The sequence below is a fragment of the Pituophis catenifer genome, unplaced genomic scaffold, assembly GCF_029215685.1.
Source record: "Pituophis catenifer annectens isolate HBS135680 unplaced genomic scaffold, rPitCat1.0.hap2 SCAF_2, whole genome shotgun sequence".
In the NCBI taxonomy this organism is placed as follows: Eukaryota; Metazoa; Chordata; class Lepidosauria; order Squamata; family Colubridae; genus Pituophis; species Pituophis catenifer.
The window spans coordinates 6,864,609-6,925,556 of NW_027256882.1; the positions used below are offsets into that span (position 1 = coordinate 6,864,609).

Genomic DNA, 60,948 nt, shown 5'->3' on the forward strand with positions numbered 1-60,948 from the left:
CCCTCTCGGGGTCCCAGGATCCATCATTAAGGTAAGTCATTGCAAGGCCCACTGGCCACACCCAAGAATGGGGGGAATTTCTCAGGGTGACCACGTCCACGATTGTGTAAGTTCGTAGAGTCATCCTCAAACGCAGAGATGGGAATGTCCATGGTAGCGGGGCCTATCAAGATCACAGGTCAGTAGTTCAAGGTCTAAAGTCCAAAGTCTGCTCTAGCAATAGGAATAGGAACCTGCATTCCCAGACGCCCTCTCACAGCAGTAGGAAAATGACAGGCAATGGTAATCCTCACCGCTCTCTCACCGCAGCAAGGTTCCTAGGCCAGGTAGGAATCATTGGGTAGGATCCATAGGTCGTTGTTGCTCTCCCACCGCAACATGATTTGGTCATACAACAAGTCCAAAGCCTCTCACAGAAGCGGGCAAGCACACCCAAAAAACTGACCATTATAGGGCTGGAGAAAAGAAGGTCTTGATGCCATAACGTCCAGGCGGTTGTAGCAGAAACAATCCGGGGGGGTCAAAGCAGCAGAAATGGAACATCCAGGCGAAGTCTTCAACCGCCTATGACCCCCAGCCCGGCCCAACCAGCTTGGATGGTATAGGCAGGCCCCCTGAATACCTTACCTCCACAGGTGGACCAGCAAATTCCGGTTCGCGGCTCCACAGTCCTCAAGACACTATGGTCCACAGCGAGGGGGGGAGACTCCCCTAGGTTCAGGCAAGCAGAGCCTGACCTCGGTGCGCAGCTCCCCTTGTCTCTCTTGTCTCGGCCTCTCCTCCACTAAGCTGCACCTGGGACGGGGTCGCTCTGCCGCTGACTGTCCTCCACACATGCCACCGGCAACCTCCTCCCATTCGGCGGGTGCCAGCTGACTCCAGGGAGGCCATTGCCGAGTGGTTCCCCAGCCATACAGCCAGACGACATTGAATTGGGGTCCATGGGGGTCTCTACCTCACCATACCCCACCGCCGCAGCGCCACACCACCACCCAGCTGACTCACGGCGAAGACTGCAGTGAAAAAAAAAACGCTGTCTGGGTAGCCTCATGGGGCAGCAACTCCGGGACGCTTGGCGTCTCCTGGGAACCTCCAAAGGTAAAACTTGGATCTGCCGAGCCTCAAATGCTCCCCTTACCAGTCCATATCAGGGGACATAACCAAAGCCCCCCTAAAGCCTCCACATTCCATCAGGACTCCCCATCCCCATCCCCAGCGGAGTCCAAAATCCGTGGCGGCCATTTTAGGCACCTCCTCCTAGTGTTAAAAAATATTTAACACTAACAATCAATGTAGATGTTAGCCACCGCCTCTGGCTGGGCGGTGACAGGGAAGATGCATGCCCTGCCTGCTCTGCTCTCACCAACCAGAGGTGGGGTCTCTGCTGCCACCTCCCAGCCAGAGTGCCACATTTGTTTGTTTGCTTGCTGGCTGCCTCCAAGGAGGGAGCTGCCTTGCACTGAAGAAGCTTCTTGGATGAGAAGCGAAACATCTTAAAGAAAAATCAGCACCATCGGCACAACCAGGACCTGGATGAATGAGAACTTCCATATAACTTCTGCACACAGGGCCCCAAAAGTACTTCAGGATCCCCAGAGAAGAAATTGCTTCTTATTATAATGATCACCATTCTGATCTTTGAGACATCTTCTGCCACTGCTCCAGTGACTTCCTTTGATGTAAACATCAGATTGAAGCAATGTGCAAAGGATCTTGCATCACCAAAGGCTATATGAACTCTGTGTGGCACACATTTTGAGACAGGCAGGGGCCGTGCTCTTGAATGTATCTTTCTCTCCTTTCCATGTGAAGCTGAGTTTCTCTATGTCTCAATTAGGAAACTCACTGGCTTTTCCATCTTGCAAGAGTGCTTTGGATTTTCCTCAATCTTGTATTTGTTTAGAAACGGATTGATTCAGTGTCCTATGGATTATGGAGCTTCTGCTCCTGCTTCTAATGCTGTTGATGTCTCTGCCAGTCTCTGGGAAATTTAAAACGAAGTGCCTGCTGCATTTGGAGCACCAGGATGGAGAAAGACCATGGAGCTATTACAGACCAGGAGACCATCTCATTAATGTAGTCCTCTCTGCCACAGAAATATTGCGTGTAATGTTGCCTTTCAACATGGTTCCTTACGGTCAGACACAATTGTAAGTCTTTCAGTGTGATGGAATTGCATCCCCTCCAACTGCACTTGTAACACTCTTCTTCTTTTCTTCTAATTTATGTACTTCTAAATTGCATGACCTGTCAAATTTCTTGAATTGTTTTCATTTCCACGACTTCCCTCTTTTGTCTCATTTTGAGAAAGAGACTCAAATCCAAAGATGGATTTGGGAAAAAAACATGAAAGAAGTCAGATTACATCCAATCCTCAGTTTATCAGTTGAATGCTAACTTTTGTCTAAAGTAGTGGTTGAAAGGGTTATAGTTGCCTCTATCCAGACTTCTCAATATTTTTACAACAGCTCGTTTATATTCAATACCTGATCATTGTAGCAAATAAAGGAAGACTTATTTCTAGAATTGCTATTCTGGGTCAAATATGAAACAGTCTCCTTCTTTTATGATGGTTCTACTTTAATGATTGAATGATTTGGAATCCTGGTTCCTGGGAAGATGAAAAGTAGTACTGCTATACATAATGGGGCATATATTATTCTTAACTTTCGTCTCATCTTCTTGAAATGAAATGGGGATGGGTGAATATCCTTTGTCTCTGGTATTGGATCATTTTTGTTTTAACACTCTGAGGTCTTTTGGAGACAGAGGATTAAATTGAATAAGTGTTTTGTTATTGCTGTTAATGATGATGATAATAAGATGAACACCTTTTTGCAATAGTTTACCTTTGGACAAGCTAAGAATACTACGTTACATTTTTGCTATTCAAGTCATCAACAAGGATCGCCAACTTCTGCACAATTTCACACTTGGCTACAACATTCATGACAACTATTTGAACACATTTGGAACTTCAGATGCTTTGCTGGATATGCTCTCTACTGGAGAAGCCAATGTTCCCAATTACAGCTGTGGAAGGAAAGACAACCTTTTGGCTCTTATTGATGGAGCTGCCAGTGACATCTCCATTCAGATGTCGACATTGGTAGGCACTTACAAAGTACCTCAGGTTTGTGTTTCTCTATAGGTAAAGTGAACAGGGTGGTGGCAGCTGAGTAATGGATTCAACTATATCTTCCCTGTAGAATTCAAGAACTGCTTTTCCCTATGAGCATTTAAGGTGTCATGGCTAGGGATTGCATTCTACAGTGTGAAGGGAGCAAGGATAAAAGCATCCATATCAAATCTTCAGTGCTTTGAGGGGCTTCTGTTGCACACAGGTGAAGATGAAGAGAGATTTGTGTCTAATCAAAAGGTCTCCGGCATCAAAGGAAGGCACATACTGTCGGAGCGTAAATCAGCTTTGATACTCCCCCCTGGGGTAATTGCACTTGATTAGAGATGGATGGATCTTGTTTTTCCATGCTGTATACTTTAAAGAAAGAAACCCCGAAATATATTCTAAGAAACATTTTATTATAAAGAAATAAAACAAACTTACTAACTACATTGATACCGGCAATTTTACAACATAGATGGGCAAAGGAAAAAGAAAGTCAGGAAGTTTCTTCCTTAAACCTGGACATGCGCAGTAGCTCAGAAATCACAAGACAGTCTTATCTCTGTTGCTACAGAGACGTGATAAAGTTCTTGGCCAGACTACCGTAAGTCTTAGGATGGAAGCTCAGCTGACAAATACATAATGCAGTGACAAACCACGTTAGAAAATTACATGCATCTGAAACACAAGCATATTTAGCCTCAGTAGATGAACAAGAAACAAAATTCTGTTTTCGCACATGCCAGTAAACAGGACATCCATTTAAGAACATCATATAACCTGAAGTACTTTTACGTGATTTCTTATCACTCGCCCAACCAGAATCTGCATAACAACATAATTCTGTATAATCAGTGTGTGTTGGTTCTAACAATAACTTCATGTGTTTAGTGTATTTTAGGTATTTCAATAATTTCTTAACACATGTCCAATGAAACTGTCTTGCCTTACCCACGTGTCGGGACAAGAGATTAACACTAAGTGCAATGTCGGGTCTAGTCCAACTACTAATATACAACAGTGACCCAATAACTGAACGATAAAGTGAACACTGAACACATGAAACTGATGAATGCATGTTTACAAAAAGATCTGATAATATATATGAGATAGTTCTTGTTTATGTTGATGATATTGTTTATATTGGTCCAAATAAGCAGATGACACATACTTTGTACATTATATGAGCCAGAATAATGATTTATTTTATTTTATTTATTTTATTTTATTTGGCTTATAATGATATTGTGAATGGTAAACAAATCCCAGATTTATGTAAAGAATTCCAATTCCTACCTCTTTTCTTCCTAGTGTTATTCCTGCATTCTGGCATGGACCCTTTAAACTCCCTTTCTATGGTTCTCTAATCCATTAATTTGTGGTACACTTGAGGGTGACTGCATGGAGCAGAGAATATAAAAATAAAAATAAATTTACTGGCCGGATTCCCTTCCCGACATCATGTGGAGTTCACAGCAGTTTTTTTTTTTTCTTTTCCTAGGAGAGAAATATCTGCCACTACCTAGGATTGAACTCTCAACCTTCTGGGTGGGAAGTGAGCATCTTCACCATTAGGCCCACATATGTCTTATGAAATCATAGGGGGCTGCTATCATTAATTAACCAGCTTATTTAGAAAATTACAAACATATTAGTGACCATATCATTTATTTTTACTCTAATATACTCAATTAAGGTTGGGGCATTGAAATGGAGGAGCTGCTACAGTCAGAGCTTCCAAATTGCCAAGTTCTGAAATGCAGAAATGCCTAAACATTTTAGAGCAGTATTTACTCAAGAAATATTTGAGAAGCTGGACACAATGGTTAAATATGGAAAATTAACCAAGTCCCTTACAATGAACAGACTTGTATTTGTGGAACTCCAGAGATATAAGACATAGCACATCTATTGTTTCAATGTCAGTTCAGATTTGCATACCTCCTGTGATTCTGGTGAATTGTAGGGTGATACAGAAATATGTTCATTCTTATTCTCTTTTACTTAATTTATTTTATTCTATTTTTATGTATGATATTGTTAATGTTCTTTGTTGTATATATTGTATTTTAATATGGCCTAAAGACTAATCAACAATAACCTATTCTAAAATGTTCATGAGATCCAAGTTGGATTTATTGAAAACTAATATTTTGGAATGGAACTGACTGGAAATATGATACAGCATTTTTCATTGCTTTTCCAGGTCTCTTTTGAATTTTTTTCAGAGTCTCTGCATGATAAAAGTCAATTGCCCTTTTACCACCCATTTTTCCCCAAAAATGGGATCCTCTACCCAGCAACGATTCAATTGCTTCTCCATTTCGGATGGAATTTGATTGGTCTGTTTGCTCCAGACACAGAAATGGGAGACAATTTCATGAGGACTTTGACTCCTTTGCTTGTCAGGAATGGAATCTGTGTTGTGATAGTACAAAGATTCTCAAAAACTAGACACACAGCATCTCTCATGGATGCCATCTCTAACTGGAGACAAGTCAATGTCTTTTTTCTATTCATCGAACTTGATTCATTTTTGGACATAATTCTTCCTGTCCATTTAACATTTGGACTTTTGCCCGGATACATTGAAAGGAAAGTCTGGATCATGACCATGGTCGGAGTACAAAGAATGAAAAAACACAAACTTCTCAAGTACATCCATAGTGTCTGGACTTTTTCTTTTTCAGGAAAACAAAGGCTAAAAGATGATACCTTTGAACCCAATTTCTTTGTGGAACCACCATTTGGAGACCAGTCTTTTCACTGTTCTTTTATAAAGCATGTCTTCTCTGTCAAAGGCCGGAGAAGATGCAGCCAGAAAGCGCCACTGGAGACACGACAGAAAAGGAACACGATCAAGATCATAAGTTACCACCATTTTTACAGTGTCATTAAGACTCTGGCCCATGCCTTGCATGCTGCATATTTGTCCAGATCCAGGAGGAGAATAAAGGGGGGTGAAGAGAGATTGGGAACCCCAAGACTGCATCCATGGCAGGTATGGGATCCCATTATATTTAGTTCCCTTATAGGTGGAATCCAGGGCAGAAATGTTACCAGTTCGCTCCGGTTCGGGTGAACCGCCCTGGGTCTTTGGAGAGGGGCGGCATATAAATTGAATAAACAAACAAACAAACAAACAAACAAACAAACAAATAAATAAATAAATAAATAAATAAATAAATAAATAAATAAATAAATAAATAAATAAACCAATAGTGATAAAAACTACCGGTTCGGGTGAAGCAGTAGTTAGCTACCTGCTTGGGCAAACTGGTAGATTAAAAAAGCTACCGGTTCCTCCAAACTGGTATTTCCGATGATCAGCTGTGCAATGGGGTTTAGCTTTGCTAGAAAGCAGGAAATCCTGCTTTCTAGCAAAGCTAAATCATGCGCCACAGCTGATTCCCCCCCTTGCTGTTCTATTTACTTCCCAAGCCTCTTTTTGGTGTGTACTGTGCATGCGCGGCCAGAGAACTGGTAGCGAACTGGTTCAGATTTCACCACTGGTGGAATCCAACACAGAAGGAGGATAACCTTGACAACCTACTTGTGCCACAAAAGGATATCAAGTTTGGTCAATCTAATTGCTCAGGCCATGAAGTTACAAAGACAGGGCACCGTGACTGATATTTTTTATATTAAACACTAGTAATTTTAGAAAATGATTCATGCAGGCTAAATAAATTCCTGTATGTATAGGTTTGTGATTAGCATAATAGAATTCTACATTTATAAATTTGAATGACACCTAAATGAGACCAATTAGGTGACACCTCTTCTGTGCAGGAACCCCGGTTGAAACTTTTCTGACTGATGGCTACTCAATAACTGAATTAAGACAATCAGAGAAGAGGAAATGGAACTTTGATTCCCTGGCTCAGTTCTAAAACTGCTCCTCCTTTTAGGATTTTTAGCATCCCTTTAGGATGCTCAGTCTCTTGTGACTGGACTCATTTTTCCACATCTGACACTCTGGGAAAACAGCAAACAGAGCTCAAGCTTCTTTGTAACATCTTTCAGTTATTGGAAGAGTGCTATTTATTTATTTATTTATTTATTTATTTATTTATTTATTTATTTATTTATTTATTCGATTTATATGCCGCCCTTCTCCGGAGACTCAGGGCGGCTTACAGTGCGTTAAGCAATAGCCTTCATACTTTTTGTATATACCTGCTTAGTAGGGCTTTCGGGGCCCCCCACAAGGGGTGTTCTTTTTTATACAAAGTCAGCTTATTGCCCCCACAAACTGGGTCCTCATTTTACCTACCTCGAAAGGATGGAAGGCTGAGTCAACCTTGAGCCCGGTGAGATTTGAACTTGCAGTAATTGCAGACAGCTGGTGTTACTTAACAGTCTGCAGCGCCACCAAGGCTCTTATATATATCCTCCCTTCTCCAACCAAGAAATTGTGTTAGTTGGAAAAGGTGTTCTCAGAATTCCTATAACTGTCAGATTCCATAGATCAACATCAAATATCTTGTTATCTTTACTCAAAGTTATAAACAGCTCCTTTCATCCCTTCCTTAGCTTCATTGCTCTTCCGTAAAACTGATCTAGTTTTCTCCCCCAAGAGTGGTGCTTCCAAGGGGACCTGGTATGAGCTGGGATCTTCTCAAACCAGAGCATTTCCCATGGTTGTATTTGCCTTCTTTCCATGAGCATCACATTGCCACCTCACATTCAAATTGCAATCAACTATTCTTTTGAGACCATTCTTGCAAATATTATCACGTTTGGTGTCTCTTGTGCTTCTTCTGTTTTCTGTTTTCTTCTTTTAGTGGAGAACTTTTTACTTCTCTCTCTCCCTTAAATTTCTTTCTCTTTGTTTTAGCCATTTTAATAAACCATCCAGATATTTTCTAATTTTTATATCTGATTCTGTGTTACACATTCAACTATTATGATATCATTCAATTGCCTTTCATCCAAAATATTAATGACGTTATCCTAATTTATATAATTATTACCAAATATTTAAAATACTACTATTACTAATTTATTACACTAATTTATCATAATTAAAATTATATTAATTTTCATATAATACATGAAAAAAAGTAGAAATGACATCTTAAGGAAAGATCTACATTGTAGGGGCCATCTCATTTTTCTTATCTGAGATATCATATTTTATCAAGTCCAAGTTTCTAAAACTCAGTTATTTATCTACTGGACTTTACTTATGCATCTTCACTTAATCCGCCAAGGAAAGATTAAAGGCAAATGAGGTCCAGGCAGAAGAACATCATGGCTTCAAAATCTAAGGGACTGGTTTGGAGAAAACTCAACAGCAATTTTTTGTGCAGTTGTTGATAAAAATAGAATCGCCAACATTATCGCCAATGTCCAATGACAGATATGACAGAAGAAGATCTCTTTGTATCAGGAAATCATAAATATTTTTTCTTGAAGCTCGGTATTTTTTTAAAAAAAAGAAGTCAAAATTGCTTTGTCTTAGGGTACACATCTTCCATCACAATAGCATGACTATCAACTGTACCTGTCTGTATTAATGACAACATAGAAGAATAGATGATAATGACTAATTGTTATCTATATGCCTAATTAATTGAGAAAAATGAAAGATTATTTGGGTACATTTTAAAGGAAGTTTTTATTATCTATTATTATATATAAGAGCTGTGGTGGCACAGTGGCTAGAATGCAGTATTGCATTCCTACCACCCATTGGAGCACAAAATGGGAGTCATCAGAACCCTACACTACCGAGCTGAAGACCTGCCTACCAGCAATGATGGGAAAGAAAAAGAACAAAAACACATCAAGGCAGCCCTCAGAACATGTAGCTGTCCCAAGTGGGCCTTCATCAAATCTCAAAAAAGACCCCACAGGAGCTCCTCCATAACAGACAACGAAGAGATCAATAAATGAATGTTGTCATTCCATATATTGCAGGAATATCAGAAAAGCTCAGGAGGATCTTCAGCCAACATAATATATGTGTACACTTCAAACCCAAGAATAACTAAGGCAGAAGCTTGTCCACCCCAAGGATAGAACATCCAGACACAAAATAAGCAATGTGGTATATGCAGTACAATGGAACGAGCTACGTACAGATCTGTACATTGGGGAAACAAAACAACCACTTCATAAACACTGGCAAGTTTGAAAAAGCATCTTTGGGACAACCATGATCTAAATGACTGAGAATCTCCGTAGACATTTGTACTTGCAAGATTCTCTTAATGTAGCTTTACAATGAAGTTGAATTAGCTCATCTGTTCTTGATTCCTGCCTGATCTATCTGGAGAAGATTTGCCTGGCAATTTTTTCCTTAATAAATCCATTCTTTCTCATTCTTTCCCATTTGTTCTGAAGGCGTTTATGAGTCTATTTTCTCTAGAATATTCCTGGTGACTAAGAGATTTTGTAAATGATACTTTGTCAACATATATTTTGTGAAAATATGACTGACAAAGTTTGCTAAATCTCTGGATTTCATTTCTGAAGATACTGTTGTTCTCTCAATTAAGAATATTTGCAAGTTAGCAATTGTAGAACATTTAAACATGACTTAAAGTGGGATAAGAAGCCAAGGTTTCTGCTTTTAAAATTCCTGTATGTTTCAATTCTAGTTCCATCCCTTCCTGAAGAAGAATGAGTTTTGCAATGTTTCCACATTCAAATGTTACTTGGACAAAAATGGAGGCATAGCAGCAGATCTGGACATCCAGAGCATTGTGGTTCTCCCCAAGAAAGATCCCATCACACTGCAACTGGGGAGATTTAAAAGGCAAAGACTTATTATCAACCAAGTCGTTCTTTCACGGCTAAAGATGCTCAATGAGGTGCATGAAATATTGACATCTTTTCTCTGTTTTCCAAAGCCTTAGATCCCATTTTAAGTGGGCTAACCCTAGTCACCAAGGTGGATAACCTTCCCAAAGAATTGAATGTGGGGAGGAGAACACTTATAATTCTAAAAAGCAACGTGTTGCATTTCAAAGGGGAATGGTTTTGCAATATTTCATGTAGTGTCAGATCTGCCTAGCAAAAAAGGAACCTCAACTCCATTTGGTTGAAGTGATAGGTTGTTTTACTAAGGATTAGTGGTTGCAGCAAAAGCAAGGCTAGATCTGAAGTTCCCATGCAAAACATTACATTTCCCCCTCTTTCCCCAGCTTTCCCCCATTGACGGGTCCATCTCTGTCCAATAGCATGCTATTTAGGTGTTTTGGGAATAGCTTGGATGTTTGGCGCCACTTGGTGCAATTTCACATTCTGTTTTAAGTTAGGTGTCCTTGAAGACTGGAACAGGCTGGTTCTCACAGTTCTAGTTTCCATCAAACCTATCACCCCTCTTTCCTCTCATCTCTAATCTCTATATTCCAATTGCCCCCTCCCCCCTAACATTTTATGACAGGATGCCAGCAAAGCGCAGAGCTGAAGATACCAGATATGACATGCGGTCTAAAGGAAACCTTTCCAGACCTACCTGTCAGAGGTTTCTTTCTTCCTCACAATTTTATTCTATCTCAATCACTCTAATACAGAAGTATTAAACTCAAGGCCCAGAGGCCAGATCCGGCCTATGGGGTGCTTAGATCTGGTCCGCAAGGCTGGCCTGGAAATAGCAAAGGATTGGCCTGCCATGCCTCTGCTAGTGAAAATGGGGCACAAGGGACCGCATGCAGTCCCACTGTGCCCCATGATCACTGTGGACAGCCTCCTGCATCACTCTGGCAGCCAACATGGGGCATAGGGCCTCCAGAGGCCTCCCCTGGCCCATTAGAGGCCAAAATGGAGCCTCTGTGGGCTGGACATGGGCCTCTGAGTCTCCATTCGGCCTTCTCCACAGACTGTGCCTACTTTGCTAGCATCCCAGATTCCACTTATTCCTCCCCACCCCATTTCACATGGCTTTACTGTACTTTATTTTATTTTTTATTTTATTTATTTTATTTCAAATTTATATACTGCACCTTCTCCCGAGGGACTCAGGACAGTGTACAGCCAGATAAAAACATACAATACAAACATTAAAAACAATTAAAAGAATATATATTAATTTGGCCCCAGTTTAAAATGACAAACCAAAATTAAAAATATTTAAAAATATGTTAAGCCAGCCCGGCTTGCTGGAAAAAGAAAGTTTTAAGGGCACGGCGGAAGGCACCGAGGTCTTGGATTTTCCTTATCTCTGGGGGCAGCTGATTCCAGAGGGTAGGTGCCCCCACAGAGAAGGCCCTCCCCCTGGGGGTCACCAGCCTACATTGTTTGGCTGATGGCACCCCGAGGAGGCCCTCTCTGTGGGAGCGCACGGGTCGATGGGAGGTTGTCAGTAGCAGCAGGCGGTCTCGAAGATAACCTTATTTTTCAAAGAGCTCCAAAAGAGGCTGACCCATGTTATAAAGAAGCCAGTCTTTTATTCAGAAGCCCATGAAGCTGTAAGAATGTGAGATGTAAGGAAAACAGCTGACTAAAAGACCGGCTTCTCTGCCAAGAGGGCCTGCAGGCTTAGTTTGGGCCCAGTCTGGCCGGCAACGGGCCGCCTACTGCTTGCTGCTGACTGGCTAGTTCGAATGAGGAGCTTCAAGGAGTGGGGTGTGGCAGCCAATCAACAAGGGGCTTGCAGTTCAGCCTGATGATACAAAGAAAGCAAGCTCCTCATTGATTGGCTGCTGCTGCTGCTGCTGCCTCAATCCCTGAAGCTGTCCTGAAGCAGGAGGCTGCTGTAGCCTCGCCCAGCCTCGCTCGTTTTCTACTACCAGAGCCTGCTGGCCACATGGCCCCAAGCTGAAGTCTTTTATCACAAAGCTGGCAAAAATGTTTTCCTTAGATTTCACATTCTTACAGCTTCGTCATCATCTGAATCAGTGGTGGGTTGCCCCCGGTTCGCACCGGTTCTATAGAACCAGTAGTAAAACTGGCGGGAGGCTCCGCCCACTGACCCCGATGTCATCAAAATGCTTCTGCGCGCAGCCCTGCTGTGAACCGGTAGTAAAGCCACCCCTGATCTGAATAAAACACTTTGGCTTCTCTTTTGGAGCTCCAGAGGAACATAAGATATCTCAGTAGATTGGGGGGAGGCCTTGGATGGCCTGCTTTAGCACTAGGCCCCGCATGCTCTTCCCTCCCTTATGCAATCGAGTAACAAATGCATTGGGGAAAGCAGGGAGTGATCATGTTCATTTAACATGATTCAATCAAACAAATACTTGGGTTACAAATGTAATTGGCAGGCAATATTACATTTGTAACTCGAGGATTACCTGTATAATGAGAGTGAGGGAGGGTCTCAGTGAAGTCCTCCATTAGCACTTGACCACCACAGGTGTCCCCCACATGAGTCCCATATCATGCCCAGCCTGGCCACATACCCTGGCCAAGCCCCATGCCCCCCCCCCCCAGCCCTCTGTGGTCAAACACAATCCTGATGCAGCCCTCAATGAAATCAGGTTTGACACCCCTGCTCTAACAGAATAAGAAGTTAATAAATGCAATAAATAAAATTTATTCTAAAATTTAATATTAATTAATCATGGATATATAAAGAATGGAGGAATGCATGTTAATGTGGCCATAAGAGGAACCCACTGGTTGTCACTTAATGGTTAAATATTTTCTCAATTCCATCCTACCATATTTTATTAAGAAGAAAAGTCCTATCTTGTAATGTAATATGTCAGTAGTTTAAACTTTTAGAGAGTCATGTTTACCTAAAGTGAAACCCAGAGACTATTTTGTTAATGTTTATGTCAACTACCATTTTCCATTAATGATTTGTCTTGTTTTCTTTGATGATCCTTGGTTTTCTGCTTAGTCTTTTCCTCAGTCCCAATGTGTAGAAAATTGTCATCCTGGATTTGTCAAACAAGTTCGGGAAGGAGAGCCAGTTTGCTGTTATGACTGTGTTCCTTGTCCAGAGGGGACCTTCTCCACTCAGGAGGGTGAGTGACCCCAGAGGAAAGGGTGCTGGATTCTTCCAGAGCATTTTGATCAATGTGCATGTTAAAAGAGACACATCTAAACTTGACTATTTGGTTGTACTTAATTTTCAACATGACCAATTTCTGCCATAATGGTAGAAATAACAAAAATATCTTGAAGGACGAGAAAGCAAGATAATAGAAGGACATTGTGGATTGGGCAAGCTTACTTCTGTCAAAGGAAATCTCTTTTCTAGAGGAGGAAATCTCTTGTAACTTTTGAAGCGTCCTTTGATTTTGTCTTTCTTAGGAACACCTGAATTCTTTGAAACTTGAGGAATGATAAAATTATAATTACTTTTTTTTTCTCAGATACTGAAAAATGCACCAAGTGCCCAGAAGATCAGTATCCAACTGAGAACAGAGTCCAATGTATCCCCAAAAGAATAATCTTCCTATCCTATGAAGAACATCTGGGAATTATCCTCGTCGCCTTTGCCCTATTCCTGTTCCTAACTACAGGCTTTGTTTTAATCCTATTCATTAAATATCGAGATACTCCCATTGTCAAAGCCAACAACCGGGATCTCTCCTACATCTTCCTGGTCTCCCTCATGCTTGGTTTCTTGTCTCCTTTTCTCTTCATTGGTCAACCAAAAAAAGCCACCTGTCTTCTTCGACAAACTATTTTCAGCATCATCTTCTCAGTTGGTATTTCTTCTCTCTTGGCCAAAACCATCACGGTGGTGATGGCTTTCATGGCCACAAAACCAGGAAACCGAGTGAAAAGATGGTTGGGGAAGAGCTTGGCCAACTCCATCATACTTTCATGTTCTGCTATCCAAATTATCATCTGTTCCATCTGGCTGGGAGTTTATCCTCCATTCCCTGATTCTGACCTCTATTCCCAGCCTGGAGAAATTATCCTGCAATGCAATGAAGGGTTTGTTGTCATGTTCTATATCACCCTCAGCTACATGGGCTTCCTGGCTGCCATCTGCTTCACAGTGGCTTTCCTGGCCAGGAACCTGCCTGGGGCCTTCAATGAAGCCAAGCTGATCACCTTCAGCATGTTGGTCTTCTGCAGTGTTTGGGTCTCCTTTGTGCCCACCTATCTGAGCACCAAAGGGAAATACATGGTGGCTGTGCAGGTCTTCTCCATCTTAGCTTCCAGTGCTGGACTGCTGGTCTGCATCTTCATCCCCAAATGCTTCATTACTATTCTGAGGCCAGGCATGAATACCAAGGAGCAACTTACAACCAAAAGAAATGTAAAAATGTAAGGAATTTCATCATTCAATATGCTCCAGTAGGCCAATCCTAGATATTAGTTCAAGCTGTTCTCCATACATAAGTGAGCTAACTATTAATGATTAAAGGGCAGCTGGAAGGTATTGTCCCTCATCCTTGAATAATAGAATCACAAGACAGCCACTGAACTCTTCTGAGAAGGAAAGGCATCATATATTTCCTTTGTCCTTACTCTATGTGAGGCCTAAAATACCACTCCCAGATATTTGAAACATAACACTTGTACAATGGGAATTTTATGGGTATGCCAGAGATCATTTTTGGGGCTCCAATGCTATTATTTTAGTGTATCTACAATTAAGGTTCTTTGCAGTGTTGGACACAAAGTCACAGCATCATAGAAGTTAAAGAAGAGAGATGGCAACATACTGCCCCATTAGATTTTTAGAAAAGAATTTCTATAGAATGGGATGAATGACCAAGGACATACATTCAATTTTGCAGCTACTAATATTGTTGAATGAGCAGGCACAAACACAGCCAAGGAAGTGGTTGAAGCCTGGGATATGAGCCCTTGTCAGTCAACAGGAGTGCTGATTTACCACAAGCTTATCAAGTACTTAGGAGATGAGGGCTTGGTGACACAAGGAAACAACAGCCAACAACTTAATAGCTAGCCATCAACACCCCAATCAACCACTAAAAAGCCACATACAAGATATACCATATGTCAGCCTCCGCCTTTACTGTTTTGGCTGCCATAGTAATGGGAGGGGGGAGAGCTAGGTAGCATGAGGGGGGAAGCATGCTGGAGGAATCGAAAGCGATAGTCAAACCACCGGACTGTATCTTTGAAGCTGCCGTCGGGTCAACGATCATGGCATTCCTGATTGATGACGCTGCCAGATGTGTGCTTCCACCTGACCCATGGGAGACCTTTGGATTGGATGACAATCCACGGTGGACAGTGGGAGGGGATGCTTTCTATATGCAATTTTCGCACTTATTGCCTTAGATTCTGCTTGGTTGCATTCACTTCATTTTCTAGTAAAAGTACCTTTCTCTATAAACAATGGAGTTTGGGTCATTCTTTCCTGGACACCATATAAATACCATACACAGAATAGCCCAAAGCACACACTCTGCTGGAGAGAAATTCCCTGAAGATGACCTCCAGCATAACTCCAAAAGCTCAGAAGACTAAATCTCTGGTCCCAGTTACTGACTCAGATAGGATCCTGCTACATGTTCTATTTATTACCATGAAAAAATCCACACAGAGCAAAAACCACATCAATGCATGGATAACCAGAAAATTTCATTGAACACAAGGCAACTTATAGAAGCATCGACATGGAGCAGAAACTGCCAACACTTGGAGTGTTGGAAAAAGCTTCAGGCTGTGCTGATGCCTTAGTTGTAGAAGAATTTACTCTGGAGAGAAACTCCGTAAATGTATAGATTGTTGAAATGTATCGATTGTTGAGGACGAGTTGTTCTGTTCTTATAAAGTAACTTCTGTGGGGACATTTTCCACATAAAATGTGGAATTCTGGGATTCCTGTTATAAGGCATTAATAGGCTGATAAGTGAGTTGAAAATATTATGATGGCCAAGCACGGCACTTTGGGGCTCAATGTCCCAAAAGTGCTTTTTCAAGAGGCAATTGGACTTTCTTGTTTTTCTTTGAAAACATTTATTTTATTTTATTTTATATTTTTTATTTTATAATTAAATTTATATACTGCCCTACTCCCGAAGGACTCAGGGCAGTGAACAGCCACAAAATAAAATATACATAATACAAGCGTTAAAAAGCCATTTAAAATACATTAAATACTTTGGCCAAATTTAAAACACCCCAATTATAAAACCAATTTAAAAACAATTTAAAAACAATTTAGCTTCTCATCCAAGAAGCTCATCCAAGATGCTTCTTGGATGAGAAGCGAAACGTCTTCAAAGAAAAACAAAAAAGTCCAGTTGCCTCTTGAAAAAGTACCTTTGGGACAACCATGACCTGGATGACTAAGAATCTCCATAGACATTTGGGGCTCAATGTGCAAAGGGGCAGATGGAGAACAGTATGTTAGTGAAAAATCATAGATAAACACCTGGGGCATTGTTCCATAGTTATTCTGGCTTTTCCTACTGGGATATGTTAGGAAATTATCATTGGAAAATGAGAGTTTAAGCCCAGGTGAAAAACTTTTGATGTCCTTCTGGATAGTGTCTTCCCTTCTGTCCTTTTCAATATTAACAGGCCCCTGATAGGACAAGGTCATCCCCCATCCTTGTTGTTTGGTATTGTTATATGCTGATGACACTGAGCTCTACTGATGGATGATCTATCTGAAACATTTGAATAAGGGGGACAGGTGAGGCATTAGATTGGATCATGTCCATGTGACTCTCTCCTCTAGGAAAACTCATCACACTCTGTGGATCATTGAGGACCATTCAGAGAAATGAAATGAGAGAAAAAATGTCTGGAATATTGTTGGTATCAACAAAATACAAATTCAATCAAAGATATGTTAGAGTTGCTTTTAGGAGCTATCTTGTGGTGGTAAGGGAGTCAAAGCACCAGTACTTCTGCACCCTTATTGTGTCCTTTGATATTTGCCCAAGACCCTTTTTTTAGTTGATACAAGCCCTTTTGGGTAGAGGGTCTCAGAGAATCACTTGCAGGATTGTGTGGATGAATTTGTTCAGCATCTGTTGGACAAAGTTGCTTAAACCTGTTCACATTTGCATGCCAGCTTTGTTGCAAGGCCAGAGGAGATGCCTGTGGAGGCATCTTGTTTGGTCATCTGGGAACAACTTGAACCTATTGGGCTTCAGGAAGTGGACAGGGTCCTTTGGATTGTGAGCTCAGCCACCAGCTCATTAGATCTTGGCTTCAGGTGTGTTATATGAATGGTTCCAGCAGTGGTTAATGGTTTGGTGCAACAAAACCATAGACAAATAGACAAAGTAGCCTATGGAAGATTTTGAGAGAGACTCAACTCTTCCCTCCACCCAGACGTTCTCCAAAGGAGACTGAAGATTCCTACTCTCCCCAATTCTCTATCAAATGTAATTCCCCTTCAAATGGTCCAAAGTGAAAATTCTCATTTAAATGGTCCTAAAGTACTCATTCAAACAATCCAAAATTGTTCTTTGAGGGGGTGGGCTGCATATGTTATTTTTATGTTTCTTAACACAAATAATCTCCATGGCCTGCCTGAGGAACCCTTCTTATTTATCAAGGAGAGGGCAAGCAGCATTAAAATTATGGTGGAAGGTCTTCTGAAGGAAGCCCCAAATGGCAGAGTATCCAATTTGCTTCCTCACCTCCCAATTCACAGCCCTTGTTCACATCTCACACCAGAGCGGCCATATGTAGGTTGCAAAACTCTGGGTGCTTATGAGATAGTGCCAATGTCATCGCTGAAGTGAACCTGGCAGAAACCATTTTCCTAGTTCATTGTTGCCACAGAGTATGAGAGGGGGGTGGAGGTCAGAATGCCTTACTAGACACAACATAGATCTTTCTTGTGGGAACCAAGGTCATCTCCTAGGTGATGGAGGAAGGTGGAGAAGAGTGCCTAAAGAGCCTGCCAATTAATCTAATTGACCAATGGTCACCAGTGACACTGGGGGAAGGGGTTATTACTGTTTTTTAATTATGCTGAAACCGCAGGAAAGATTCAGAGTTGGTTTTCCATTAAGTGTGCTGATATGATGTACCCAATAAAGAAGTTCATTGAGGAAGCAAGTGGCCTCGGAGTTCTGATTTGCTTGGGTTTCTTAGTTGGAACCTTGACAGCCAACAGGATATGATGATGCATTCCCTTACCTGGAATTGCCTCCATGTTGACGGGACTTGGTGAGGGAAATTGCCTCAATAAAGCAGCAAAACTCATGTGGAGTTTTCGTCTTCACAATCCTCTTATTGTTCCATCTTGATCCATCTCTTGATGTGAGCCATCCTGATGGCGTGTAGTTCAAGCTCAGTCTGAGCTGCCACCCAAAACCAGATTAAGTTACCCATTTTTAAAGATATTCCCTTAAATTTGGGGTGCCACAATAGAGGTGCTGTCAGACTGCCCACAATTTAAGCCTGTAAACAGAAACAATCCTTGGCTCCATTTGTTGAGAAATATATCGTTTTATTAGAGATCAAGCAGCATTGCCAAGCCAGAACTGAGAATTGGGCAGCAAAGTTCTACTTTCCACCCAGTTGTCTCATGCTCCATAGTAACCAATCAAGCCCATGCAAGATGTTTTCATAAGGATCAGTCCAAGCCAGGGGCAGGTTTCAAAACCTGTCGCTCCCGGTTCGCTCGTGGGTGCATGGTCACTCGTGTAAGCCCACCCACAAGTGAATGGGCAGAGCTTCCCGCCCCTTCCACTATTGGTTTGACTGATCTGGGGGTGAACCGGTAGCAACCCACCACTGGTCCAAGAGCAGCTTGGTATGCGGCTCCCTCCTTCTTTGAGCTAGATGACCTTGGGGCAGTGTGTCAAGGAGGTACAGTCTTTACTTTTGATTTTCCAAACATCCCTTTACTCATTTCCCTTTTCCCTTTTCCCACAGTCTGTCATCGCATAACAGCAAAGCACAGCAAGCATAAATTGTCAGCTGACAGATGCCATTCCAGAGGGCCTAATCCAAACATGGTTTATAAAAATTTGTGTTTATTCTTTATTTTAAAAACTCAGTAAAAGGAAGAGGCAATGATACACCATTTAAAAAAAAAAAAATCCATGCCCAAGCCCAATGGATTTCAAACCTGCTAAATCAATTCTTGGATTCTATCAAGGTAAAATCTCCCTTAAAATGAGTTCTTACTAGTGGTGACTATATTTTTGTAGGAAAAAATAAAGATAAACCTGAAAAGGGGGCAAATCTGAAAGATATTTAAGAGGGTTAAAGGTAAAGGTTTCCACTGTCCAGTTGTATTTGACTCTAGGGAATGGTGCCCATCTCCATTTCTTAGCCGAAGGAACCAGCATTGTCCAAAGACATTTCCATGGTCATGTAGCTATTTGCTGAGGCACATGGAACACTGTTAGCCTTCCTATCAAAATGGGACCTATTTATCTACTCACATTTGTATTAGTGGTGAAATGTAAACTTTGTTACTACCAGTTCTGTGGATGTGGCTTGGGGGAGGGGGGCGTGTAATGTGACTGGGTGGGCGTGGCCAACTTTTTTTTTTAACTTTTAAAAGCATTTTTTCTACAATGTCTTCAGCCAAAGAGGTTGTAAAAAATGCTTTTAAAAGCCTCTGATGATCAGGCAACTCAGCTGGGATCGTCAGAGGCTTTTAAAAACATTTTTTTTCCTACAACCTCTTCGGCCAAAGAGGTTGTAAAGAACTGCTTTTAAAAGCCTCTGACAATCAGGCAACTCAGCTGGGATCATCAGAGGCTTTTAAAAGCATTTTTTTCCTACAACCTCTTCGGCTGAAGAGGTTGTAGAAAAAATGCTTTTAACAGCCTCTGATGATCCCAGCTGAGCCACGCGATCATCAGAGGCTTTTTTTTTTAACTTTTAAAAGCATTTTTTCAGCCAAAGAGGTTGTAGAAAAAAAATGCTTTTAAAAGTAAAAAAAAAAACCCAGCCTCTGATGATTGTGTGGCTCAGCTGGGCATGGGGGGGGCACAGGGATTTTTGCTACTGGTTCTCCGAACCACCCACTGCCATCACTACCAGATCGGGTGATCCAGTTTGAACCGTGAGCATTTCACCCCGATTTGTATACTTTCGAACTGTTAGGTGGGAAGGAATTGGGGAAAGTAATAGGAGCTTGCTCTGATTTGTTGTGCTCGGGTTTCAAACCCAGGCTGTCAGCTTTCCAGTTGACAAGCTCAGTGTCAGAGTTCCAAGTAACACCCACAACAAACTCAAGCCTCGGAGTCTTCTTTCGTTGGGGGAGTTACTTGGAACCCTGACACTCAGCATCTTTAATCACTGAGCCATTGTGCTCAAGGCTTAAGAATAAAAAAGCAGGGGGAGCCGTCGACCTGTGTCTACAAATGAGCCCAAAATTTTTGTTGCTAAATAAGAAAATTGCTAAGTGAGTTTTGCCCCATTTTTCTTGCCACATTTGTTAAGTCAATCATTGCAGTAATTAAGTTAGTAACACGGCTGTTAAGTGAATCTCTCTTTCCCAATGACTTTGCTTGTCAGAAGTTCGCAGTTCTATTGGAGCAATACAAAAATAATCGGCCATGCTACCAGCCGCCATGCTCGTGAGTTCATAGAAGCCTGGCACTACAGAAGCAATTCCATCAACAGACATATTGACCTACAACCAGCCTTCGAACCTCTCAGAATCCAAATCAACAGCCAACCAGAGACAGTACCAACCCTCAACCAATCCATGCAACCCTCTCACCAGCAGTTCCTCTCCCAATGACCCTGACCTGATGCAACCTCTCCATCACAAGACCCATCACAAGACGCATCACAAGACTCACTGATAACTCACAGCTGATCCATCACGACACTTGACATACCCACACCTGAAGCCCTTATAAACAGAAGAACACTGACACTGACATCCCCTAAACTCTGTTGAAGATGTTACCTAGCCTGGTAATGAAATGTTTGGAAACCAACCCAAAAGCTCGGAGAATGAACCTTCACCCCCAAAGCATCTTTTCCTTATTCCAAACATCAATTCTCAATAGAAGACTGGACAAGATGAGATGAGAAAGACAACTTGAAGACTTTCTCACAGGTAGAGATTGAAAGGATTTTGTTCCAGAAAACACCTCATTGAGACCTGTGACTCTGATGCTGCATATCATCAGTATCTAAGAAGGTGATGAGGAAAGCTGAGAAACCCTTAGATTTGTGATGGCTAACCTTTTTGCCATCACGTGCCAGGAAGGAGAGGGGGTTGGGGGAGGTTCATATGCATGCCCACACCATAATTCTATGCGTCCCATGCATGTGTGTGCAACCCCACCCCCACCCCGCCTCCTGGCATGCGATGGCCTGGTAGGCCCATTTTTCTTTCTCACCTGGCTCCAGATGTTCTCTATGCATCTGAGGAGGATGAAAAGAGCCTCCCCCCCCGCCCTCGGAGGTCCTCCAGAGGCCGGAAACAGCCTGTTTCCCAACTTCCAGTTGGACAGGAAGTGACATTTTTTGCTGTCCCCAGCCTCCAGAGACTTCTAGAGAGCCATCACAGCCTTAGATGCTAGGAAGATACAGCCATGATACAGCCAAGAAAAAAGATACAATCAACCATATATTTCCGCTGAATTTGAGAATAAATGTGATTTCAGGGTGACTTCTTTTTGTGAATAGGATCTCATTGCAAATTTCCACTTTAAGATGGTAAAAATACAGTAGGTCCTCTGGATCAGGCTATAGCCATCCTCATCTCCCAGTCACGAGGCTATATTTCAGCTCCTCTCTTCTTTAACTTCTATATGTCAATAGCAGTAGCATTTAGACTTATATACTGCTTCATAGTGTTTTATAGCACTCTTTGTCAGCATATTTCCCCAACAATTTGGCCCCTTGTTTTACTGAATTTTGAAGGATGGAAGGCTGAGTCAACTTTAAGCTGGTCAGGGTCAAATTCCTGACTGAGGGCAGAGTTAGCCTGCAATATTGCATTCTAACCATTGTGCCAGGCTGTAATAATTTAATTAACCAAATCTTCCCTTGTTTAACTTCTATATAAGAATTTAGTTGACCAGTTGGATAATCCGGATTATTATCCTCCTAATTTGGCTGGAAAGTGTCTCTCTACTCTCATTGTGCTGATGATGCTGAAATCTTGAGTCTAGTATTGCAAAGGATACCAATTGCAAATAAAGAATAATACAACTAAAATCATAATATTTTTAGACTTCCCCCTCCTCCCAACTGTTATTTCTGGCATATCAACAAGATTCCCATTGCACAAGTCATGTTTATCATGTTTAAAATAAGTGGGTAGGGCATTTTAGGTCTAAGGTAGACTAATAGCATAGGACAGATATGACGGCTAGACTGATAAAAAAAAAAAAAAAAAAACCAGTTGCCAAATTGTGAATCTACTGGACTGGAATGGGAGACACTATTTTCCAGCTACCCTTTAATTATTTCAAGCAAAATCATTGGCCCTGATCATAAGCTGCTCCTTCGTATTCAAGTCTGGCCTCAGAAGGATAATGTAGCATTTGGGGATGAAGATGCAGCCCAGCAGCCCAGCATTGGAGACCAAAACAGAGAAGACCTGCACAGCCACCATGTATTTCCCTTTGGTGCTCAGATAGGTGGGCACAAAAGTCACCCAGACACTGCAGAAGACCAGCATGCTGAAGGTGATCAGCTTGGCTTCATTGAAGGCCCCAGGCAATTTCCTGGCCAGGAAAGCCACCATGAAGCAGATGGAAGCCAGAAAGCCCAAATAGCTGAGGGTAATATAGAACATGACAACAGATCCTTCATTGCATTGCAGGATGATCACTCCATGCTGGGAGTGGAGGTCAGAGTCAGGGAATGGAGGAGAAACTCCCAGCCAGATGGAACAAATGATAATTTGGACAGCAGAACAAGAAAGAATGATAGAATTGGCCAAGCTCTTCCCTAACCATCTCTTCACTCGGTTTCCTGGTTTTGTGGCCAGGAAAGCCAACACCACCGTGATTGTTTTTGCTAAGAGAGAAGAAATGGCAATTGAGAAGATGATGCCAAAAACCATTTGTCGGAGAAGGCAGGTGGCTTTTCTTGGTTGACCAATGAAGAGAAAAGGAGACAAGAAGCAAAGCAGGAGGCAGACAAGGAGGATATAAGACAGGTCTCGATTGTTGGCTTTGACAATGGGAGTTTCTAGGTATTTGATTAATAGGATTAAAACAAGGCCTGAGATTAGAAACAACAGTAGTGCAAAAGAGACCAAGATGATGCCCAGATATTCTTTGTAAGACAGGAAGGTTGTAACTTTTGGGTTACATTGAATTCGGTCCTCATTTGGATATTTATCATCTGGACACTTGGTGCATTTGGGTGTATCTGAGAAAACAAAACCAACAACATTTCTTTAACATTCTGTCCTTTTACTTTTTAAGGAGTGCCTTCTTAGGAGAAAAGCTGATACCAGGAGCTTTTTCCTGGATGCATGCTTAATGTCTCCACAGAAAGATGATGATATGATTTTTCTACTATATATATATATAGCTAAGGTCTATGAAATTGGGTGACATCCTAGGACTCAGATGATTTTCTGTGAAATGTGCAGAACCTTCATAGAAACCTACATTATTAGAGGTGAATAATAAATCAATTTATCTTTCTAGTCAAACATTCTGAGTCCTGCCATATTGTACTTCTTACTGTAGTGGACTCACAAGATACCTATCTTGTGAAGATGTCTGGCTGGGAACAATTTGGAATGGCGACTAGGAACAGTGGTAATATGGATGCAACAAAATGCAACCTTAACTGTCCACACCACCTCCTTGTGGACCAGTAACAGCTTTTGAGTGATCCTCAAAGGGAGACCATATAGAATGCATTAAACTATCTTCCCTCAAGTTTCAAAGCACTCAGATCAGTGGTGAAATCCATTTTTTTTTACTACCAGTTCTATGGGCGTGACTTGGTGGGCATGGCTTGGTGGGCGTGGCAGGGGAAGGGTACTGCAAAATCCCCATTCCTTCCTGGGGGAAGGATATTGCAAAATCTCCATTCCCACTCCACTCCGGGGCCAGCCAGAGGTGGCATTTGCCGGTCCTCTGAACCACTCGAAATTTCCGCTACCGGTTCTCTGAACTGCTCAAAATTTCCGCTACTGGTTCTCCAGAACCTGTCAGAACCTGCTGGATTTCACCCCTGACTCAGATGTTCCTAGAAAGATAAATGTGGAAGGATACATCCTAATTAAAAAGCAGAAGAGATATTTCCTCTGGCAATAGTAAAGCTTTCCCAATTTTCTACACCTATCTCTTCCCAGCAGCTTGTTCAAGGTCATTTCGCTAGTCTTCCCTTTATATGAGAAATTATGCAGTTTCAAAATAATCAGGAAAACAATTGAATTTCAATGTCTTTTAACTTGCACTTTCATGCTCTGAATGGGAAGTTAAGTCTCTTGGTTAGATATGTCCTTTTCTTTGGTATTACCCACCTTCCTGAGTGGAGATGGTCCCCTCTGGACAAGGAACACAGTCATAGCAGCAAATTGGTTCCCCTTCTCGAGCCCGCTTGACAAATCCAGGACGACATTTTTCCACACATTTGGACTGAGGAAGAGACTAAGCAGAAAAACAAGGAACAGCAAAGAAAATATCTTAACCATCCATGGAAAAAGGAGATAGACACTGACATTAACAAATAGTCTCTGGATTTCTCTCAGGTAAATATGAAATTTCTGGCTAGTTCCAAATAGTTGTAGGAGATATAACTACTGGCAAAGACTTCATTTAGTTCCTTCATTTAGTTTATTACATATTACATTGGAATACAGGACTTTTCTGTTTAATGAACTCTGGAGTAATGAAAGTGAGAAAAGATTTATGCATTAAGTGACAACCAGGGATGATATCTACTTACCTTCCCTACCGGTTCAGAAGTGCATGTGCAGAGGGTAAAAAACAAGTGACTTCCTGGTTAAAACCAGGAAGTAACGATGACTGGATGGGTGAGCAGAGCCTTGCACTGCCATTGCTACCGGTTCTCCAAACCACCCACCGCCATAGCTACAAGTTCGGCCGAACCGGGCTGAACCGGTAGCATTTCACCTCTGGTGACAACCAGTGGTGGTATTTAGCCGGTTCTATATGGTTCGGGCAAATTGGTAGCTGCAGCTATGGGAGGCTCCACCCACCTGCCCGGATGTCATCATGTCCTGTTTTTGATGCTCTGCACATGCACGGAAAGCTCTGCGCATGTGTGGAGGTGGCATGTGTGAATGAAGTGTGCGTGTGCAGTCACATTTGTGAACCGGTAGTGAAGGTAAGTGAATACCACCCCCAATGACAACCTACGGGTTTCTCCTCAGGACCTTATTAACATTAATTCCTCCATTCCTTACATGTGCATGATTTTAAGGTATGAATGATCTACTACTGTGATGGCGAACCTATGGCACGCGTGCCACAGGTGGCACACGGAGCCATATCTGTGGGCATGCGAGTGTTGCCATAGCTCAGCTCCAGCAGGTGTGCGCGTGCCAGCCAGCTGATTTTGGGGCGTTTTAGGCCCACCGGAAGTCAGGAAACAGGTTGTTTCCAGCCTCCGGAGGGCCTCCAGAGGGCCGGGGAGGCCATTTTTGCCCTCCCCAGGCACCAGGGGGCATTGAATAATGGGTGTGGGCACACACACGCGCAATCCCCCCCCGTGCTCCCCCTCTTTTGGCATGCGATGGCAAAAAGGTTAGCCATCACTGATCTATTATGTAAAGTATGATGACCTGATGAACAACATTGTAAGTTTTATACACCTCACATTTAATTCTAAGTGAAGACCATCCATCTTGGTGAGTAGGCCTAGCCTGCTTTAAATGAATCCTAAGTCTTTGGAAAATAAAGATATTCATATTTCCCCAACCTTGTTGAGGAAGTTTAGATGTGAAAGAGCATTTTGGTTGATTACAAGTCTCTGTCCTTCAAAACTCCCCAGTTGTTCTTTGATGGGATCGTCATTGGTGAGAACCACCACAGTCATGATGTTCAGATCTGCTGCTATATCTCCATTTTGATCCAAGTACATTTTCTCCTGGGAAAAATTGCAAAACTCATTCTTCTCCAGAAAGGGATGGAACTAGAATGGAAACATCCAGGAATTTAAAAGCAGAAACCTTAGTTCCTTAGGTCACATGATCTTTTCAGATTTGAATCTTTCTTCTACAGTTGTCTAATATGCAAATACGCTTAGTTGGAAGAACATTATATTCAAAACTGAAAAACAAAAGTTCAGCAAAAATTATCAACCACATATGTCCCAAACATGCTTTTTCCAGAGGCAACTGGACTTTCTGGTTTTTCTTTGAAGAGATTTCGCTTCTCATCCAAGAAGCTTCTTCAACTGTGGCCAGAATGGTGGGGAATGGAAGGATTTATACTCCTTGCATAAAGCTGGTCATTTGCATTTTTTTAGAGCAGGGGTGTCAAACTCAAGGCCTGGGGACTGGATCCAGCCTGCGGGGTGCTTAGATCTGGCCCACAAGGCTGCCCTGGCCAAAGGACCGGCCTGCGGTGCATCTGCCAGCAAAAAAAAGAGCTCAGGAGGGCCGTGAGCGCTTGAGCCACCACAAGCAACCCTGACATGAGTGACCCTGGCCATGCCCACCTGTCCTCCCCCCCCCCAAGGTCAAACACAATCCTGATGTGGCCCTCAATGAAATTGAGTTTGACACCCCTGTTTTAGAGAGTCATTGAGGCCACATTTATAAACAACATGCAAATGACCAGCTGTCTGCCAGGAGTATAAATCCTTCCATTCCCCACCATCCAGCCAGAGTTGAAGAAGCTTCTTGGATAAGAAGCGAAAGATTTTCAAAGAAAAATCAGAGAGTCCAGTTGCCTTTTGGAAAAAGCACCTTTGAGACATGACCTGGATGACTAAGAATCTCCGTAGATATCAACCGCATAGTTTAGAGGAGATCAAAAATAATTTGAACAAACAAATAATTAAAAAGATTATTTATAAAATCCTGAAAAAAAATGATTACCAGGGAGATTGTTTTGACATGCAGAATGTTGCCAGTTGATCTTCTCTCAGGTAGACCAGATGGGAAACATGACCAGATGATATAATTCTACTTTATTCTACATTAACATCTTGCAAGTCTGAAAGTACAAATCTCCCACCAACTCTTTTGACAGCCTGAAAAGTTAGGGAGGATCCGCTCTACATTCCTTTCTTTGCCCATTAGGTAATGGCAGCCTATCAATCTTTATCTGATCTATTTTAGGCAGCATCTCTTCCCCCCATCCCCCAAAATCAATCCTACATATTCTAATCTAAATAGATTGTGGGAATTGGTAGACATGAAAGACCAGGATAAGACAGTGGTTCAATTAAGCTGACTTATTACCAAGACTGTGCACATGAATTTTCTCAACTAACAGTTGGCAGATAAGTGTCAATGACACACAAACTTAATTTTCTTGTGGCAATGTAGGGATTTTAGGCTGATTACTCTTTAAACTCCATCCCCTGATCTGTCAACTCTCCTATAACGTATTGGTAAGGTTCCCCTTGCACATACGTGCTGGTCGTTCCTGACTCTAGGGGGCAGTGCTCATCTCTGTTTCAAAGCCGAAGAGCCAGCACTGTCTGAAGACTCTCCATGGTCATGTGGCCGGCATGATTAAATGGCAAAGGCACACGGAACGCTGTTTATTTTCCCACCAAAGGTGGTCCCTATTTTTCTACTTGCATTTTTTACATGCTTTCAAACTGCTAGACTGGTAGAAGCTGGGACAAGTAATGGGAGCTCACCCTGTTTCGGGGCACTAGGGATTTGAACTGCTGAACTGCCAACCTTTCGATCGACAAGCTCAGTCTCTTAGCTACTGAGCCACCGCGTCCCTTTTAACATATTGGTACTGTACCTTTATTTCAGCAGAATATTAGAAAATAATTTCTCGATGTGATATTTAAGAATCTAATTAAGTGAGGCTGGATGGTATGATATTTAAGCAGATAAAAACTTTTAAAAATTGTATTCAAATAGTTTTCATAAAACTGGGTAGTTATGGATAACTATTAGTCCTTGGTCATCTATTCTTTTATATTGTCATCAATAGAGATAAGTAGAGTTGCGAAATTATGATTTCATGATGGAAGATTTATGTTGTTGTTAGTTGCAAAGTCATGTCCGACAGAGAGAGATAAATGAATAAAATCCAGTAAAAATATATATATATATCTGATTTTTAGCAACTGGGACTTGACTGTTCTGACCCAATTTCCCAAACATGACAATCCCTCTGTATTTAAATCAACAATTTCTTTATTAGGAGCCCCAGCAGCCTCAGCAAAAAGTTTCTCTCTCAACGCAAGCTAACAAGATTGTCGGGCAGGGATATAAATAGTTGTCTGCCACATCTATTCATCTCTGCCCCTTGCCTTTTATCCCCAGAGCTAGGGTGGGGCTTTACTAGCAGCTGTGGCTCTTCCATCCCAAGGATCGGCCCACATATTTCCACTGCTCTCCTCTCCTCTGCCTTCTGCACATCCATGGATCAGGCACTGGACCCAGCTGTTCCTCCTCTTCCTCATCAGCCACCTCCAGACCTGGGGGCTGTTGACTCTCCATCTGGGGGCTGACGGATGGTCCAGGCTCCGCCTCTCTCTCTCTCTCTGCCAGCTCCATTCCCTCTTCCTCCTCGGAGCTCTCAGGTTGCCTTGATGCTGACCCTGACTCCCCCACCTCCTCCTCATCTGATTCGGCTTCTGGAGGGGCCGGCGGCCAACAGGCCACAACATTGACAAACGAAGATATATTATATTATATAAGGTGTTGGTGACCACCTTTAAAGCGCTCCATGGCTTAGGGCCGGGGTATTTGCGAGACCGCCTTCTGCCGCCAATAGCCTCCCACCGACTGGTTCGCTTGCACAGAGAGGGCCTCTTCAGGGTGCCGTCGGCCAGACAATGCTGGCCGGCGACCCTCAGGGGGAGACCCTTCTCTGTGGCAGCACCTGCCCTCTGGAATGACCTGCCCCCTGAGATACACACAATATCAGACCTCCGGACTTTTCGTCAGGCCCTGAAAACACACTTATTCCATCTAACTGGGCTGGCCTGATAACATCCTCTCTGTTTTTTAATTGAATTCGGTTTTAATTGGGTTGTTTTAAACTTGGGCCAAAATTATTTAATTGTTTTTTAAATTGTTTTTTAAGTTTTATATGCAATGTTTTATCTCGGCTGTACACCGCCCTGAGTCCCGCAGGAGAAGGGCAGTATAGAAATTAAATAAATAAATAAATAAATAAATAAATAAATAAATAAATAAATAAATAAATAAAGTATGGCAGCTATAATGTAGATTTTTTCATTAAGGTTTCATTTGTACTTCTAATATTAGCTAATCTAATATCTAATATTAACCATTTGTCTGAAGTGGTGTAGGGTTTCCTGCCTGGGCAGGGGGTTGGACTAGAAGACCTCCAAGGTCCCTTCCAACTCTGTTATTCTATTCTATTCTATTCTATTCTATTCTATTCTATTCTATTCTATTCTATTCTATTCTATTCTATTCTACTCTACTCTACTCTACTCTACTCTACTCTACTCTACTCTACTCTATTCTATTCTATTCTATTCTATTCTATTCTATTCTATTCTATTCTACTCTACTCTACTCTACTCTACTCTACTCTATTCTATTCTATTCTATTCTATTCTATTCTATTCTATTCTATTCTATTATTATATATGTATATTGGTCATTGATTATAATAAATTAGTAGGGAAGAAAGGGAATCAAATGGCTGTCAACTGGCAATTGATACCTGCCACACTTGCAGCCTTAAAACCCCCAGTCTGTCTCTGTCCTCCTTCCTTCTTCTTTTGGATGTGGAGGAATAAGCAGCATTCAAGGAATGGGCCAGCGTCTTAATGATACTGTAAACATAGTGCTTATTTGTGAACCGCATTCTGTTTCTTTTCTGTTGGGTTTCCAGTGGTGCTATCTGGGTGCATCTTCTCCGGCCTTTGGCAGAAAAGAGATTCTTTGAAAAAGCACAGCGAAATGACTGCTCTTGAAATCGGGGTTCCACAAAGAGAATGGCTTGAAAAGTATCATCTTTTTGCCTTTTTTTAGCCTGAAAAGCAAAGCTCCAAATACTATGGACGTATTTGAAAAGTCTGCGGCTTTTCACTGGAAATTCCCCTAAGACTGTCGTGATCCAGACTTTCCCTTCAATGGGTCCTGGTAAACTTTCAAATGTTAAATGGAAAGGAAGCATTCTGGGCAGAAGGGAAATAAATTCTATGAAGTGAACAAAGACATTGACTTGTCTCCACTTAGAGAAGACATCCCCAGAGAGTTTTGTATCTCCAGTCGTTGGGAATAGTTGTGATATAACAACACAAATTCCATTCCTGACAAGCACCGGAATAAATGTTCTCATGAAATTCTCTCCATTCTCTGTTTCAGAAGAAAAGAGACCAATTAAGGTCCATCTGAAATGAAGGAGCAGTTGGACAATTCCTGGGTAGTGAAACCCTTCTTTGGGGAACATCCGGTGGGAAAAGGGGAATTGACTTTTGTCACTCAGAGCCTCTGAAACAATTCTATCTCTCACCTAAAAAAAAAAAAATACAGTAATGAAGAATGCTATTTTATATTTGAGGTCACATCAATTCCAAAATATTAAGTTTTAAGAAATCCAGCTTGGTTCTCATGAATTTATTAGAATAGTTTATTACTGATTAGCTATTAGGCCATATCAAGATATAGAATATGAAACAGAACAACTTATTAAAGATTGTATATATATATATACAATAGAATAAAAGGAACAAATTTAGCAAAAAAGAATAAAAATAAAGTATCCAAATCATATTTCTGTATCATCCCTACAATTTGCCACATATGCAGATCTCAACCGAACTATTTTGTTAAAAAATGGGCTGTAGATACAGCTTAACAGAGTTGGAAGGGATATTATTATTATTATTATTATTATTATTATTATTATTATTATTATTATTATTATATTTATATTTATATTTATATTTATATTTATATTTATATTTATATTTATATTTATATTTATATACCGCCCTTCTCCCAAAGGACTCAGGGTGGTGAACAGCCATGGTAAAAACAATATACAACAAAAATTAAAAACTTAATTAAAATAATTCAATCATTGGCTGAATTTAAAACACCCAACTAAAATCATTTTAAAACCCCTACCAAAACCCAATTTAAAATCCTTTATCCCGTCAGACCAGCTTGCTGGAATAATAGGGTCTTCAGAGCACGATGGAAGGTGCGGAGGTCGGGGACCCAGAGGTCGGGGGTTAGATGTCCTTTGTAGGTCATGTAGTCCTACCCCCTGCCCAAGCCAATGCTACCCTATTTTTGACAGATGGCAGTCCAGTCTCTTCTTGTATTGCATGTAATTTTTTAATATTCTGTTCACACAAGAAATATGTTGTTTTAATATAAGGATCCCAATAAGTTGCTCATCTAATGTACTGTCCAATATACTGATCTATTTCTTATACAATTGAGATTCAAATAATACATATTTATGTCTTCTCCTTTGGAGTTGTGCAAATACAAGTCTGTTCATTACAGGGGATTGGATTAAATTTCCCATATTTAACTATTGTGTCCAGCTGCTCAAATCTTGCTCAATAAATAACGCCCTAAGATGGAACGGGACAACTTTCCATGACCAACTTGCTGCATACAACTCATTGCTGCCAATTCACTATGGCTAACTCATCGCGGCCAACTCACCATGAAACAATTCAACAATTTTATTTAATTATTTAAAACAATTTTTAAAATTTTTAATTTTTGTCATTCATGTTTCATTTTGTCCCTCCTTTTGCATCCTTTCTATTCCACTTTTTCTTAAATATTATGTAATTTTTGTCCTGCAGCAAATTGGCCATGGTGAGTTGTCCTATACCCCCTGTAAGATGTTTTGGCATTTCGGCATTCAAATACTTCACAATTTGGAAAATCCATTTGTAGCAGCTCCTCCATTTCAATGTGTCAAATTTACTGAAGATGGCTATATTTTTCTGTGCTGTGGTACCCTGGATTCTTTGCGTAACAATCATTTGAGCTTGTTCTCCATTTGTACAAGAGACAGGGAAACCACAGCTCCTAATATAATTTGTCAGTTGTACAATCCAAGAGGTCTTTAATTGAAATTTTGCCTTTTTGGTAGTCTGTCACTTTCCATAGCATTAATTTTACACCAATAATTATATTCCCTGAATTTAGACAAAGAGCAAATAGCATAAATACCTAATTCTGCTCTAAGAATAGCAGCTGAAGTTCTGTTGTCCACACCCAAGTAAGTTCTCAGATCAGGAATGAAATCCAGCAGGTTCTGACAGGTTCTGGAGAACCAGTAGCGGAAATTTTGAGCAGTTCAGAGAACCAGTAGCAGAAATTTTGAGTAGTTCAGAGAACTGGCAAACACCACCTCTGGCTGGCCCCCAGAGTGGGGTGGGAATGGGGATTTTGCAATATCCTTCCCCCAGGAGTTGGGAGGGAATGGGGATTTTGCAGTATCCTTCTCCTGCCACACCCACCAAGCCACACCATGCCCATCAAGCCACGGTAGTTAAAAAAAAAATTGGATTTCACCACTCTCTCAGATGCTGTGATTGGGTTTCTTCTAGTAGTGATAGCTTTTTAAAGCCTCAAAATTCAGCTCCATGTAGGAGTATGGGGGAAACCTTAGTCCTATATATTTTAATAATTGATGCTATCTCTCTTTTTTTAAATTTAAGCAGTACGTTCACTCATGCCCTTGCTCTAAGTCAGGGGTGTCAAACTCGTTTTCATTGAGGGCTGCATCAGGGTTGTTTGACCTGGGGCGGGGGGCATGGCCAGCTCAATGTCACTCATGTCAGGGGCACCTGTAGTGGCCTGAGTGTTCTGCCAGTGAAAACGAGCTCCCGAACTCCATTTTCGGCTGCCATGGCCTCCTACGTCCCTCTGCCAGTGAAAATGGAGCTTGGGAGGGCCCCTGGCAGAAGCACTGTGGGCCGGTCCTTCACTGTTTCCAGGGCAACCCTGCAGGCCAGTTCTAAATACCCTGCAGGCCGGATCTGGCCCTCGGTCCTTGAGTTTGACACCCCTGCTCTAAGTGAACTCTTTTGATGGGAATTTCTATTCTATTCTATTCTATTCTATTCTATTCTATTCTATTCTATTCTATTCTATTCTATTCCATTCCATTCCATTCCATTCCATTCCATTCCATTCCATTCCATTATTATAACAGTAAGAACCATGTCTTCTTAATAACCCATGTAATCCATCACATTAATATATTATTACTTGAGGAACCATCTCACTCAAATGGGGTCAGCCTTTCTCACTTATGGGACATGCTACAAACTTTGTCAACCAAGGAATTTTGCCTGGTGGGGTTCAGGAGAGGATTCCTTTGTGCCACAGCATCGGCTCTCTAGAACATCATACCACTCAAGGTGAGATGTGACCGTACTCTCTTGGCTTTTGTGAAGGTCTTAAAACCTGGCTCTGCGCATTGGTCTGGGACATAGATAAAGGCATATCATCCTGGAGGTGGTTCCTGGATTAACAATAGCAGTAAACACTTAGACTTCTACACTGCTCCATTGAGTCTTTGAGTGGTTTACAAAGTCAGCCCCATCAATCCGGGTCCTCATTTTACCAACCATGGAAGAATGGAAGGTTGAGTCAACTTTGAGCTGTTCAGGATTGAACTCCAGGCTGTGGGCAGAGTTAGCCTGCAATGCTGCATTCTAATCATTGTGCCACCACGACTCCTATGGATTAACCAGAAGTTCTCACCTTCACTCTGCTTACTGCAGCTATCTTAGCCATTTCTTGTTAATTCTAATGTATTTATTGTCTCAATATTTTGCTGTTTTAATTTTTATACTATAACCTTATGGCATTGTAAGCTGCCTAGAATCATGTGACGATGAGATGGGAGGCAAATAAACATGTGTGTGTGTGTGTGTGTGTGTATGTGTGTGTATTAACGACAATCAATTTCCTCCATAATATTTTTCTGTTTCCTGGGTCAAATGCTGCACTGAGATCTATAAAGGCTGCAAACCATGGTTTCCTCTGACTGACATATTTTGTAAGCAGATGGTTCAAGACAAAGCAATTGCCAATGGTGGATCGACTCTGTCTAAAACCTTCTTGTTCTTCTGCAAGGACTTCACTTTTCAACTCTACTCAGTGGTGGATTCCTCCTGGTTCGGCCGAGCCGGTAGTGGTGGTGATATGACGTCACCAAACCAGTTCTCCCCCCCCGCCCTCCCACCCCCCCCACCTTACCTTTTATTTGGTCCCACCCCCAATCTATTGCTGCCTCCTGAGTCCCAGCTGATGACTAGAGGGAAAAAAAACTGTTTAAACGCTTGCTGCGGGGCTACAAAAGGCCATCCTACAGCTGATCAGTGTTAAAAGCAAACAAATGAGTTGGGTCGTAAGTGCGAGGACTGGTCGTAAGTGCGAGGACCTTCCAGAAATGACTCTGACCAGCTAGCCACGCCCATATAGTCACATGACCTCCAAGCCATACCCACAAAATAAGCCACGCCCACAGAACCGGTAGTAAAAAAATTTAGAACCCACCCCTGACTCTACTTGAGAGGAACCTAGCCACAATATCTACTAGACCAGGCCTGCCAAAGTGGTGGCCCATGAGCCAGATACAGCCCGTGCAGGCCACGCCCACCCTGGCTCCGTAAAGGCAAAAAAATATGTCGCTATACGGCCCATGATGTGAGCAGGTTTGACACCCCTGTATTAGAGGACTGGGCCAGTGATAGCTAGAGTCCCTTTTATTCCCCTTTTAAAATACAGATAGTCCTTGACTAAACACCCAGTCTTTTAGTAGCTGTTTGAAGTTACAACAGCAGTGAAAAACAGATTTATTACCATTTTTTCCCACTTATGACCATGAAGGCATCTCCATGGTCACATGATGAAAATTTGGATGCTTGGCAACTAGTACATATTTATGACAGTTGGGATGTCCCAGGGTCACGTCATCACATTTTGCAAACAAAGTTTCTGACAAACAAAGTCAATGGGGAAGCCAGAATCTTTTAAACAACTGGCTTAACAACTGTGGCAAGAATGGTCGTAACATGGGGCAAAACTCACTTAAAGCGCTCCATGGCATAGGACCTAGTTATCTTCGAGACCGCCTGCTGCTACCGACAACCTCCCATCGACCCGTGCGCTCCCACAGAGAGGGCCTCCTCGGGGTGCCATCAGCCAAACAATGTAGGCTGGTGACCCCCAGGGGGAGGGCCTTCTCTGTGGGGGTACCTACCCTATGGAACCAGCTGCCCCCTGAGATAAGGAAAATCCACGACCTCGGTGCCTTCCGCCGTGTCCTTAAAACTTTCTTTTTTCCGCAAGCCGGGCTGGCTTAACATATTTTTAAATTTTAAATTTTTAATTGGTTTGTCATTTTAAACTGGGGCCAAATTAATATATATTCTTTTAATTGTTCTTAATGTTTGTATTGTATGTTTTTATCTGGCTGTACACCGCCCTGAGTCCCTTGGGAGAAGGTGCGGTATATAAATTTGAAATAAAATAAAATAAATAAAAAAAAAACAAATGTCTTGCTTAGCAACATAAATTTTGGGCTCAATTGTAATCATAAATCGAGGACAATCTGCATAAAAAATACTATTGCCGTTTTCCACCCAACTGGGGTATGACAGCTATTATTTATTTGTGCATAAGCCTGCCAACAGAGTGTTATAATATTGGTTATGTTACATTATTATAATATTTCAGTTGCGCATTTACATTTTTATTAAGCTTCAGACACCATGTCTCCTTTTGTTTTCTTTAAGATTTGTATTCATTCTCACACTTCATTGTTCCACAGGTCTTGAAAGCAGTTTAACCAGGGAAATGAGCTAAGATATACATTCTAAGGATATGGCTATGAAGTTTCTCAGTGATTTAGGCCATGGTTGTCCCAAAGGTGCTTTTTCAAGAGGCAACTAGATTTTCTTTGTTTTTCCTTGGAGATGTTTTGCTTCTCATGCAAGGAGCCTCTTCAGTTCAGAACTGAACTTCTTCAGAACTGAAGAAGTTCAGTTTCTGAAGAAGTTCAGTTTCTGAAGAAGTTCAGTTTCTTGGATGAGAAGCAAAACATCTTCAAGGAAAAACAAAATCCAGTTGCCTCTTGAAAAAAGCATCTTTGGAATATTTTAAGTATAGTTTCTCCTTAGATAAGTATTCTCAGAAACCTTAGGAACCCCGGCAAGGAAGGAATGAAGTTCTTTATAGGAAAGGATACTGAGGAGGGAATTGGAGTGGTATTTTAAAGGAGATTTTGATTGTAATGTGCATAAACTGGGCTGGATGAATTGAATTGAATACTTTTATTTGGCCAAGTCTGATTAGACACACAAGGAATTTATCTTCGGTATCATAATCACCCACCTAACAACAAGCTCTTAGGTGAAGATTATAGAACTTAATTTCATGCACCTGCCTGATATTTTTTCGACAAACCTGGCTCAGATTGAATGGGGTGAGAAATAAAATGTTCCAAAAAGAGGGCCCCACCAGTTGGGATATTACTTGAGTAGTTCAGCTGGTAGAATGTCCTCTCCAGCATCCTTACTGCTCTTCAAGACTTTTAAGATGAATGTGATCATGAACTGATTATGGTAAAAAATAGTTGACATGTTGGTTAATATGCTTGCAATTTTTTTAAATAAAGTGGTTAACTAATGTTGGGGATCCCTATGAATTCATAATTCATATTTCTTTAATCAACTGTAGGTAAGATAATCCATTGGAATTCCTTTGATAAATTTAGGACTTGTTTACCATTGAAAAGATCATTATTTTGGCTAAGATCACATCTAAGATATGAGCTTTCAAATACTATGATACTTTATGTTTTACAGAAAAAACTTTGATTGGACATTGAAGCATTCCTTACTTTCACAACATGCAGCCCCAGCCCCCGAAGCAATGGGGATGGTTTCATGAGAGCATAAGGCCACTTTGATCCTTGCCCCCTCCACACTGTGGATCCCAATCTCTAGCCATGACACCTACAATGGCCATGGTGAAAAGCAGCTCTTGAATTCTATAGAGAACATACGACTTGATCTATCGCTCACCTATCACCACTGCACTCCCTCTATTAGATACAGAAATGCACACACAGACCTGTGGAACTTTGTAGGTGCCTACTAATCTTGACATCTGGACGGAGATGTCATTGGCAGCTCCATCAAGAAAAATCAAAAGGTTATCCTTCTTTCCACAGCTGTAGTTGGGAACATTGGCTTCTCCAGTAGAGAGCATGTCCAGCAAAGCATCTGAAGTGCCAAGTGTATTCAGACAGTTGTCATGGATGTGGTAGCCCAGTGTGAGATTGTGCAAGAGCTTGTGATTCTTATTGACGTCTTGAGTGGCGGAAATGAAGCGTATGATTTTTGACTGATCAGAAGATAAACTATGGTAAAAATATGTTCATGTCATACTCATCATCACCATAAACAATAACCAGAAATTACAGAGCCTATTGAGTCTTAAGTCAATAATCCAAAACCAGAGGCAAATGGTAATCATCAACCATAAAGATTTAATTTTTATGAGGGTTGAGAGAATGGGATGGAGATAGTCCTCCACGAGGGTTAATAGTCACAAATATATCATTATTTGTAATTGTGCTGATTTTCAGTTGTCCATAACTAGGGTTCAAAATCATTCAAACATTAAAGCGGAACTATTGTAAAAGAAGAGAATGGTTCATGTCACCCAGAAAATAAACTCTAAAAACAAGTCAGCTTCTATTTTGACAAGGAACAGACTTTGAATATCAATGAGTGGTTATAAAAATGCAACTTGGCTGCACGGTGTTAACTACAATCCTTTCAATAATTCAGTGATAAACTCAAGATTGGATGGGGGAAATAATTGGGACTTGGGTTTTGGGTTTTTATCTGCCCCCATCTTTAGTTTTGAGTCTCTTCCACAAAATAAGACAAAAGAGAGAAGCCTTGGAAATCAAAATGATTTAGTGAACTAGACCGATCTTGCAATATACGAGGAAATGAATACGATGAAAAGGCAGTATGTGTTAGAATGGCAAACGAAGGGAATGCAACCCCATCACACGGAATGACTTACGCATGAGACTGACTAGAAGGAGCCTTGGTGAAAGGCAATGTTGTGCGTGATAGTCTTGTTGCAGTGGTGACCACACTAATGAGATGGTCTCCTGGGCTGTAATAGGTCCATGGCTTTTTTCCATCCTCCTTCTCCAAAATTAGTGGGCATTTCATTCTCGGCTTCCCAGAGACTGGCTGGGACAACATGAGTAGCAGAAGCAGAAGCAGGAGGTCCATAATTCACAGGACTGAATCAATCCCCTTCCCGTTTCTACATAAGAACAACAAGAAGGGCGAGTAGAACTCAAAGCACTCCCACAAGAGGGAAATCCCAGAATTTCTTGATTCAGACAAACTGAACTTCACTTGGAAAGTAGAGAAAGTACATTTAAAAAGCACAGCCCCTGCCTGTCCCAAAACCTGTGCCATGCAGAGTGGGATCTGAGGCATTTATCCATTTTTCATGCAAGACCCTTTCCGTGTTGCTTTAGTCTGGTGTTTACATCAAAGGCAGTCACTGGGGAAGTAGCAGAAGAGGTCTCAAAGAATGGGATGATTTTAATTACTGTGATACAGAGCAACTTCTCCTCTGGGTATCCTGAACTTCTATGTAGCTCCATGTACAGAGAGGTAGCTGGAGAAACCATGGTACCAAAAAAACACAGGTACACACTTGGGGGCACTGTTCTGTAGTGATTTGTGGTCCTTCCTGTCAGGACTTGTCCAGAAAGTGATGCTGGAGTTCAACACTAAAAGGATGGACTTCTGCTTTCCTTCAACATGGTATCTTGTCTCCAGAGATTAGAAAACATGGTATCTTGTCTCTAGGGCTTAGAAAACATGACTAAATAGGATGGCATAGCGCCAGGGCAGGGGGACGGGCCCACCAGCAGGTCGCCACTACCGGTTCACCCGAACCGATCTGAACCGGCTGAATATCACCACTGGTGGCTACCCAGAAGTATGAGCTTGGTGCCATTCTAGGTTGATGACAGTTAACTCCTGTATTGCCTGTCTTCTAACATCAAGGAAGCAATCGAAACGCTTGAACCAGGGTTGAAATGCTTCCAGTTTGGACCGGATCACCTGATCCGGTAGCGATGGCAGCCGGTTGTTCAGAGAACTGGTAGCAAAATCCCTGCGCCCCCCTCATGCCCAGCTGAGCTGTGTGATCATCAGAGGCTTTTTTTTTTTTTACTTTTAAAAGCATTTTTTTCTTTTTGGGGGGGCCAAAAAAAATGCTTTTAAAAGTAAAAAAAATAAGCCTCAGATGATCGCACGGTTCAGCTGGGATCATCAGAGGCTTTTAAAAGCATTTTTTCTACAACCTCTTTGGCCGAAGAGGTTGTAGAACAAATGCTTTTAAAAGCCTCTGATGATCCCAGTTGAGTTGCCTGATCGTCAGAAGCTTTTAAATGCATTTTTTTTTTTGCAACTTCTTTGGCCAAAGAGGTTGTAGGGGAAAAAATGCTTTTAAAAGCCTCTGACGATCCCAGATGAGTTGCCTGATCGTCAGAGGCTTTAAAATGCATTTTTTTTTTTGCAACTTCTTTGGCCAAAGAGGTTGTAGGGGAAAAAATGCTTTTAAAAGCCTCTGACGATCCCAGATGAGTTGCCTGATCGTCAGAGGCTTTAAAATGCTTTTAAAAGCCTCTGATGATCCCAGTTGAGTTGCCTGATCATCAGAGGCTTTTAAAAGCATTTTTTTTACAACCTCTTCAGCCGAAGAGGCTATAGAAAAAAAATGTTTTTAAAAGTAAAAAAAAAAAGTTGGCCACACCCACTCAGTCACATTACCCCACCACCACCACCACCACCACCAAGCCATGCCCACAGAACCGGTAGTAACAAATTTTACATTTCACCACTGGCTTGAACCCTGTCTAATGTTAAGAGTAGGAACTGTTTCTGATTTTCTTTTCTATTAGATATCCATTTATTAATCTTAAATTAAGCTGTTCATGCTGAAGTTAAATTTCATTTCCCATCTGTTGTAGAAAATCCATTTTTGATAACAGCGGACTATGAGCCAGGAAAGTGTCTGTCAACTCGTAAAGCATTCCTGGCCTGCTCTTGAGTTGCCATAGGCAGGAGGGGGGAAAAACTGATGAAGCAGCATGACAGCCACAACCAGAAGTACATTCCACATACCTTTCTCAAGGCTGTATCCCAGGTTATTGGAACCAGCCGGAGAGGCGTGATCTCGACAGCCCGCAAAAGTGCCCTATTGGAGAATGTGATTTATGACACACCCTGGGAGAAGGGAGGAAACAGGGTCATAGTTGGGCCCTAAATTACATGGGGCAGACCTGACTTCACTTAGGTAAGTGCTGACATGTTGCTCCTAATAAATAACTGGATTTCTTTGAAAACTTGGCTCGAGGCTCATGGTTTTAGGGCATCTGATGGAACCCTGACAGCGTCAGGCTGTGGACTGTATTGCTGCATAAATAGGGTGAAAGTTGTAGACCGAGGAGACATTTTTATCTTTTTCTTGATGCTCTCTGTGTTGCTTTCTATATTTATATATAGGAATATGAAAATTCTTTATATTTTGAAGGGTTTTTTTAAGTTTATTATATAAACCATGGGCTGTGAGGTCTGCAGCTAAGATGGTGGCAGTGCCCACAGGATGATTGAAGCTGTGATCTGATTTCTTGCCACATTAACCCAGAAATAGGTATGAGGGGACCTGATGGTCTTCTTCAGGTTGTGTTGTCATATTTGGTGATGTGGTGCCCCTGTGGTCTTCCTGTATAGGAGGCTGTGTGTCATCCCTCCAAAAGTCTTCCATATATTTGGAAGGTGCAATAGGTGTTACACCTGTTTTTTTTAAAAAAATATTATTTCAATGTATTAAATCTGTTTTTCTGAACTATTGTGCCTCCATACAACTGGACAACAAACTATTGGCAAAAATCCCAAAGGTGCTTTTTCAAGATGCAATGGGACTTTCTGGTTTTTCTTTGAAGAGGTTTTGCTTCTCATGCAAGAAGCGAAACATCTTCAAAGAAAAAGTCCAGAAAGTCCAGGTGCCTTTTGAAAAACACACCTTTGGGACAACCATGACCTGGATGACTGAGACTCTCCAGAAACATATTGGCAAAAATAAAAAACCAAACCAAACCAAAATTCCTGTAATGATTTGTGTGATAAGTGAGACCCATTTTGTAGCACTTCCTGCTTAACTCAATGCCAAGAGGAGCAATATGTAAGACTAGGCTGAAGCTGCCATGCTAAAAATGAAGCAGACGCCAACAAAGGAGAACATTTGTGGCTCAGGGTTGAAATGAGGGCTTCCTGTTGCTCCAGGTTGTTTTCTTGTAGACATTTTTTTTTTAAATTTGATTTATATGCCGCCCTTCTCCGGAGACTCAGGGCGGCTTACAATGCGTTAAGCAATAGCCTTCATTCTTTTGTATATTTTATACAAAGTCAGCTTATTGCCCCCACAAACTGGGTCCTCATTTCACCTACCTTAGAAAGGATGGAAGGCTGAGTCAACCTTGAGCCTTGGAGAGATTCGAACCAGCAGAAATTGCAGGCAGCTGTGTGAATAACAGGGTGCATTAAACCACTGTACTATCAAGGCTCTTTTTTTTTATTTATTTTATTACCCAAGCTACATAGCATCATCAGTGCTAGTGTCAGCCTCTGCCTTTACTGCTTTGGCTGCCAGAAGAAATGGGGAGGGGAGAGCTAGGGGGACTGAGGGGGGAAGCGTGCTGGAGGTTTTTTTTCGAAGAAATGAAACCGAATCTCTGAATTGGCTATCATGTCAATCGTCATCGTGTTCCTGATTGATGACGATGCCAGACGTGCTTCCACCTGACCTCTGGAAGACCTTTGGATTGGATGATTGACGATGGACACTGGGAGGGGATGCCTTCTATATGCAATTTTCGCGCCTATTACTTTAGTTTCAGCTTTTCCTTGGTTGCGTTCATTTCATTTTCTAGTAAAAGTACATTACTCTATAAATAATGGAGTTTGGTTTATTCTTTCCTAGACTTTGAAGGAAGCACACCTGACAGCTAGTAGCAGTGCTGGCACTGATGATGTCACCTAGTTTGGGTAATGAAATGTCTTCAAGAAAGCAACCAAGCTCAGAGAGCAGGCAGGAAAGCAGGATGACAAAAGCCAGGTGTCAGCGACCAAGCAGACAAGCACCGAACTCCCCAAAGACCATTTCAGCTGGGAGAGAAAGTTTACCTCTCCACCAAGTACTTGAGACTTAGACTCCCGAGCAGGAAATTGGGCCCAAAATTTATAGGACCATTTCCTATAATAAAAATAATCAACCCCGTTACAGTGCAATTGCAGTTGCCACGGCTTTTGGGGAAAATTCACCCCGTTTTTCACAGTAGCCTTCTAAAACCTGTAGTGGGGTCTACTTTAAGGCCAACTCCACGTGAACCCCCTGGGCCCCTGGTTGTTGGGGGCCAAACGCACTACGAGGTGCAGCGGATTCTTGATTCAAGATGGCACAGGGGGCGCCTCCAGTACTTAATTAAATGGAAGGGTTACCCATTGTCAGAGGCTTCCTGGGTGAAGAGCGCAAACATCCAAGCTGATCGCCTTATAGCAAAATTCCATGCAGACCACCCGGGAAAGCCGGGAGGGGGGGGTGCACAGCCGGGGAGGGGCTGATGAGACTAATCTTGTTGTGTTTTCCCTATGGGATAGGTGATGTCGCAGAAGTGAAGGGAGAGGGGCCGGATGTCAGTGTTCCAAATTAGGCTCTCTTCCAGCGCTGACATAACAAGATGAACTTTTGCCTAGTTTTGTATGTACAGATAGTGTTTCCTGGGAGACGAGGGTGGGGGCTACATTCCTGTGAAAAGAACGTGCCGGGAGGTAGAGATGGATTTGCATGATGGCCAATGGGACATTGGGGTTGGAGAGCGGAAGAGGAGGGGGTTGGAAGGAGGGGCCAGTTTGGCTGCAAAAATGAAATCAGGATTGTCGGTTTTTTATGTTCTTAAATAAAAATGTTTCATTAGAGAGATTGCGCTTGAAAATGAAACTCATTTAAGATAGCACCGAAACCTGACACCAGGAATCTTGTCTACAAAATACCTTAAGGGAGGTAGATGGGCAGAACAAAGTTGTTAAAGAAACAAATGAAAAATGTCACATGAAGGCAGGGGTGGGATTCTACCGGTTCGTACTGGTTCGGGCGAACCGGTAGCTCCAATAATCAGCTGGGAGTGAACTGTTTCGCTCCGACGATCAAGTGGGCCTGCCCGCCCACCCCTGTGCTTTACTGACCTATATCTTCTCAGCTGATTCACGCAGCAGAGCGGATTGCCACACCTTAGCTGTGTTACTGTGGAAAGTAAGTTTTTGTAAAAATGCACATGTGCGCTCAGAGCGCGCAAAGCGCACAATCACCGAATCGGTTGTTAAAACAGCAGGATCCCACCATTGCCTGAAGGTCTATGACATCATCAAAACCTGCATCTTCCTGACACCCAGTACATGCCTACTTTTGGGGATAAATCATATGTTGTTCAAACAGATTTCCATATTCATTCCATCTTAAACAAAGACCCTCTATTTTGGGACTCCTATCTCTTCTGTTCAGATGTCTTATGTCAATATAGAGTATCTGATTTGTTATCATGTCCTTCCTTGTCTGCATGCCGGTTTTATTCATTCATTCATTTATTTTCCTGTTTCATGATGATATAGGAGCCTTGGTAGTACAGGGGTTTAAGGCACCCTGTTATTAAGCTGGTTATTAAGTCCAGCTGCCTGCAATTACTGCAGGGTTCGAATCTCGCCAAGGCTCAAGGTTGACTCAGCCTTCCATCCTTTCTAAGGTAGGTAAATTGAGGACCCAGTTGTGGGGGCAATAAGCTGACTTTGTATAAATATACAAAAGGATGAAGGCTATTGCTGAGCACATTGTAAGCCGCCCTGAGTCTTCGGAGAAGGGCGGCATATAAATCAAATTAAAAAAATATATATAGGATAAGTCTAATTTTATTAGACTTACATTCTTCATAGTTTTTTTTTCTTTGCTTTTTCTTTGCCTTTTAAATCACCTCAATTCTCAAACAGATGCAAAGGAAGCATACAAGGCCAACAATAACTGCAAAGAAAAATGAAATGTTATGAGTCTAAGAAACCATTTCACAATCAATTCCCTACTTTAATCATTAGATGCTCCTTAGTGTTTAGATTTGGTCTTAGGATGATAATATAACATTTGGGTAAGAAGATGCAGCCCAACAGACCAGTACTTGAAGCCAAGATGGAGAAGACTTGCACGGCCACCATGGACTTTCCTTTTGTGCTCAGGTAGGTGGGCAGGAAGGACACCCAGACACTGCAGAAGACCAGCATGCTGAAGGTGATTAGCTTGGTTTCATTGAAGGCCCCAGGCAGATTTCTGGCCAGGAAAGCCACCATGAAGCAAATGGCAGCAAGGAAACCCATGTATCCAAGGACAACATAAAACATGGTGACAGAGCCATCACTGCATTGAAGGATGATCTCTCCAGGCTGGGAGTGGAGATCAGAGTCAGCGAATGGGGGAGAAACTCCAAGCCAGATGGAGCAGATGATAATTTGTCCAGCAGAACAAAAAAGGATGATGTAGTTGGCCAAACCCTTTCCCAACCATCTTCTCACCCTGTTGCCTGGTTTTGTGGCAAGGAATGCCAGCACCACTGTGATTGTCTTGGCCAACACAGAAGACACAGCTACTGAGAAGACAATGCTGAAAACTGTTTGTCGGAGAAGGCAGGTGGCTTTCCTTGGTTGGCCAATGAAGAGAAAGGAAGACAAGAAGCATAACATAAGGGAGACCAGGAGGATGTAGGAGAGATCCCGGTTGTTGGCTTTGACAATGGGTGTTTCTAAATATTTAAGGAATATGATTAAAGCAAAGCCTGTTGTTAGAAATAAGAGTAGAGCAAAAGAGACCAGGATGATGCCAAGATCTTCTTCATAAGACAGGAATGTTATAACTTTTGGGATACATTGGACTCTGTTCTCAGTTGGATATTGATCATCTGGACACTTGGTGCATTTTTCCATATCTAAGAAAACCAAGAAGCAATATTATAAACACCTGCTTTGGATTTTACCTGGTATTGAGAGACTGGACCGAGTGACATCTTATATGTCTTATATATATTAATCTTTATAATCTATTCCAATCTTCCCATTTTTTCCATATTCATCTCTTTTATATAATTCTTTATCACAAATTAATCATTTTTCACCATATATTTTCCATATTTTTCACCATACATACGAGACCGCCTTCTGCCACCGATAGCCTCCCACCGGCCAATACGCTCCCGCAGAGAGGGGCTCCTCAGGGTGCCGTCGGCCAAACAATGCAGACTGGTGACACCCAGAGGGAGAGCCTTCTCTGTGGGGGCACCAGCCCTCTGGAATGAGCTGCCCCTAGAGGTTCGTACGATCCCTGACCTGCGTACCTTTTGCCGCACCCTGAAGACCCTCTTGTTTCAACAAGCCAGGCTGGCCTAATATGAATTTTATAATGGGTGTATGTTAGTTTTTAATTTGTGGGCCAAATTTTTTATACATTCGAATTTAAATTGTTTTTAAACTTTGTAAATTTATATGTGTTTTAATATGGCTGTACACCGCCCTGAGTCCTTCGGGAGAAGGGCAGTATAGAAGTCCAATAAACATAAACAAACATAAACATAAACATAAACATAAACATATCTTGTTATTTCAGCTTCTGCCATATTCTTCTTTTTTTTCCAAGTCCATTTTATATATTTCCAATTTCAGCCATAATATTCTTTTTCCATACTTCTTTATGTTATCTTAATTTATTAATATATAATACATAAACAGTATCACTATCCACCCTTAATTCCTAATCTCTTACAATTACATCAATTAATTATCTTATTTCTCCATTACAGAATATATTTCTCAAAATCCCCATCCCACTTTTTAACATTTCAACTTTGTCTCTTAATTTAAATTGTCTTCAAAATTAAACCAAATTGCCATTTCACATTTCATCTGCTATTCTGTTTTACTATAAGCAATATACATCATCATATTCAAATCTTACATTAAAACCCTTTAACTTAGTTGATCATCCATAATTAATAATATTAATACTGTTCCCTTAAATCTATTAGTATGTACCTTATTTCCCTTTCTCCTTTCCACTAATCTTCCCTTCTTTAACCATTTTTTCCTGGTCTCTCCAAAATTCCACTTCTTGATGATTTTCTCCTTTTATCCCATTCTCTTAACTTCTTCTTTTCTTTTTTTTTAATATTTATTATATCTTTTCTTCTGAATCCTTTTTCTCACTTTTAGATATATCATTTGAGTAGTTCTCCCCACGCTTTCTCCTAATCTCTTTCCACTATTTCCCTCTTTACCCTTTGATTGATACTTTTTGGGGGGATGTTCCCCCCCATCCACTCTTTTTTTGCCACTGTAAATCCCAGTGAAATCATCTAACTGCTTTTTACATTCAATGCCTTGGTAGTACAGGGGTTTAAGGCACCCTGTTATTAAGCTGGTTATTAAGACCAGCTGCCTGCAATTACAGGTTCGAATCTCGCCAAGGCTCAAGGTTGACTCAGCCTTCCATCCTTTCTAAGGTAGGTGAAATGAGGACCCAGTTGTGGGGGCAATAAGCTGACTTTGTATAAATATACAAAAAGGATGAAGGCTATTGCTGAGCACATTGTAAGCTGCCCTGAGTCTTCGGAGAAGGGCGGCATATAAATCAAATTAAAAAAAAAAATTCCCTTTTCTTCAATATTATTTTCTTGCTCCTCATTTATGCTCTCTTTTACCACCTTCTGCCTTATTTCCTGTTCTGTGTGTTCCAGCAAAATTTCTGACTTTTTATTACCCTTTAGTGATTCACGCATATTTTTAAACATCTCAATTAATTCCTCACACATCCAAGACTCCATATTGCCAATTTAAGAAATTGTTAACACTTTTGAATTATGTCACATTTAATTAAAATTTAAAATCCAATTGTCTCTTTTTGTTTTCAAATAATGTCCAATTCAAGTATTTATCCAGTCGACTCCAAGGTAAAGATTTGTTATCTTCCACAGACGTTGAGAATCAAAACCCAGCAATGTAGAAATACAAATACTCCTTAAAAGTTTGCATAGTTTCCAAATTATCTTTTAGTAGTCAAGGTCACAGCTGTACTTTCTCTTCTATCTTCCAACAAATATTGCAGATCTCTTTCCGCCAGCAGATGTCTCTCTCAAATCCACAATATTCTCAAACCAACTAAATGTCAAAGCTGTCAAAAATATTTTAAATCCACATAAAAAATACTTTTCCTTGGGTTCTTTTCTTTTATTATTTTTAGTTTCTCCAAATCCAATTGTAGATACAAAAACTTTCTTGGGCTTTAGCATTTTAGCCTCCTCTTTGTTCTTCTCCCTCCATAGAGTTTCCCACATGCCAATTAGCTGCTCATTTCAGCTCTAGGACACCTTTTAATGTTCCAATTCAAAATTTTCTTTTACCTGTGAGTTGGCCAATCACTCACCTGGTACCAGCACTCCGCTCAAACACCGCTCCTGCACAAAAACTTAGTCTGGTTGCCCCAGCTTCAGAGCAGTCATTTTACAATGGCTGTCACCCCCACTGCCGGTCTGAAGAGCTGCCTCTGACCTTTCAAGGAACTTGCCTGTTCCTCTTGGTCATCTGAGATGCCTCTCCTTCTTCACCATCCCTAAAGGATGGTTCTGGTCCAAAGACCCATCGGCAATGGTTTGTCCGGCTGGATTTTCGTGGAGTTTGTCAGAGCCCACTATTTTTCCAGCCGGTCTAACCGCAATGCTTTTGGTTTCCAATAAGCAAGTTTCTAAGGACCCACAACATGCCAATGTTTTAAGGAATAGACCTGAAACATGCCTTTTACATATATCTGTTCTGGTAGGACAATCAGAATCCTTAGGGTGAGGAAGTCCCACACATACTCTGTCCCATGCCATGTGAAACTTATGTGTGAAGATTAGCTATGGCATTAGCTAGGCTGTGGTGGGGCAGTGGTTAGAATTCAGTAATGCAGGGTAACTCTGCCCATTGCCAGGAGTTCAATCCCAACCAATTCAATGTTGAGTCAGCCTTCCATTCTTCCGAAGTCAATAAAATGAGTACCCAGATTGTGGGGAGCAATATGCTGACTCTGTAAACTGCTCAGAGTGCACTATAAAACATTATGGAAGGATATATAAGTTTAAGTGCTACTGCTATGCCCCTGCTCATTGAGTAGTAGCTGTGAGTCTAGGAGGATGCCTAGGGGGTGACTGAGGCTGGTCTTGAGAATGTTACCTGGGATGAGTTCGACCCTGTGACTCCTGAGGACGTGGACAGGATCCTGGGGAGGTTAAACGCAACCACATGTTTATTGGACCTGTGCCCCTCCTGGCTGGTACTGGCCACCCAGGAGGTAACACGAGGCTGGCTCCAGAGGATTATAAATGCTTCTCTGAGAGAGGGTTTCTTGCCTCCCGCCTTGAAAGAGGCGGTGGTGAGGCCCCTCCTCAAGAAGCCTTCTCTGGACCCGGCCGTTTTGGCAAACTATCGTCCGGTCTCCAACCTTCGCTTTGTTGCGAAGGTTGTGGAGAGTGTGGTTGCGCGACAGCTCCCACAGTTCCTGGATGAAACTGTCTATCTAGATCCGTGCCAGTCCGGCTTCAGGCCTGGGTACAGCATGGAGACGGCATTGGTCGCATTGGTGGATGATCTCTGGAGGGCTCGGGACAGGGGTTGTTCCTCTGTTCTGGTCCTGTTAGACCTCTCAGCGGCTTTTGATACCATCGACCATGGTATCATGCTGCGCCGGCTGGAGGGACTGGGGGTGGGAGGCACCGTGTTGCGGTGGTTCTCCTCCTATCTCTCTGACCGGTCGCAGTCTGTGTTGGCAGGGGGGCAGAGGTCGACCTCGAGGCGCCTTGCTTGCGGGGTGCCGCAAGGGTCGGTCCTCTCGCCGCTCCTGTTCAACATTTATGTGAAGCCGCTGGGTGAGATCATCCATGGTTTTGGGGTGCGATGCCATCTGTACGCTGATGACACTCAGCTGTACATTTCCACCCCAGACCACCCCAATGATGCCCTCGAAGTGATGTCCCAGTGTCTGGAGGCCGTGCAGGTCTGGATGGGGAGGAACAGGCTTCGGCTCAACCCTTCCAAGACCGAGTGGCTGTGGATGCCGGCGTCCCGGTATAGCCACCTGGTGCCATCGCTGGCTATTGGGGGCGAGTCTTTGACCCCCACAGAGGGGGCTCGCAACTTGGGCATCCTCCTGGACACACGGCTGTCTTTAGAAGAGCATATGACGGCCGTGGCCAGGGGGGCTTTTTATCAGGTTCGCCTGATACGCCAGTTGCGCCCCTTTCTGGATCGGGACTCCTTGTGCACAGTCACTCATGCCTTGGTTATGTCACGCCTGGACTACTGTAACGCTCTCTACATGGGGCTCCCCCTGAGGAGCACCCGGATGCTCCAGCTGGTGCAGAATGCGGCCACGCGGGTGATTATGGGAGCGACGTGGCGCTCCCACGTAACACCTCTCCTGCGCGAGCTGCATTGGCTCCCGGTGGTCTTCCGGGTGCGCTTTAAGGTGTTGGTTCTCATCTTTAAAGCGCTCCATGGCTTAGGGCCAGGGTATTTGCGAGACCGCCTGCTGCTACCGATAACCTCCCACCGGCCAATACGCTCTCACAGACAGGGCCTCCTTGGGGTGCCGTCGGTCAGGGAATGTCGGCTGGCGGCCCCCAGGGGGCGAGCCTTCTCTGTGGGGGCACCCGCCCTGTGGAATGAGCTGCCTCCTGGAATACGATTGATCCCGGACCTCCGGACCTTCCGTAAAGCCCTGAAGACGTTTTTATTCCATCAAGCCAGCCTAGCCTAAATGGTTTTTAATTGGGATTTTAAATTTTATGGATTTGGGGTTTTAAATTTGGGTAGCCAATGATTTAATTCTTTTAATTATCTTAACTTTTGCATTTGTATGTTTTTTAATTTTGGCTGTTCACCGCCCTGAGTCCCTTCTGGGAGAAGGGCGGTATACAAATTAAATAAATAAATAAATAAATAAATAAATAAAAATCTTGAACCACCTTCATCCAGGAGAGTGCCATATTATTCAGAGTAGAAGATGGACCTACAGAGACCTACAGAGGTCAAAACCAGAAGACACTCAAACTTGTATGAGTGCAAGAGTTGTTGACCTGAAATTGTTCCACAAGTTTCAGAGTTCAGATTTTCCTAAGACAAGCAAACACAGAAAGGACAATACCAAACTGACAAGTAGAAGAGATGCTTCCTGGGGCAAAAGTAACCTGCCCAATCCACTATGTCCTTCTACCTCAGCCTACCTCATCCTTTTCTTTTTTCTGAATCTTTTTCTTCTTCCTCCCATTATCAAAGAAATTTTTGAAAATGTGGAGCAACAATAAAATAGCCAAGCTTAAATGCATCTTCCAACATGGACATTGACCTAAAGTCTGAATAAATCCAGTACCCTTTCATCCAATGTCACCCACCTTCCTGAGTGGAGATGGTCCCCTCTGGACAAGGAACACAGTCATAGCAGCAAATTGGTTCCCCTTCTCGAGCCCGCTTGAAAAATCCAGGACGACAATTATCCACACATTTGGACTGAGGCAGAGACTAACCAGAAAAAGAAAAATGCCAAAGAAAATGCATCAGAACTAACCATGTATGGAAAATGGAGGTAGACAAAATCACAGAATATAATCCTCCCCAACCATGACAAGAAAAATCTGAATTCCATAGACCATTTCCCAATATGACCAAAAGAAGCAACATCAATTCTTCATTTAATTTCATCAAATTCAGTCCAAATGTGAACTTTGGCACTGGTCAAAGAATTTTTTTCCTCCTCCTCCTCCTCCTCCTCCTCCTCCTCCTCCTCCTCCTCCTCCTCCTCCTCCTCCTCCTCCTCCTCCTCCTCCTCCAATTTTGGGCAAGGAACCAGCAAAGTGGATGCTATTAGGACCACAATCTCCTTCTCCATCTCCTTCCCTTTCCACTTCCCCCTACTCCTCCCTCCCTCCCCCCTCTCTCTCTCCCCTAATTTGGGCAAGGAACAAGAGAAGTGGATGCTATCAGGGCCACAATCCTCAGCACTTGATGGCCCCTCTCATCAGTTTTATGCAGATACTAAAGTGCAGAGGGAACACAAAAGGTCCATGTTCTGTGCCATAAACAATAGTCATCCAGAATTCATGTTGTACATGACTGAATCATCTTAAAATAGTATCAGAATTTACAGAATAACAATGTTGGAAGGGATCTTGGAGGTCTTCTAGTCCAATCCCCTGTTTAGGCAGAAAACCCCTCACCACTTCAGACAAATGGTTATCCAGTATTCCATGTTATAGCATCTGAAGGACACCTTAACAGAATAACAGAACAACCAAGTTTGAAGGGACTTTGGAAGTCTTCTTGTCCTGCTCACCCTGGTCAATAGTACAGTGACTAGGCTTAGCCCACTTGAAATGGGTCCTAAGGCTTTGACAAAAGTGAAAAGACACCAATATTTTCCTCACCATATTGAGCAACTTCAGTTGTGAGACTGCATCTTGGTTAATAGTAAGACTCTGTCTTGCAAAACTCCCCAGGTGCTCTTTGACGGGATCCTCCTTGGTGAAAACCGCCAAACTTATGATGTTCAGATCTGCTCCTACATCTCCATTGTGGTCCAAGTACAGTTTCCTCCAGGAAAGATTGCAAAACTCATTCTTCTCCAGAAAGGGATGGAACTAGAATTGAACATTCGAGAATTTTAAGTGCAGAAACCTTGGTTTCTTATCTCAGGCGGTCTTTTCATGCTTGTGTCAACCAGCCTGTTGCTGGCTGCCATAGAATAGGGGGGAGGGAATAGGGAGAAACTTACATTGCAGCTTTGCAACTGCTGCTATCGCCAAGGCCAAGACCGTTGGCTCTGGTATGCAGTTGTCTAGCTACAAGGGGGTAGGGCTGTATACTGTATTTGGAGTTGCTGTGCTCGCGCATTTCCCCTCGTAGCTTGCTTGAAACTGTCTGCTTTCAGTTTTTTCCTATTAAAAGTACTTTTCTCTAAATCTATGGAGCCAAGGATTTTTCTTTCCTTGGAAATGAACAGAGGCAGCCCTGACAGCTTGAATCTTTCTTCTACATTTCTCTAACATGCAAATATGCTTAGTTGGGAGAAAAAGATGTTTTGAAGAGTGAAAAATGTTTCCGAACGACGTTGAAAAGTGAAAAGCAAAGATTCATCAGACTTCATCAATGATACATAGGCAAACTATATATTGACAAAATATATATTGACAACTTTTGCCAATTATAGAGAGCATTTTGATCAGATCACAAATAAATGGAACAAAGAAACAAATGAAGAGATTATTTATAAACGGCTTCAGAACAAAAGAGTGATTACCAGAAAGTATGTATTTGTCAAGAAGAATGTTCTCTCAGATAGACCAAATGAGAAGCATGATCAGATGTGGCAATGCTACTACATTGTAAAGCTACATTAACAGAAACTTTCAAGTATAAAGTATAGATTATAAAGTATAAAGTATAGAAGTATAAATCTCTCACCAACAATTTTCACAGCATGTAAGTCTGAGTTTCCTTCCCTGTCTATTATGCAGCTACAATCTCCCTTCAATTTATCTGATCATTTCTAGATAGCATTACTTCCTCCTATCCCTGAAGGTCAGTCCCACATGTCCTTATATTTCCTTAATGGATTGTGGGAATAGTGGTAATATACCTTGGTTTCTGCAAAGTATTGACAAACTACTTCATGATGTGATAATAAGGAAGCTAGTTAAGTGAGGACTGGATACAGTGGTGGGTTTCCAATATTCTTACCACCGGTTCACCATACACACACTCACTTCTCGTGCACGCCTTCCACACATGTGCTTTGCTCGCATGTATACCTTCCACGCGTACGGCCGGCCGGCCTCGAAAATATGGCTAAATAGGATGGCATTACACCGGGGAATGTGGGCGGCCACCTGCAGTCGCTGCTACCGGTTCGCACCTGCAGTCACTGGTACCTGAACTAGTCCGAACCGGCTGAATACCACCTCTGACTGGAAAGTAAGATATGTAATGAATTATAATTGTCTGAAAAATTGTACTCAATTTATTTCCAATTTTCCTTATAAAACTGGACAGTTATTAATAACAATTAGCCCTTAGCTATAATTCTATATTTTCATAAAAATAGACATATAGAGTTGACTACTAATTTCCTGATGCAAGATTTTGTGTTGCAAGATTTATAAATCTCTTAGACAAAGCTATTTTGATGTTTTAAAAAATGAGATGGATCCAGAAAAATATTGATTTACTGATAGAGAGAAGTACATAAATTAAATCTATTTGAAAAATATCTCATTTTTAGCAACTAGGACTTGACAGAGTATGGGTTATTATTTATGAAAATAAAATGGCAGCTACAATGTAAAACTATAATTTAGATTTGATTTCTATTTTTTCTCATTTTATTTTATATGTATACTGATCAATGATTATGAAAAATTGGTAGTAAAATTTTAAGATTTAATAATCATATTAATTAAGTGTTAATGTTATTAATGATGCACTAGAAGCAGCATGACCGATACCAAACTTTATAAGGATATTTGTGAAGGTGGTCTCAAAATAGTAGTTGATTGACTTTGAGTTGGTAGTGTGGTGCTCATGGAAAGAAGGAAAATGCTTCCATAATTCCTTGAATGTTCTGGTTGGGGTGACCCCAACTCCAGTATAAGGTCAATTTGCAGACAAAGGTCTACGGAGAAGACATTGCACAAAAACTGGATGAGGTTTATGGAAGGTCAATGAAGCCAAGGAAGATCAAATGAGCTGTTCTCAAAATCAAGGAAAAACAACAGTTTATTTATTTATTTATTTGTTCAACTTGCATGCCGCCTTTCTCCAAAGACTCAAGGCAGCTTACAATGCATTTAAAAGCCATATATAAAAACATTAAAAATTAAAACATTAAAAACAATTAAAACCCATTCACACCATTCATGGCCAGATCTCGCCAGATTGCAACAGCGAGATCAACGCCCCCAGGCCTGCCAGAAAAGCCAGGGCTTCACCGCTTTTCGGAAGGCCAATAGGGTGGGAATGGTCCGGATCTCAACAGTAAGAGTCATATTGGTCTACTGGAGTGGAAATCTGGTTGTTGGATGATTGTTGGGTCTCCATACCTGCCATGGCTGCAGCCTTGGAGTTGCCAATCTCTCTTCACCCTCCTTTTTTCCCCTCCTGGATCTGGAAGAATATGCAGCTTTCAAGACATGGGCCAGAGTCTTAATGACACTGTAAAGATGATGGTAAGTTCGGATCCATATACTGTTCCTTTTCTGTTGGTTTTCCAGTGGTGCTTTCTGGGTGCATCTCCTTCGGACTTTGACAGAAAAGACATTCTTTGAAACAGAACAGAGAAAATAATGATCTTCAAATTTCTGTTCCACGAATACATCAGGTTGAAAATAATAATCTTTCGGTCTTTCTTTTTCCTGAAAAGCAAAGGTCCAAATACTATGGATATATCTGAAACGTTTGTTCTGCTTTATCTTATATGTTCCCAAGAATGTTGTGATCCAGACTTTCCCTTCAATGGGTCCTGGCAAACGCTTAAGTGCTACATGGAAAGGAAGAATTCTGTCCAGAAGAGAATCATATTCCATGAAATGAACAAATACATTGATTTGTCTCCACTTAGTGACGGCATCCCTGAAGGATGATGTAGGTTTAGTCCTTGAGAATAGTTGTGATATAACAGCACAAATCCCATTCCTGAAAAGCATAGGAGACAAAGTTCTCATGAAATGCTCTCCATTCTCTGTGTCTGAAGCAAAGAGACCAATCAAGGTCCATCTAAAATGCAGGAGAACCTGGACGATTGCTGGGTAGTGGAATCCTAATTTGGGGAAAATCTGATAGAAAAAGGGGAAATGATTTTTTTCACTCAGAGCCTCTGAAACAATTTTGTCACTGATCTGGAAAAGCAATGAGGAATGCTGTGTTATATTTGGGATCTGATCAAGTCAAAAATATTACTTTACTTTTAATAAATCCAACTTGGTTCTAATGAAAAATTATTGTTGATTGCCCTTAGATTGTATATTTCTCTGTTTCTAATACGAATCATATTGATTTATCATCTCTACCACCAACTGAACTGTTTTGTTCAAATAAAGAGCCATATTATAAAGACATTTTGATTTCCGATCACACAGGAAGTATGTTATTTTAATATAAGGATACCAATAGGTCTTTCATCTAATGTACAGTCCAGGATTTTGACTTTTTACACAATTGAATTCAAATCATCTTCTATCTCTCAAAAATCCACAAACACAACTTTGTTCATTATTAGGGACTTGGTTAAATCTTCTGTAAACATTTTGTCCAGCTGTTTAGATCTTGCTTGAGTAAATAATTCCCAAAGATGTTTAGGCATTTTGGAGTTTCAATATTGAACAATTTGGAAGGGATGCTTGTAGCAGCTCATCCATTTCAGTGTGCCAACCTCACCTAAATTAACAATCCCTTTCTCTGTTTCAAAACCCTGGATTCTTTGTGCAACAAACTTTCTAGTTAGTTCTCAAGTTGTGCAAGAGACAGAAAGACGATAGCTCCTAAAATAATTTGTCTGTTGTACAATCCAATAGGTCTTTAATTGAAATTTTGTCTGTTCAAACAGACACAAATTTGAGAGTCTGTCAGTTTCCATAGCTTCAATTAGAGATTGAATTTTTTTTTTTTTTGCTAAGATCATGTACAAAATATGATCATTACAGAACACTCTTTGATTGGATCCAGAGCCTCTCCTCACCTTCAGAAGAAGCTCCCATAACAATGGGGATGGTGTCATAAGAGGATATGTCTGTTTTGAACCTTTCTCCCTCCCCATTTTGAATCCCAATCTATATTTGTGACACCTACAATGGCCATGGTGAAAAGCATCTTTTGAATTCCATAGAGAAGATATGGTTGAATCTATTGCTCACTGACAACCACCACACCTGTTTTACCAGCTAGAGAAACACACACAAACAAACCTGTGGGACTTTGTAGGGGCCTGCTAAGGTTGACATCTGAATGGAGATGTCCCTGGCAGCTCCATCAAGAAGAGCCAAAAGATGGTCCTTCCTTCCACAGTTGTAATTGGGAACGTTGGCTTCTCCAGTTGAGAGCATGTCCAATAAGGCATCTGAAGTGGCAATGGCATTCATATTTTTCTCATGGATGTTGTAGCCCAGAGTGAGATTGAGCAGAAGCTGGAGATTATTGTTGACCACTTGAATGGCAAAAATGAAGCCAAGGATTCTAGACTTATCAGTAGACAAGCTACTGTAAAAAAATATTCATGCCATCATCATGATCATCAAATATTTTTATTTATTTCTCTTTATCTTCAGAGTCTTAATCCAATTTTGATCCCAAATGAGAGACTAATTACAGTCACCCATCCCTATTTAATTTTTATGAATGTTGAGAAGAGTGGATGGAGATAGTCTTCCAACAAAGTTAAGAGTCACAAATAGATCATTATTTATAGTAGGGCTTATTTTTGTTTGTGCAATAAAGTAGAAACTCCAAAATAAGAAGGAGATATTTCACATGTGACCCAGAAGAACAACTCTAAAAACAAGTCATCTTTATTTTATAAGCATTTGGCTTTGAATATCAATGAACGGTCATAAAAATATAGGAATAGGCTGGGCAGAGGTGAGTATAACTCTTCTAATAATTCAGATCTGAATTGTTGAAATCAAGATTGGACGTGAAGGGGAAAATAGTCTGAATTCTTTCAGGATTTTTTTCTCCCTGATCTTTGGTTTTGGAACTCTTCCATAAAATAAGACAAAACAGAGAAACCATGGAAATCAACCAATTCATGAAATTAGACATGTTCTACAATCTAGGAGTAAATGAAATAAAAAGAAAAATAGAAAATTGTTAGAAATGCAAATGGAAGGAATGCAATGCCATCATAGTGAATAACTTACGAGCGAGACTGACTATATGGAGCCCTGTTGTAAGACAGCTTTGGGTGTGATAGCTGTGCTGCAGTGGTGAGCACACTAATGATATGGTCCCCTGGCTTGTAATATGAATTTTCTCCAGTCTGGTGCTCCAAATTTAGGGGACACTTCAATCTATGTTTCCCAGAGACTGGCTGGGATACCAATAGTATCAGAAGTAGAAGCAGGATCTCCATAATTTATACGGCTGACTCATCACCTTCCCATTTCTAAGCAAGAACAAGAAGAGATAGTAAAACTCCAAGCACTCTCACAAGATGGAAATGCCAGTAGCTTTCTCGATTTTGACAGAGACAAGCTGAACTTCACTTGGAAAGTAGAGAAAGTGTATTAAAGGGCACAGCCCCTGCCTCTTCCAAAATCTATGCCACACAGAGCAGAACCTGAGGCACTTATCCTTTTCTAAGATCCCTTCCATGTTGCTTCAGTCTGATGTTTATATGAAAGGCAGTCACTGGAGAAGTAGCAGAAGAGGTCTCAAAGGAAAGGGATGGTGATAATTACAGTGAGAAGCAACTTCTCCTCTGGGGTTCCTGAACTTCTCTTTGGCTCCATGTGCAGAGAGGTAGCTGGAGAAACCATGTTACTGAAAGAACAGATACACCCTTGGGGGCAGAGGTGGTATTCAGCAGGTTCAGACCAGTTCTGGAGAACCGGTAGCAGAAATGTTGAGTAGTTCAGAGGACCAGTAAATACCACCTCTGACTTGCCCCGCCCTTATCTATTCTCTGCCTCCCGAGTCCCAGCTGATCGGGAGGAAATGGGGATTTTGCAGTATCCTTCCTCTGGAGTGGGGTGGGAATGGAGTTTATACAGTATCTTTCCCCCTCCACACCCACAAAGCCACACCCACCAAGCCACGCTCACAGAACCATTAGTAAAAAAATTTGAATCCCACCACTGCTTGCGGGCACTGTTCTCTCATGGTTACGGTCCTTCCTGTCTTGTCTAGAAAGTGATGCTGAAGTTCAATACTCAATGGATAGTCTTCTGAGTTCATTCAACATGATATCTTGTCACCACAGACTGTTGGAGTGGGTACCCAGAAGTGTGAGCTTGGTGCCAATGTAGGTTGATGACACTTAACTCTAGTGCTTCTAATGCCAAGGAAACAATCCAAACACTTGAACCCTGTGTAATGTTAAGAGTAGGATATGTTTCCGATTTTCTTTCCTATTATACATTCATACAGTAATCTTAAATTACAGCTGAATTGCTTATGTCTGAAGTTAAACTTCATTTCCCATCTGTTGCAGAAAATCCATTTTTTGATAATAGCTGACTAAGATCCTCAAACCCTCACGGTTTAAACCTTAAACTGTCTCCCGTGGACCTCACCCCATTCCTAAGTGGTCCGTAAAATGGTGCATAAGCGCATCAGTGTGCTTACCGTCCCTGTCCTACTGTCCCCATTTATTTGTATTCATTTTCTTCATTCATGTCCATGTCCATGTTCATACTTATACCTGCTATCTTGTACATGTTTTGACAATAAGTAAGTAAGTAAGTAAGTAAGTAAGTAAGTCCATCAATCATAAATAAATAAATAAATAAGAACCAGCAAAGTGTCAAGCTGTGGACTGTATTGTTGGATAAATAGGATGAAAGTTGTAGACTGCATAGACATTTTAATTCTTTTCTTGATGCTCTCTATGTGGTCTTCCGTATTCATATTCATCTAAGACACTGATATCCTTTATATTTTGAAGGTGTTTTTTTAGTTTATTATATAAACGGTTCTTCTGGTTCTGTTGTCATATTTGGTGGTGTGGTGCCCCTGTGGTCTTCCTGTATATGAGGCTGTGTGTCACCTCTCTAAAAGTCTTCCATATGTTTGGAAGATGCAATTGAGAATCCTTGTGTTTCCTAATCTATCTGGCTCAGTTTTTGGGGAGATCATATTTCTTAGCTGGAGGAGGGCGCATTGTGTGTAGATATATCAGGGGTGAAATCCAACAGCTCCTGACAGGTTCTGGAAAACCGGTAGCAGAAATTTTGAGCAGTTCAGAGAACCGGTAGCAGAAATTTTGAGTAGTTCAGAGAATTAGCAAATATCACCTCTGGCTGGCCCCAGACTGGGGAGGGATGGAGATTTTGTAGTATCCTTCCCTTGGAGTGGGGTGGGAATGGAGATTTTGCAGTATCCTCCCCTGCCATGCCCACCAAGCCACACCCACCACACCACGCCCACCACACCACGCCATGCCCACCAAGCCACACCCACAGAATATGTAGTAAAAAAAATTGGATTTCACCACAGATGTCTATATGTATGTCTGTGTATATGTTTATATTGTGTATATTGTGTATATTGTGTATATTGTGTATATTGTGTATATGTCTATGTGTATGTATATATCAATGTGCCCTCCTCAAGCTAAGAAACATGAACTCCACAACAACTGACCCAGATACATATAAATTTATATAAAGTACAATAAATATCTACTGCCCTCCAACTCCTATTTTTATCTCCTATGCCTCCACTCCTCTATTTTTATCTAAAGGTTTCTCTTTCTTATGTGGGCATAAGGCTCTCACTCATGCCCTCATAACATTTTCCATCTTAATTCCATTTTAGGCAAAGACTTCCTGTCCCTCTATTTCTCTTCTGTTCAGATATATGATGTGAATAAAGCATATCTCATTTGTTATACTGTCCTTCTCTGACTGCATGAAGGTTTTAATTATTCATTCATTTATTTTACTGTTTGATGATTACATTGGATTTTAATCTCATTAGTTTTACACTCTTCATAGTTTCATTTCCTTTGCTTTTCCTTTGTTTTCCTTTCCTTTCCCTTTCCTTTAAAAGGCCTTGTCAATCTGTTGTAAAGAAAGGATACAAACCCCATAATATCTGCAATGAAAAATTAAATGTTATGAGTCTAAGAAACCATTTCACTATTAAGTCCCTACTTTTATCATTAAATGTTCCTTAGTGTTTAGATCTGGTCTCAGGATGATAATGTAGCACTTGGGGAAGAAGATGCAGCTCAAAAGCCCAGTACTGGAGGCCAAGATGGAGAAGACTTGCACGGCAACCATGGACTTTCCTTTAGTGCTCAGGTAGGTGGGCAGGAAGGAAACCCAGACACTGCAGAAGACTAGCATGCTGAAGGTGATCAGCTTGGTTTCATTGAAGGCCCCAGGCAGATTTCTGGCCAGGAAAGCCACCATGAAGCAAATGGCAGCAAGGAAACCCATGTATCCAAGGACAACATAAAACATGATGACAGAGCCATCACTGCATTGAAGGATGATTTCTCCAGGCTGGGAGTGGAGATCAGAGTCAGCGAATGGGGGAGAAACTCCAAGCCAGATGGAGCAGATGATAATTTGTCCAGCAGAACAAAAAAGGATGATGGAGTTGGCCAAACCCTTTCCCAACCATCTTCTCACCCTGTTGCCTGGTTTTGTGGCCAGGAAGGCCAGCACTACTGTGATTGTTTTGGCCAACACAGAAGACACAGCTACTGAGAAGACAATGCTGAACACTGTTTGTCGGAGAAGGCAGGTGGCTTTCCTTGGTTGACCAATGAAGAGAAAGGAGGACAAGAAGCAAAGCAAGAGAGAGACCAGAAGGATGAAGGAGAGATCCCGGTTGTTGGCTTTGACAAGGGGAGTTTCTCGGTATTTAAGAAAAATGATTAAAGCAAAGCCCGTTGTTAGAAACAAGAGTAGAGCAAAAGAGACCAGGATGATGCCGTGATCTTCTTCATAAGACAGGAAAGTTATAACTTTTGGGATACATTGGACTCGGTTCTTGGCTGGATATTG

At 41.6% G+C, this 60,948-nt stretch overlaps 2 protein-coding genes across 2 annotated transcripts; one reads left to right on the forward strand and one right to left on the reverse strand.

Annotated features, from left to right (window-relative positions):
- The first annotated feature begins 1,932 nt into the window (after nt 1-1,932).
- LOC139309775 (vomeronasal type-2 receptor 26-like) lies at nt 1,933-14,309 on the forward strand. The gene is made up of 6 exons (XM_070933982.1): nt 1,933-2,150; nt 2,845-3,133; nt 5,331-6,125; nt 9,733-9,945; nt 12,921-13,047; nt 13,399-14,309. Exons 1-6 carry the CDS (start codon nt 1,933-1,935, stop codon nt 14,307-14,309), a joined length of 2,553 nt encoding a protein of 850 aa, XP_070790083.1.
- An 8,064-nt stretch (nt 14,310-22,373) lies between these two features.
- On the reverse strand, nt 22,374-38,320 carry LOC139309777 (vomeronasal type-2 receptor 26-like). Its single transcript, XM_070933983.1, has 6 exons — nt 38,103-38,320; nt 37,137-37,425; nt 29,734-30,528; nt 25,817-26,029; nt 24,396-24,522; nt 22,374-23,284 (listed from the first exon to the last, which is right to left on the reverse strand). Exons 1-6 carry the CDS (start codon nt 38,318-38,320, stop codon nt 22,374-22,376), a joined length of 2,553 nt encoding a protein of 850 aa, XP_070790084.1.
- Between the last annotated feature and the right edge of the window lie 22,628 nt (nt 38,321-60,948).

What these genes read in the sequence shown, in the direction of transcription:
- LOC139309775 (XM_070933982.1), top strand. Translation starts at nt 1,933, where the DNA reads ATGGAGCTTCTGCTCCTGCTTCTAATGCTGTTGATGTCTCTGCCAGTC. An exon ending in CAAGACTGCATCCATGGCAG is followed by an intron (nt 6,126 to 9,732) that starts GTATGGGATCCC and finishes TTTCAATTCTAG; the next exon opens with TTCCATCCCTTCCTGAAGAA. An exon ending in GACCTTCTCCACTCAGGAGG is followed by an intron (nt 13,048 to 13,398) that starts GTGAGTGACCCC and finishes TTTTTTTCTCAG; the next exon opens with ATACTGAAAAATGCACCAAG.
- LOC139309777 (XM_070933983.1), bottom strand. Translation starts at nt 38,320, where the DNA reads ATGGACCTCCTGCTTCTGCTTCTGCTACTCATGTTGTCCCAGCCAGTC. An exon ending in TAAGGCTGCAAGTGTGGCAG is followed by an intron (nt 26,030 to 29,733) that starts GTATCAATTGCC and finishes TTTCCATTCTAG; the next exon opens with TTCCATCCCTTTCTGGAGAA. An exon ending in ATCTAAACTTCCTCAACAAG is followed by an intron (nt 24,523 to 25,816) that starts GTTGGGGAAATA and finishes TTTTCTGCTTAG; the next exon opens with TCTCTTCCTCAGTCCAAATG.